At 40.0% G+C, this 72089-nt stretch overlaps 1 protein-coding gene across 1 annotated transcript; it reads right to left on the bottom strand.

Moving 5' to 3' along the window:
- Positions 1-23434: 23434 nt before the first annotated feature.
- Positions 23435-47462, bottom strand: LOC128860527 (ecdysone-induced protein 78C-like). Its single transcript, XM_054098112.1, has 3 exons — positions 46340-47462; positions 23718-23842; positions 23435-23590 (listed from the first exon to the last, which is right to left on the bottom strand). The coding sequence occupies exons 1-3, from the start codon at positions 47460-47462 to the stop codon at positions 23441-23443; spliced, it is 1398 nt and encodes a 465-aa protein (XP_053954087.1). The 3' UTR covers positions 23435-23440.
- Positions 47463-72089: the final 24627 nt, after the last annotated feature.

A 72089-nucleotide genomic window follows, 5' to 3' on the forward strand; every position in this document is an offset into this window, starting at 1 on the left:
CTGTGAAAGCTAATGACTGCAAACTAGTCAAAGTTCGACGATCACTAGCAGCGCACGCTTTGAAACACACGTTTTCCCTAAAGGGTGGTGGTCAGTCAATAGTTGCCATTGCTAAGCCGAATGCATTACGGCGGCAATGAAGCTAACAAAAGCAATTGGAAGTAAAGAATATAGTGTGTAATGAAACTGAATAAACATTTCTCAATAGATGATTACTTAAGATTAACTTAACGCAAATATAAATAGAGGTAATACAGCGAGAAGTCCACTAAGTAAAACGCTTGAAAAAAAGAGTGCATTTGCCGGTGAATAATTATTTTCGCACAGCAATAAGTCAACTTTTCAGGCATGGATGCAGAAAAACTCAGTGTAGAATATCAATAGCAAGCAATGATACCTACATAAATACATAAGTATATAGGCCCGTAGTATGTTAAATCATACTTCAATTTAAAGTGAGTCAATTGTCAGTGTACTAAATAGACTAGAGGTGGAGAGACCTATCCGCCTCTAGATCTCGCCCTTCGAGCACAGGGGTACACCGTAGAGTGGTGTACTCTCGCCTAGCTATTTGTGACGTTTGGCTCGTAGCACCTCGTTTTCGAGGAGGTGGGACGAAGATTGTAGCACACGCCGATGAAGTGGTGCTAGTCAGTCATGGCTGAGGTTTCGAAAAGGTCAACGAATGTACTCCATCGCTGTGCTGCAAGTTGCAGCCTCCGAGTCAACTCTGACAAAACGGCGCTGGTGTTATTTACGAGAAAATCTAAACCTTCACAATTTAGACTTCTCAAATTAAACAACCAAGTTCTTCCACTTTCATCGGAAGTTAAGTATCTTGGAAGGATATTTGACTCTAAGCTACAGATTGAAATCGGGAAAAGAAAGCCAGTATAGCTTTCTACTCCCTCAAACTTATGTTCGGCAAAACATGGAGACTCAAGCCGCAGGTCGTGTTGTGGATGTACAACGTAGTGGTTCTGCCAATTTTAACGGATGGATGCCTGGTTTGGTAGAAAGCTCTTCGGATGGGCTATAGTACCACTAAACTGGGCAGGGTGCAAAGGACTGCATGCATTGGCATCACTGGAGGTTGTAGAACTTGCCTCAGTGCTGCCTTAAATGTCATTTTGCACTTACTTTCCATCGATTTTTATGTTATTTCCATCTCTGCTCGAAGTGCAATCAAATTAAAGGCGGCTGAACTCTTGAAGTAATCTCTCAAGGGACATAATTGCATTTTTGGGCAGTTAACTCCATATTTCTCTGAACTTCGGACATATCCCCTATCCGCAAACTAGAGTTTGAGCGTCGTGCCAAGGCAATTTTTCCAAATAAGCAGGATTGGAACGAGGAGAAAGTCTGTACCGAAACTGGTACCTCTGTCTTCACTGACAGCTCGTGGATGGAATCGCGAGTCGGAGCAGGGGTTTTCTCTAAATCAGCCAATTTATTTATCTCCTTTAACCCTTTCAATACTAACGGGACACATATATTACGTCCCAATGAGTGTTTTCGTTTTACTAAATGCCAAATATTTCTTTGCATCGCTGTGTATTTTCTTCCCATCAGTTTTTTACGAGATATACCATCAATTATGCTCCGTATGACCCGTTATACTTTGTATTTTTCTCAACACATGTTTTGCAGTCGTAGTTAAATCGTACATGAGAGCGAGTGAGATATTAATATTTTTTCCAATAGTCAAGCCGCGATAAAAGCTCTGGCGGTGCAATGGTGACGATTCAGATTATTAAACTCCTGTAAGGAGGAGATCAAATCTCTTGGGTGTGCAGGCAACATTTCCCTGACATGGGTTCCAGGGCATCGGAACATAGAGGGAATGAAATTGCTGATGAGTTTGCCAAGAAAGGGACTGAATTGGTCTCCTCCCCCTGTCTGTTATTAAAGGGGGATTGCACAACTTTTTTTTTTTGTTTTTTTTGTCGGGACAGACTAGCAAGTACAGCACTCAGACACACTTAAATCCATTATACTGCACTCGGATTTTCTTTCTAGTGGCAGAACGGGCTCTGGGCGCCCTCCACAGGGGCGTTAGAGAGTTAGAAAGGTTGAATTTGCATATCTAAAAGTCTCCAATTCAAAATAGAATAACTTTTTTTATATTAATCGTAAAAAATATTTTTAAAAAAGGACCTTAAAGCTAAAGAGTAGCTTTGCGATGCCGTTGTGGAAAATTAAAAAAAAAACTTTACCTTGCTCAAAAAAAATTTAAAAAGTTGCAAAAATCTGCATTTTTTGACTATTTTACCTCAAACTGCCAAAACTGGAGCATTTTCAAGGTCATATTCGTTTTCAGCATAAAAAAAAACCTTCAAGAAACACCCATGGCGGTTGTAGAAACTGTAAAAAAGCGAGATTTCGCAGGCCTGTGTAATTACACATCTTGGATACACTTTTGAAATACCCTTTATCTATTAAAAAGCAAACGCAGTAGTTTCTTCAAAAGGGGCACTAAAATGGAGTTGTCTCCGTGACATCACAACGGACTGTAGACCTAAATGCGACGCTCTGCTCTGCTTTATGTATGACGGCAGTCAACGTTATCTGCACAGGTTTGGTCTCTCCGCTTCACCACTCTGCCCTGCCTGTCCAGAGAATGTTGAAGACGCACGACACGTACTCTTCTACTGTCCAAGATTCGAAAGAGAACGTGAGGAGTTAGCCACTATCCTTGGAAGACAGCCAAGTGAGACTAATTTAACTGGCAGTATGTGCATTTCAAAACATTGCTGGGATACTGCATGCTAGTTTTCTAAGCAAGTATTGAAGAAGAAAGGCGAACAATAGAGCTGCTTCAGTACCGGCAGCTAGAGCAAAATAATATTAACGCCCTGTGCCGCGTCTGATCACACCGAACTTCCCGACAAGTGTTAAAGCTAACATGAAACAGTGTTCCAGAGGAGGTCGACTCAGTCATACCAAGAACAATAACGGGCGCTTGAGTTAATGCCTCACGACCATATCATTCGCAGACAAGGCGGTAATGCACACGACATTACCGCACACTTTTGAAGTTCCATTTACTTCTTAATCCAGTAATGGAGACTATCACCGACGTATAACCTCCATGCGTCATAGGTAGAGAGCCTGGACGCAGGTTTCTTTTGTGGTTGTTATCCACAATCACGGCTCCACCCTGCGGTCCCGAGGTGGAAGTCAGCCGAAGAGGAGAGGTCTGTTTTAGTGGGAGCGTGCCCCACATATCATTGGCGCTGCGGCATCAATTGAATGTCTCTGACATTTTTATCCTCCCCTCCCACAAAAAAAAAAAAATATAGAATAATAATAATAATAATCTAGACTAACCTGCAAGTATTACTATGTAAGGAAAATAGGTCACTGCCTTCAACGTTCGTTTGTTAACCGTAACCGTAAGCTGAAATTCCTCTTTAAAGTTCAATCAACTTTCGATATTTCACAAAACTTCTTAAGTTTAACGCAAACAATTTGACTCCACAAATATACTGGCACTTGTGCATGGGGTATAAAAAAAACCATCAGCAGTAATAAATTTAGTAGTTACGCAGTGGCAGCATCATTTTGCATTGAATTCGGTTGTTGCACCACGCCGCGCATTGCCAACAGCTACATCTACAGCAACAGCAACAGCTTGGCCAATATGTGCCCATATGTATGTATGTATGTGCATGATGTGTGTGTGTGTGTGTGTGCAGTTAATATAAAAGCACAATTTTGTATACTTTGGTTGCCACTGCAGCTGATGCCGATGCCGATGCCGATGCCTTCGCTGACGCTGATGTTGGCGTTAAAGTTTTAGTTCGCGTTCACCTCATTCTGTGGCTTCTGCTTGTTTTGAGGTATTTAGGTCACACAGCAGCTGCGGCAGCAACACAGCTGCAACGTGCACAATTACGTACTTACACATATATGCACATATATGTATCATACTTTTGTATGTATGTGCATTACTATTTCACCTGCTTTACAACCGTACAGCCACACATTTGCACAGACATACTTGCATGCATTTATCGGCTGGTTGGTGATTTTCGCTTGCATTACATTTATACCCTGCGTCGTACCACGAAAAGCATTGCGACTGCATCATTTTCACAATCCGTTCACACGCATTTTGCCTCATTTTCGCTTGTATTGTGTTGGCTTATGTGTTTGAGTGTTGTCTTGTTTCATGTTTTTTGTCATTGCACGATCTCAATTTTCAAAAATATTGCAACGAAAATACCTTCGAGTTAGTGTCATGTCGTTGTAAAGCAAGCACCTGAAGTTACTATCATAGATTTGAGTTTTGGGGTTTTTCGTTTTAGCCGATTGTTTTTATAAAACATTTGCCTTTTACAAAACAGAATGTCTGATATTATTTGGAACCAAGTACTCGCCTTCCTGACTATGCCAGCGTGTTCCAGGCAGAACTGTTAGCGGTCAGAGAAGCACGCAAATCACTAAAACTCTACAAGGAAGTTGGTGCAAGAGAAGCTATCTTCTCAGACAGTCAAGCAGCTATAAAGGCCTTGGACTCCAATTCCATTTCATCCAAACTAGTCTTACAGTTTAGAGAGGAGCTGGAAATGCTTAGTCATTGGCTTGAAATCACTCTGATATGAGCTTCCGGTCACAGGAACATACGGGGTAATGAGATAGCAGATGAGCTAGCAAGAAAAGGTTCGACACTAGAAATAGCAGAGGCAGTGGCAGTCTCCATCCCACTCAACACATTAAAAGCATCCATTGCTTCACACTATCATGCTTTAGCCGAAAGAAGATGGAAGCAACTAACTACATGGGACATGTACTACAACAAAAGTCACATGGCCGTCATACAAAATCCAAAGGACGAATGATCTGTTAGGATGTTCTCGGCCAAACATCTCACGCATCACTGCAACCCTTACAGGCCATTGGAAAGTAGGGGATCATGCAGCTAAACTCAACCTACCCTTCAATCGTATCTGCAGAAGCGGGCAAGCGGGAGGGGTGAAGGGAAGTCTTTTCCACTACATATGTGAATGTCCAGGGCTAGCTAGCTTTGGTAAGCCTTTCTTGCAGCAAATTAATGAGATCTCAAACATGGAGATAAAGAATTAGCTGCTATACTTGGACCTCGCTAAATGGATTTGACTCAGATCAAAAAAACAAACAAAAAAACACAACATCATTCTACGAGGACGGTGGTAGTAAAACGGTGCTGGTCACTAATTAGGATTATTTCAGTGGAAATACTCAACCACTTCAGCCAACAACAACAATAACAACCAGGTGGTTCAATTAGTTTTGCGGTTCGATAAGAGAGAGTGTTGCTACTAGCCCACATTTTTTTGTTATGTTACGTAACTGAAGTTTCATTTCAATCTGTCAATTCATTCTTTGTTCACAAGCCATTTAGTATCGACGTGTCACAGTATTTTCTACAATGGAAAAAATCAAATCACTGCACAAGATGGAATTTAGATTTTTGGAAATTTATGAATGCATATTGAAAGTGTATGATGACATTTAGCCATCATTTAGTGCAGTTGAAAGATGGGTTGCTGAATTTAAATGCCCTAAATTTAGTTTGGAAAATTACTTTTATTCAATTCAAAGTAAAAAATGTTTGGAAATAATACAAAATTAAGAATCAATTTACTTTTGCTCGATATGACCACCTTTTGCCTTGACATGGCTTTAAGACGGTCCAGAAACGAATCGCAAGCTGGTCGAATGTGATCTTGAGGTATTTTGGCCCACTCGCGGACAATGGCTTTTTTCAGCGCCTCGAGACTGGTGAATCTTTTAGTTCGGACCTTGCTCTAAAAAATAGCCCGAAGAGAATAATCATTCGGATTCGCATGATTCGGTGAATTTGAGAGTCATTGTGTGGACATAATAAAGTACGGAACTTTTTTTTTAGCTATTTTTGGTTCACTCGAGCTTTGTGAGACGATGACGAGTCCTGTTGAAACGACCATGGTCTGTCGCAGAAATGTTTGTCTGTCTACGGCTTCAAAGCACCCTACAAAATACTTTCCCGATAATATTTTACATTTACCTTGACGCCAAGCTCGATGAAAACGATTGGAGAGCGCCTATCTGCGTTTACAGCGGTCCAAACCATTACCTATGGCGGATGCTGCCACCTGGTGACCAATCGATGTCTCAAATTCTCGTATGAACGGTCGGTCAAATAAACCCTATCGTTTTGGGAGTTTACGAATTGCTCAATTTGTAAAATTTTCGCATCAGAAAACACAATGTTCGGAAATTGATGTTGAGCAACTCCTTCGCTCTCTCAAGTCTGACTTGTTGCTGCTTTGGTGTGAAAATGGTAGTTGGCTGTGATGCCGTAGGAGCTATATGGATGAAACAGGAATGGAGTCATTCAGCATATTTCATGGGTATGCTCCGCTCTTTTCGGAATGCACTTATCTTTCTGTTGAACACGTTTTTCTAGGATTTGATCAGGTTGTATGCGTCAAGAGATCTTAATGGTTTAACGACTTGCAGGACTGCACATTAATCAGCCTCTCCAACTAATATAATCTGGTACAAGGGTTGATATTAACAGGGGCCTACCGATGTTTCCATTGAAAATTTGGATATATTTCACCATAAACGCTCTGAGAACGTTTGGATGTGTGAGCCACATTAGTGTTGTTCACAGTGGCTTTAAAAATCATCATCAAACAAGTAAATGGAATTAAATCATATAATTCGAGCAACTAATATAGTTTTTACACCTTCCGTCGTAGATTAATAAGACAAGAATGCATCGGTACTAACTTTTGGTACCGTAAAAAACTAATGCAATGAATTTTCTTGTGGTCGCTGCTCGCTCACTGACGAATTGCGAGAAAGCCGTCCAAAATCAGTTTTTATGTCAGGAAGTATCGAAGCTGTGGACGCAGTAATTGAACAAGACCGTTTTGCAACATACCTTGAGATTGAGGCGTTCTTCGGCAGTGGTATAACGAACATCAATACGATTTTGCCTGATCACTTTGAGGTGAAAAAGCTGTTTTCGCGTTGGATCCCACACCAGTTAAAAACGTCCTGGAAACGCAACTGGACAAATTACGTTGAAAATTTGTCTAAACGCATGCAAGAGCGCATTGACCAACATGGAGAATATTAAAAACAAAAAAACAATTAGAAAACCATTTTCCACCACCAATATTCACTTTTACAGAAATAAAGGGTGATTAAGTTTTTAAGGCCGGTGTTGATTTTGAATAAAATACAATTTTTTAAGGAAATTATTATCATTTCTCTTGATTATAATAATATTGGTATGGCTCAATTACGTATGGAAAAAAATATCGGCCAAATGGCCGCTGCGGCCTCGGCACACCTCCATCCGATGGTCCAAATTTTCGATGACGCTGAGGCATAATTGAGGTTCTATGCCGTTAATGTGCTGAATTATCTCTTCCTTTAGCTCTTGAATTATTGTTAGCTTATCGACGTACACCTTTTCTTTCAAATAACCCATGTCAAATCACATGATCTTGGCGGCCAATTGACATCGCCAGGGCGTCAGATTATTCGGTCATCAAATTTTTCGCGCAAAAGTGCCATTGTTTCGTTAGCTGTGTGACAAGTGGCACCGTCCTGTTGAAACCTCGTGAAACATATCGTCCACTTCCATATATTCCAATTCGGGCCATAAAAAGTTCGTTATCATCTCACGATAGCGAACACTATTCACAGTAACTGCCTGCCCGGCCTCATTTTGGAAAAAATACAGCCCAATGATGCCGTCGGCCCATAAACAGCACCAAACAGTCACTCTTCTTTGTGAGTGCATTGGTTTTTCGGCAATCACTCTTGGATTATCATTCACCCAAATGCGGCAATTCTGCTTATTAACGAACCCACTGAGGTGAAAATGTGCCTCATCACTGAAGATGAAGTGCGCGATATGCATTTTGATTTAATCGCCCGTTTTCATAATAAGCCTGAATAACTTTAACGCGTTGCTCCATTGTGTATCTGTGGTTCGAATTGAATTAGTCTGAAATTTTAAAATATTATATAAATTGCAGAAAAAAACTTGACGTTTAGATGTGGTTCACATTCAACATCGGCCCTTGAAATTTAACCACCCTTTATATAAGTAACAGAGCAACCACCATAAATATAACTTTTTTCCTATGCCGCTGTCTGGTTGGATCATTAAACACTTATTTGAGTACTTCACGTACTAGTTACCTATCATAACTGTTCGACTGTAGATGCACTCATGTATGTGGGATGGACAAAGTGCGAAAGGTATGAAATTGAATGCGAAAATTACGTGTATTGAAACACTGTAAAGATCAAAGTAATATAGAAATTTAACTGAAATATAAACAAAACTTCACATCAAGTAGAAGCCTCTACAACGAATTAAAAACAATTCCAGTTACATAAAATTTAAACAACAATGACAAAATAATGAGTGAGCCGGCGAGTAAGTGAACAAACCGCTGAGCCGCCTAACTGGGTCATGTCAAATTAAATTGTCTACGCGCGAGTGGAGGTGCAAGAATCACCAATGAAGCGCAATAGCCAACACAAATCCAACTACATATCTCGTAGCAGTAAGAATAACAACAAAATACTAAACAGCATAAAACAAATCAAAATAATAAAGAAAGAAAATAATAAAACTGGAGGTTACAATCGTCGGAGTGGTTAAATTCGATGATGACTCGCGAATAATCGTGTTGGTCAACAACCGCTGCTAAGGGACCCAAAGCGCTCTGTGGCAGATAAGAGTGACAAGGGGACAACGTGGCTTGACAGGCAAATTCTAAATGAACAACGCGTTATTTCCACTTTGAACAGATGAATGTGCGCTTGCGCAACCAACTGGCTGGCTGGGCTTTAGCTATCGCTCGGTTGAATGCACAATAACAAAGGCAAAATATCATAGTTGTAGGACTGAAACTATTATAGTGATCGAGCGCGGAGAAAAGAGTGAAATTTTCAGAGCAAACAACTTGAGCAAACTGTGTTTATATTTATTTTCATATTTATAAGCAAACTCGCTAGACTTTCTGGCCACCTGACTCATTTCATGTGGTAGTCAGCAAGGTAACACATTTTTTTCACGTTTTTGTATCATACATGACTACTATTCGAAGAACGTAGGTTCGAATGTCCGTTAAGCACTAAAATGAAGAATTTTTTTTTCTAATAGCCCCTCGATAGGAAATGGCAAGCCTCTGAGTGTATTTCTGCCATGAAAAAGCTCCCCATAAAAAATATCTGTGGTCGGAGTCGGCTTAAAACTGTAGGCTCCTCCATTTTTGGAACAACATCAAGACGCACATCCCACAAATAAGAGGAGCAGTCGGTCAAATATCTAACAGAAGTTTGAATGAATACTTACCCTTTGCCAAAGAGCAAATCAATAGTTGTAAAATAAAAGAACATATAAAAACGCTATTAAGGGATCCCGGTGGTCTAGAAATTTTCAAAAATCGAGTTTTTGTTTTCTCGATATCTCGAAAATATAGTATCTTGAGAATATACTGTGCAATTTTTATCCGGGAATTCCCAATATTAAAGCTCCTACATCCCATTAACTAGTTAGAGAACTGCCCGCGTGCTCCTGTAACTCAAACTTTGAACTCATTTATCTCGAAACTACTTTTTTCGGCCTAGTGTTGTCAAAAAAAAAAGCCATTCAATCGAATCGTCTGAAATTTTTATATGTTTTTCAAAACATCAATGACTTTTTTCAGGAGGGTCAACTTCAGCGCTACTTTAAAAAAATTTTTTTTTTTCATTTTAGTATGTAAAAGAAGTTAAATAAAAAGCCTAAAAATTTACATTTCGTTTTTAATTGTTTTATTGTAAAAAAATCCTACAAATAACCTAACCGAGCTCTAGACCACCGCGACCCGTTAACCTTTTCCCTAACCCAATAATATAAAATTTATGTTTAAGTATTTAGGTTTAAAATCACGAAGAAGTGGCGATGCTAACCGCGTTACAAAAAAAAAAAAACCGTAAGGAGCTTTCTTGTCTCAAAGGGAAACAGTGCACAATGAGATCGCAGATCGAAAGAAATAAAGCCTCTCACCTCCTTTTTCCAACCCCTTACTTCGCCTTTACGTGGTGTAACTATGCGGAGATCAAGTAGCTGACTTTTTGCAAGAAGGAACAAATATTGGTGGGAGCCGTAGGAGCAAAAGATGTAGGATGAGAACACCCGAAAGAGAACTGGCCCTTTGGTTGTCAGTATAAAAAAACTTGTCTCGACAGTCTCGGACATAGATAGAATAAAGTGGAGAAAAATTGTTGACGAAGCTATGGTCCACCACAGACTGTGAAGCTAAGAAAAAGAAGGAGCTTTTGACATTTTACTTTGCGGGATAGAGTTACCATGTGAAATAAATTGACAAAAGTTAGTAAAAATATTTAACAAATAATAGAGGCGATAGTCGCTACATATAACATTTTTTTTTAAGAAATTACATTTTTTTGTTCAGCATCGTTCGGTAATTCGCTTTTTATTTTTAGAAAGGAAAAAATGCGAGGAGGTAAAAGCAATGTTGGATGCTGTCTATGGGACTCTTCGCCATCTATGTCCACAATTGGTTATTGGTTCAACGAATTTAAACGTTAAACGAGGGCGAACATCCGTTTTAATGAGGAGCAACCAGGAAGCCCGGCAGACGTGGTTACCGAGAAAAACATTCAAAAACTCCAAGACATGATTCTCGCTGATCGACGAACGAAAGTGCGCGAAGTAATAGTGGCCATAGGTGTGTCGGCCGGTACGGCAATTAATATTTTACGTGATAAGTTCGCGGGGGAAAAAATTGTCGGCCCGATGGGTGCCGCCGCGATTGCTCACAGTGGACAACAATCGGATTCGGCTGTTAACTTCGAAGCAGTGTTTGGAGAAATTTAAGCGAGATCCGAAAGAATTTTTGCGTGGAGTTGTCACCGTTGAAGAAACCTGGAATCATCATTACACACCAGAAACTAAGCAACAATCAAAACAATGAATTTCTTCCAGTGAATCTGCTACAAAGGAAACGAATATATGTAGTCCCATCGGCCGGAAAGATCATGGCGACGATTTTTTGGGATATGAACGGCGTCATCTTCATGGATTTTTTAGAAAAAGGAAGAACGATCACTACAGCGAGTTATTGGATCGGTTTCACATAAAGCTGAAGGAGACAAGGCAGCATTTGGCGAAAAAGAAGGTGCTGTTTCACCACGTCAACGCACCAGCACATTCATCCGGAATTGTCGCCGCCAAACTGCATGAATTGTGCTATGAATTGCTGCCGCACCTCTCGTATTCAACCGATCTGGCTCCTTGCGACTTTTTCTGGATCCCGAACATGAAAAAATGGCCGGCGGGATAAAAATTTAGTTCAAACGAGAAAGCCACCGCCGAGACAAAGGCGTATTTTGGAGAGTTCGACAAATCCTGTTTTTTGGAGATGTTAAAAAATGGTCGGTGCTTTGGGAAAAGTGTATCTTTCAAAAAGGGAACTATGCTGAAAAAAAGAAACGAAAATTAAAAAAATGGTGCTTTCATTTCTAACACGGGTACTTATTGAACCCCTATCGTAAAACCTCGTAAATCCACTGTGAACAGGAGACACCAAAAATGATTGAAAATATGTTTTCTAACAGCGGTTGCCTCTCGGCGGGCCATGGCAAACCTCCGAATGTATTTCTGCCATAAGAAAAAGTTCTTCACAGAAAATTTATTTTCGGTACGGAGGCGGCATAGAACTGTTAGAACTTTCATTGGTCAGGCAACATCAAAACGCTCACCACAAATGCGAAGAGAAGCTCGGCCAAACGCCCTTATGTATATCCGTTGCTAAAACAGACGAGCGTTTGGATGGATAGGCATTTAGATATTGCCAAATCGAATACTTTCCTAATTTCAACCTTTTTTTATACAATACATATGCACGCATATCTATGTGTATCCATCTCGGCTCCGTTTGGTGATTAGCACCAAAAAAGAAACAAATTAGTAAAGGTAATTTTTCCTCTTCTTCTTACTTTACATTTACTTTTACCTTAGTTCGTTAGCTTCTCTTAATCACTTTATCTTCGACAACTGTACGTTGGAGCTGTACAACACACCCACACAAGTCTGGTGGTACGTGTACATGCGATTTTTTGGAGTTCGTGAACCACTGCATAGAATTTGCTTGAAAATCCTACGCTTTAATAAAATGAACAAAAAAGAGTAAATCACACAATAAAAGGTGGAATGAAAGAGGAAAAAACTTACACAACAACACCAGCACCAACAGGCACCACGAGTTGCAGCAATAAGACAAAGTCGTCTAGGAAGTTTATCCAGTGACCAGGCCAATGGCTTCAACGTGAGGTTACACAAATATGCAGCTATGGTTAAATGCTAATACAAATGCATGCACGCATACATGCGCAGTTGTATGTGTATATGTAAGTACAATATTCCGGTACATTTGGTTGTCGTTAGTCCGTCTGTCTGCTTGTGCTTCACACGAAACAGCTGGGAGTCAGCTAACTGATTGCAGGTATGTTGCACGCTGCCACTCACTATAGGTTGCAAGATATGCTGCAGCATAGTATGCATGTATGTATGTATGCCACTCGCGTGCCACTTTTTTGCTATGTGCTTGTTGTTGTTTTTACTTGTGTTGCAAATTGATTGAAATGTGTGCAGAATAAGAAAGAAAAAACCAATGTGGCAATTTGTTGCAGACCTCACGTCTAATATTTGTTGCACCAACGGCACAATCATCTTTAGGCGCACACGTACGATCCGCTACAACACGCCGCAACAATCACACGAGCATAGCGTACACATTCACTTACAGGGTGAGAGTTTTAAGGTGACGCTGCGAATGGTAAGACTAGTGTGGGCGTCTGTGGCTCGAAGTGTAAAAGATCCATGCCAATGGTCGATTGGCTCACAGTTTTTCAAGCGGTGATCAATGATACAGAAATTTTGAAATAGAAATTTGTGCAGAGATGCCTTCGAAGAGGTACGAGTACTACTTCGAAGCGCATCTGTATTTTGTAGCCAGACAGCCGTAGGTGCACTGCAATCTTATATAGTACCATAAAAACTCGTTAATGAATTCTTCATGACGGCAACGAGTAGCTCTAGGAACTCTCTCTTAGCGCTCCAAAAAGTGTGTACTCTCTGGCAAGACTTTCAGCTATGCAGTTTTCAGCAATGACCCTGTAATCTGGTACCTAAATTAATTTGATGGCGAAATATTCAGTTGCCATCGGAAGGGAAGTGAGGTATTTTTGGATCAATTTCGAGTATACCACAAGTGAGCCTACTGCCGCTTAAAAGCATTCAAATGATTCAGAAACCTTAACCCAAAGTTAATGAAAAGTTAGAAGACTTCTCCACTAACACTTCTATATAATTTTAATTCATCTGGGGACAGTAAGAAACGAGTAGAATAAATTTGAAATTTGCACTTCGACCTCATGGCCTATTGTGCTCTCAACTCATCACAGTACCTCGTCCAAATCCAGTACCTTTATTAAACTTAAGATAGAGCTGGGTTGGTCTGAGCATATTTACCTTTCTTCTGGTTGCTACTGGCCCAGTTGTCTCAGCTTTCTCCGCGCTATAGCTCCACATTCCCTCGGGGACTGATCACAAAAACGACAAGAGTTAGTGGTGCATATCCCATTTCTGTGCAGATTACGCAGGGAGGGTTATGAGTTTCCTAAATCTCTTATGAGAGATACCAGATCTAACGAATTAAGGCGCCATATCAAAATTCTGTAGACCAAAACTCATTTATAAGCTCACAAAAGCACCCGTAAAGGAAGCTATCAATGCCTGCGAAGGCAACGAATTTATACGGCACTGGATAAAAAGTGCAGGACAAAAGAAAATTTATTCGTTAAACTTTGATGAAGAGAACCTACGAACTTTCACTGCATACCACACGGGGCATTGTGTTGTCATCTTTCCGAAGAATAAGGCAGATGCTGAAGAACCACCCATTCGAGCTCTTGGAGTGCGGCTTTGACGACTTGCGCAACATAGGGCCTTTCATTGTCTTGAATGAGTATGATTTGACCACGTCAATCAGGTCTGTTCAGTGGAATAGCCTTATTCACGCGTTGTAACTGGGTAATGTAGAGCTTCTTGTTGGCCGTTGCATTCTTTTCGAGTATTTCCCAGTGCACCATGTCTTCCCAGTCCAACCCAACGCATGTCATGAACTTCTTTTGATGAAGATCCGATTTGACTCTCGGCCTTGGCGTATCTCCTGGAGCCACCCATTCCTTCTTTGCTTCATATTGATGTACGAGTATAGGCACCACTTCTCAACCTGCGTGACGTTTTGGTATAAAATCGCTGTGTATGACGGCGTATTGCTCGATGGCGAGCGAGATGCTGAGAAGCAATTTGAAGGCGACTTTCTTTGATTTTTTTCGCTGAGCTCGTGAGGCATCCAGGCTCCCAATTTTGAGGTAAATTCTATTGAATGAAGATGATTGAGAATCACTTTATGATCTGAGTTCATTTTTTCCGCCAATTAACGACTAGTTTGGCGACCGTTCTCCAAAAAAGTGATTTGAGAAGTTCTTCAGCGAATTCAGAAGGCCTTCCGCTGCGGGATGTGTCGTCGACGTCAAAGTCGCAATTTTTGAACTTTGCAAGCGATTTATGTGGTATAGACTCTCCTATGACACCTTCTCCACACACGTCGCAAATTTCTCGGGCTACTTCGGCTACTTTTTGACTTCGATGAAAAGCAAAGAAGAGCAGTTGTCGAAAATGTTGATTTTTTTCTCCTGGGTATTCCATTTCTATGCCTCAAAACTAATACAAAATTAAATAACTCAAAAATACAATTAATCGTCCCCTTAGTATAACAATAGCCTATGTGCTCATAGGCTATTATTTTTTTATTGAATTTTTGGATTCTCCATCGTCGATTTTATATGTGGTCAAAATTTTGTCAAATTCTAGTTCCACAAAGTGGGTCAAAACGTCAGTCAAAAATAATAAATATTTACAGACATAACGAGATTTGAGTGAGAGCTACTTTCGACAAAAAGTTTGAAATTCATTTTCTCAAAACATCAAAAAATTTATAGGCTATTTTAATACTAAGGGGACGTAATATAGTTTTGTAGAGCAGAAAGCGTTCTAATGAATGAATACTTACCCTTAGCCAAACAGCAAACAAATCGTTGTAAAATAAAAGAAAATATAAAAACGCTACGAATTTATTCCCCAACCCAATTGCTGCGTTACAGCTAAAACGTTTCAATAAAAAATTGCAATATTTCATGGCATAGAAAATTTACATAACTATCCATCACTTTGAACTTGGCACCCTGTATATATGTATGCATATAGGTAAGCAGGCATACTTCGTCTGCGGAAACAGTTTTCCATTTTATGTTTTTGCGTCTTTGTTTTTCTTTGTCGGTTCAGACGGATTTTTATACCCGCGCGTACTCAGGCACTAGGGTATAATAATTTTCTTCACATAACGGTTGTGTGTAACAGTATAAAGGTATAGATAAAGTAGATATAAAGCGTTTTTCAGTAAGAGCGCTTCAACTTTTTTTTTAAATAAAACACAAACGGTTTGACTTTTTTTACTAATTTTTTTTTTATTATCGAGTTTGAACATATACATTTAAGTATGAAATTCGATTTCTTTTGCATGACCACCGCGTGCACGTTTTACGAAGTCCAATCGTTGAACCCAATTTTCGACCACTCTTTTGCATAAATCGGCCGAAATTCCAGCAATTTCGCGTTCAATATTGGCTCTGAGCTCACAAATCGTCGCCGGCTTGTTACTGTAGACCAATGACTTCACATAACCCCAAAGAAAATAGTCTAGAGGCGTCAAATCACACGAGCGCGGCGGCCATTCGACCGGTCCATTTCTGGAAATAATGCGCTCATCGAACTTACTCTTCAACAAATTAATTGTAGCGTGTGCTGTGTGGCTTGTGGCCCCGTCCTGTTGAAACCACATGTTGTCTAAGTCCATACCATTCAATTGCGGCCAAAAATAATCGTTTATCATGTCGCGGTATCGATTTCCATTCACAGTAACGTGGCGATCGTTCTCATCAACGAAAAAATATAGGCCAATTACGCCGCCGGCATGTAAACCGCACCAAACAGTGATTTTTTCGGGATGCAACGGTGCCTCATGAATCACGTGTGGATTGCTTTCTGACCAGTAACGCATATTTTGCTTGTTGACAAAGCCATTGAGCCAAAAGTGAGCTTCATCACTGAAGATGATTTTTCGACTTTAAACTTTCTTAACAGAACACGCATTTTTATAATAAAATTCAATGATTTGCAAGCGTTGCTCAAGTGTGTAGCGTTCCATAATGAAATGTATACTAATGAAGTTTACAAATGACAAGCGAAAAATAAAAAATATTGCGTCGTTCGCCCTCCCTATCGGAAAAAAGTTGAAGCGCACCTATTGAAAAACGCTATACTTTATATACACCGAAATGCTTAAAACGGGTGAGGCGTGTCGATTTAGCCATGTCTGTTCATCTCTACGCCCGAGTGCACGAAAACTCGTTACAAATTCATATATTTCCATGAAACTTGGTGCACATATGACTTTTTGTAGGAAGGAAGTTTGGTATTGGAAATGGGCGCAATCAGTTACTAACCACGCCCACCTCTCATAGGGCGTTAATTTTCAAAAAAAGAAAAAAAAAGTTTCATCATTGAAAAATGAGTCCGGATAACAAATTAACAAAACTCGCCTGAAAACTTGCTACTCACCTCATTTAAATCCGATCCATTAGTACTACTGAGATCGGATAAAAACCGCGTGCATTTTTTCATATTTTCAGACTAAACTTCCGCTTGTCTGTTGCGAAATAAAATTCTACTAAAACGTGCGCGGGTATATAAATTTCGGTCTTCCTTGCTTGTTTCTTTAATGTGCATTTGCTTTGAAGCTCTCATTGCGCGCCTGCATTGGCATGCAACATCAGCAAAAAAAAAGACTGTATGTGACTAAAAGAATGTAAGTGCATATGTATGTATGTAACACACCCACATGTTGCACGTTTTCTATTTTTCACGTTGCTTCTCTCGCCTTAATTCGCCTCTTCAGTTGGCCGGGTTTCATTTCGCATTCCACATTTTCCTTTGGCGCTTTGCTTTTATCTTATTACGTGCAGCTTGCAACATCCTTCCTGGTCGTATGCTAAATTATTGCACACTTGCATATGTATGTAAGCGGAAGTATACGAGTGAATTAATACATATATAAGTATTAGGATGCAACGGTTTTCGTGGAACACGACCAAAGGCCGGTGATACCTCGCTGAGCTAAACCTTTTTATTTGACATTTGCATTTGCGAGTGTAAAGTTTCGAGATTCCTTTCGAGTGGCGCAGCTCTCTGTGCCGCAATGTCGATTCTCTTCTTCTGAAAGCTTTTTGGCCATAGGTTAGATTAGGTCACTCAGGTTGCTTGTTTAAGACAAAACACTAGGTGAGCCTAATGCCCATTGTGATACCTGCGTTTGTTTTCCTTCACCTAACTAAGTTGCTTAAGCCACTTAGGTCTTTTTAAGAAGCTAATTGGTCCCTCCAGTGAGACATTTTGCAAATTTCTCAGGTCCTCACAGAAATAATCGCCAAGAGAGTTGGCACTGCTTCTTGAAGTGAAATCATTGTGAGGTACTCGTACACTCTTTCTACTGGTTAGGGTGCCAAAAGTGCAGTAACCCGTTATAACACCTGTGAGGGCGCTGGTAGTTGATCTGTTGAGTCCAAGCAGACATTTTGTCCTTTTAAGATTCAGCGCTTTGAAGACCCTACAGTTGGTAATCAGAGACCACATTCCATTGGTTTTAGCAATTTCGTTCAAGTCAATCGCAGTTTATAACTCGGCTCAGAGCCTATCCTTGCGCACTCAGCTGCTCTTTCATTTCCCTCCACTCTAGAGTGCCAAAGAGCCCAACAAAGTGCAAGATGAGCAAGAGCTACCTCTTGCATTCTTTAACACATCTTGAATTGATGCGCGTTGAGGCAGGGAGGAAGGGAAGGTTTGCTGGAGTTAAGACCATCAGTCTTATCGTGTTTGCTGCTTGGTCTATAGCGTAGATCTCAGCTTAGAAGACGCTACACCGGTCTGGGAGTCTAAATAAGCAATGTAAAGATAATTGTTCCGAGTAAACTTCTGATCCAGTGCCATTGCCATCTCAGTATAAATATGGTGACCACTATCATCTGATATGACTCTGGCAATCCTTTCTGTCGGCTATTCGTGTTTTAATACTCTCTTTTCAGATCTATCTTGGGAACCAGAGTTGCAAGTGTTCCACACACAGTAGGACTAATGCATGGCTGTGCAGGTTTTGTTTTAGCATGTCTGCTTCTTCAATACTGGAAGCAGATTTGGCCACTATCCCTTCAACATTTATATCAATTAGTGGAATATATAGGATCACTTCCAGCGCCATAAGCCCAAGCGCCAGATTTGGTTGACATACAACGCTATATGCAAAAATTAGAAATCTTCCCATAGAGTGATTAGAAATCCATTATTTGCTCGGTAGATGGCTGTAATTATCGACAGCTCGTGAAGTACCGATCAAACGATAAAGTTTATGCTCGTTTTCAAGGTGGCATTTCACACTAAAAAAATTGTCTGCTGTATTTTGTTTGTTCCATTCAGTTGTGAGTCACAGGGTGTTAAGAATGAAAGTTAAAAAAGAGATGATTCGGTACATTTTACAGTTTTTCTTTGATAAAGACGAAAATGTAAGCCAGGCCGCAGAAATTGTGAATACCGCAAGGCATTTTTGAAAATACCGATAAAATCACAGAAATAACCAAAGTTGACTGTCAGCATCGCCCAGGAGCTAAAGATCGACCGTAAAACATGCTAACCCATTTACGCAAAGCTGGACTCAAAACGAAGCTCGATGCTTGGGTGTCACACCAATTAACACCAAAAAATATAATGGATCGAATTTCCATCAGCGAAGGGAAGTGGCGATCAAAGCGTGATGAAGCAGCTCAAACAGTGGCCAAGCCAGTACTAACGGTCAGGGAGGTTTTACTGTGCATTTGGTGGGATTTAAAAGAAGTATTTTATTATTTCCGTGTGGACAAACACTAAATTCAGATCTCTACTGTCAACAACATGACCGGTTGAAGCTAGCAGTTCATCAGAAACAGTCAGAACTGGCCAGCAAAAGAGGTGTTGTCTTCCATCAGGAAAACGCAAGACCCACACGCCTGTAGTGACTCGCCAAAAACTCCGGGAGCTTGGTTCGGAAGTTTTAATGCATCCACCATACAGTCCGAACCTACGAAAAAGCGATTACAACCTTTTACTCTCATTGCAAAACTTTCTGAGTGATAAGAAATTGGTTGGTTAGGTTAGGTTTGGTTGAAATGGTCGTTCATAGAGAGGGCACACTTGGATGCAAATCAAAAATTCGTTCTTTGTAATACCATTATTAAGGAGATAAGAAGGAAGGAGGGAGAGGAAGTGGTGTGTATTTGTTGAAGACAACCGAACAATGACTGATGCGTGCGGTGGTGTTAGCCTCTTCGTACTACGAATGAAACTCATCGGGGTTTTAATATTCATGCCATCTCATCCTCCGTGCAACTGACGCAAAAAGGACTCGAAGCAATGCAGAATCACACAGCATATATGCCATGCGGCCAATATCCTGTAAGAGCACACACGAAATTCGAGAGCTGAGCTTTTGTTAGCAGCAGGAGATCGCTCGAGCACCTTCAATCCACTCGTGGCCCGAAGATATTGAGAATATTGGAAAAATCGATTACTAGAGTTTTGTGCCGAGAAGCACAAAGTCTTCTATGAGAGAGAGGCATTATGAAGCTACCTTCAAAATGGCAACAAATTATACAACAAAGCGGTGCATACTTGACCCAATGACAATCTGAAAGATCTTAAAAGAGGTTTTGAATTTTACGCAAAATAATGGGTTTTTTACAACCATAGTAATATATATGTATTCTTGTGTTACCTTTAAGAGATGTTCAAATTTTGTGCCTTATTCACTTTGTTTCGGGTCTTTAAGTGGACTTCGCCTTCACCTGTTTTTGTCTATGCACTAAAAGTTTCTTTGCCCATACACCTACGAACCAATAATGAACCGAGGTACCTTAGTACTCATATAAATTTGCATGAACACCATTGAATATCTGACACTTTCTGCCACATAGACATCAAAAGTTTCTAAAGTTTACTTCCACTTTCTCTATTTGCTGGCGCCCAAACCACCATCTCCTACCGTTCCTTATATTAGTTTTCTTATATGACTTCTGTTATGTACCTGCGCATATATATATATATGTACGTGCCTATGCATACCTCCTGCAATTGGGTGCACCTTTGTTGCAAGCAAAATTGATTATGGCAATAGCGCCATGATAAGTTAATTACTATGGCTTTGTAATTAATTGTGTAGTTGAACGATGTCACGTGCATATACGAGTGTTTTGGGAAGATGGTGACTATGGTAGCGCGTTAGATGATCTTGGAAGGTATGCAAATAGACTGGGGGTACCACATAATGGCTTTTGTCGAAGCTGTCAAGATATTGAAGAAGGTTAAACGGTGGAGTAGCTCCCGTGAACATACATTGTTCAATACAGAAAAAGGCTAACCACGCTCGGATTCACCTTTCTTGATAGAATTCAAAAACGTCGCTCAAATAGGGTTGCCGAAATTAAAAAAATTCATAAAACACACAGGTTGATTTAGAGAAGATTCTAGAGCGTAAAGGACGAGCTCCAACGGTATAACAATGGCACTATTCAGGCTTAAGTGTGTTGGTTGACAGCCACTTTACCTAACCTAGATGATCTTTAACTCAATTATATTAAATAGCAAGAAAGGAAGTCCTAGATTCGGTCTTAACCGAACTCTAAAGAGCTGCACAAATTTTAGCAAAATTTAATTTGCCTATAGTTTGGCACATTATACTATAATTTCTTCTAAACTTCTATTCAATTTATAAAATATGTAGTCACACCGGTGTTTTTACTCATTTTTATATTTGATGGGGATGGGGGTTTTCATGCCTCCACACTAGACAAATGTGTCTGACAGCAGTAACTCTTCACCAACCTGTGCCAATTACCACGGCGTTAGTCCTCTAAATATCGCCTATAAAGTCCTAGTGAGCGTAGCGTTTGAAAGACTGAGGCGCTCCATCAACTAGCTGATTTTCTCAGTGAGGCTTTAGATCTGAAAAATCGTCGATTGGACCATTTATAGTAGGCCAAGTCTTGAAAAGGCACAAGGAACGAGAATAGGCACACATCATTTTTTCGTCGTTTTTAAAGCCGCGTTCGACGGCACGACCACGCGGCCTTTACGCCGCGATGTCTGAATTTGGTATACCCATAAACCTACGGCTAGGCAAGTTGACTTTGATCAATACCAGACGCGTGGTCAGAAATGGGAAGGACTTCTCCGAGCCGTTTGATACAAAACGAGGGTGAGTAGCTGTCGTGTGACTTCTTTAACCTGATGCTGGAAAAGATTGTGCGAGTCGTAGCACTTAATTGCTCAGGCACAATTTATTAAATATAAGTATATACTCATATATATATATATATTTTTCCGTAGTTTCCAGGTGGAACATAGCGCCTCAATAAAACAATTTTGATTTGATTCGGGGAATGCCCTTTTTTTCGCTTCAGCTTCAACTTGACGCCTTCAGCTTCAACTTTGGCTGCCCTTCCGCGCCTGCGACTCCTAGACTTCTAGTCCGGTCGTGCAGTTCTTGTGCAGTTCATCTTGGGATTTACGCAACATACGCCCGATCCATCTCCATTTACGACGTTGGATTTCTATGTGGACTGGTACTTGCTTGGTCACACACCAAATGCCAGTTTTTAAAATCCATCCACGTCCTCCAATGGTGTGCCGGCAAGTTGAAGAGCTTGCGTTTCGGTGGCGTTACTTTTGTTTTTGTATTGTTAATTTTAGATACAGTTTGTGCTGAAGTTTTGTTGATTTATGCGGGTATTTATGTGATAGCAGCCAGATATCATCCGCATAGTCTAAGCCTTCTAGGTGGCCACACATACCCCGGGAGTTAGCTCGCGAAGCAAGTATATCTAGTGAACAAGGACAAGGACAAGTCACGAAGTATCTCCTGTCAATCGGCACACTCGTGTGTCAGCACCCACGTCACTGTCGACGGTTAGAGGTACTTTTAAAGCAGTAAGACATTTCTTGATTTGGAAACCAACATCAACACCAGTAATAATATCAGCCAATGATAACAAAACCTAACAGAGAATCGATCTTGCCAACAAGTGCGACTTTGGACTAAGTAGGCAATTGAGTACTAGAGTCGTCTCTCAACGAACAAATATCACACTTTATAAGTAAGGCGCATAACCTATGTCTGAGGAGGCGTCCCTTGAAGTGTATGAGGGTAAGATTATGCGGAAGATTTTTGGACCTTTGAATGTTGGCGAGTATCGCAGGCGATGAATCAATGAACTGTATAAGCTTTGCGACGACTTGGACCTAGCGTAGTGAATGAAGATCTAGCGGCTTCGCTGGCTAGGACACTTCATCCCATGGATACAGAAGTGTCGGCGCTAAACGTATTCAGGCGGTACCTGTTGTTGTTACCAGGGGCGATAAAAACCTCTTTTTTGAATTGGACAGATCAGGTGGAGAAGGGCTTGGTTTCACTTTGTGTATAAAAAAAAAAGTTGATTTTTGTCGCACGGTGTAATTAGAATGTATCGCAAGCATTCACCAAACCAGCATGGCTGCAATTCAAAAACTTCAACATATATGCGTTTGACGCATTGTGCCACAAAGGATTATTAAATATGCCACCAATATCGACTAATGAAGTTATCATTTGAAAAACTTAGTCAGAAAGCATTGCGAATTTGAATTTGTTTCACGGAAGGTATAATAATAATAATAATAATAATAAACAGTCATATACAGTGTTAGTATCGCTACGTTTGTAACGATTGGCAGTAAATTAGAAGCAGTGACATTTTATTGATATTTTTATTTTCGTATTGTTGCACGATTTTTCAATTCGCTTTTTCACCTTCTGGCAATTGTTTGACTCCAGTTGCTTTTCAGTTGCACCTCCATCCAACCGATTAACCAACCAACCTTCTACAAAAAAAATGTTCAGACAGATGAATAAAGAGGCAGTGGGTCATATTGGCGACTAGGCAGGCCGACGAGGGGAGACGAGACGCGGATATTTGAGTAGTTAAGAAACAAATGAAAAATATGATCGCTCGAGGCGGCGCCTGCGCGCGCCAAGTCACAATGAAGGAAAATATCACAATATACTCGTAAGTGGTAAAGCGAGCCCGCGCTTAATATTATACGCAATGGACAAAAATATACGTATAAGCACTTACTCAAAATGGCAAATATAAATTGAAAATATGGCATTATAAAATTGAATTTCGGTTTTCACTTACAGTCTCGACTCATGCCCGCCGACAGGCATTTCTTGAAGCGACAATACTGGCAACGATTTCGATTCAAACGTATCACCAGACATTTACCATCACGCAGGCAACGATACTCGATTTGTTTTTGTATGCTGCGGCGAAAGAAACCCTGCAAACAAATATAAAATAATATTTAAATTGACGTAAAAATAATAATCATAAATATGTATTCATGTATTTGTTGCTGATTTGACAAATTGTTAAATCGCTTATGTGGGTGTGTGTGTGTGTCTCACCTTACAACCTTCGCAAGAGGTTACACCATAATGGTAGCCGGACGCCTTGTCGCCACAAACTTTGCACGGTACAAATGATTTCGTAACACTGTTGGAATTCGAGTCCGCTATGGCAAATTGCTGATCTGTAATGGAGCAAATGCAGTAGAATTTTATTTTAAATTTGCTCCTGTTTTGCTCCTAATGAATACATAAAAATGTTAAATACGAAAATATTTAGAGGCTCCAAGCTAAAACATTGCTTAGCATTTTCTTATCTGCGTTATGATAACTGTAAATATATTCATAAATATGACTGAAAAGTAGAATAACAAAATCCATGATTGAATAATAAAAGGTTGTGTAAAGTTTGGCAACTGATTTCGGATGTTACTTAATCCATTGCTGCTATTTGGAAGTAAGGGAAAAAGAAGCGGGCACAAGTTTGTCTCCTTTCTGAAAAGGTAGTACGTAGATAGGTAGGATGGCAGTCGCAAAAACCCACTTAGACATGTCGTAGATCCATTATGATATCACTGGAACTATCCTTACACTTACAAGGAAGCTTAAGGGTCAAGCTCCATCTGGTACCATTAAGGACCAATAGGTCAAGATAACCTAACCTATCCTTATACTATGGGTTCCTTTTTAAGTCATTCCTTTTTATAAACGGAAAAGCTTCGTTAGTTTTAGATGCGCAATATCCGTTACATCTGTTAAGGGGGGCCTCTACTGTAAAACTTAAAAAAAATCGATTTTTTACTTTTTGTTGAAACATACTCAGAAACAACTCCAGAATGTTCCATGAAAATCTTAAAAAGAAATCTTGAATAGTTTTCAAGTTATAAAAGTTTTAGCAAAGCAGGTATAAACTGAGCGCTCGAGCGGTTTACGGTCATATGCTGTAAGTATGAAAAATTGTTTAAGCGTGTTTTTCTCGAAACCACGTTTTCAAAATTGCCCACATCACAGCTCCGTGAAAAATTCACATATCAAGCTCAAACTTTGATAGTATATTTTTAACAATATTTACTAGTTTTTAAAGCTATGGTGGGAAAAAATTTATTATTTATAACCCCTTTTTTAATAACAAAATGACAACAAAAAAATGTCGATTTTTTAAAAAACTTCAAAAATTTTACAAAAAAATTTTTTTTTTGCAAGTAATAGGCTTAACAACTAAAAATAATGATATATAATAAAAAAAATTTGGTTTTTTTCCTTTCAGATTTTTTTTAAATGCGCGACAGTGTGGGCAGATTTCAAAAGGCGTTTCGGGGGAGCGGCTGTACAGCTGCCATTTTGAAATGAAAATAAATTTAAAATATTTTTTTGTACACTCAAGACCTGTGTTTATGTAACCCTAAACTTTTTTTTACTAATTAAATTAATACAAGTATGAAAACAAAATCCATGAAAATTTGATTTTTACAGTAGAATCCCCCCTTAAGAATGCAGCACCAAGAGTGCAGAGCCTCCTTCTGTCTAAGCCTTCTCACTCAGATAGGAGGTGTTTGATTGTTTCCTCTTCTCCTGTATTAAGACAGCTCTACAAAAATCGTAGTATGTAAGTCAACTGTGATAGAGTGTGTTGTGAGGGTTGCCCATTTGGCTGCTTGTGCCCCGATAGACAAGAAATCAGCTATCACTGCTGTGAGTTTGCAGGCATGCCGTCGTTTCATATTTGTCAATGTTGACGTTCGTTTGTGGTTGTAGGTGGGCCATAACGTTTTGCAAATTTTGCATGTTGGCTCTTCATCTACAATCCGCGATAACTTCGTATTTTTAGGAAATTGTTTTCTTGATTGCACCCGGCGCTGTGAATACCGATTCGGCAAGAACTCCCTCTTGCCAGTTCATCTGCTTTTTGGATACCTTCAATGTGCAGGGCATCGGCATCGGGTCCCAGATTAAGGTAGTAAGGCTATTTCTACTTTGTTCCATTAGTTTAGAGGTTGTTGCCGAATCCATTGCCGGGAATTCAGCTTGGCTAGCCGAAGGAATAACGATATTGCCCTTAAAAGAGAAATCTGCGATTAGTAACCTACAAGCTTCCCATACCTATGAATGAAACTTTCAGCTATTAGTCCATAGATGTCGCTAGGAGTATTTTTATCTTGTGTTTTTTTTCAAATGTCTTGTTTTTTTCGTCTGTCATCTGTCAACACTATTCAGTTCATTGTTTGTTACGCTTCATACAACAATGCATTTTTGTCACTCTTAAAAATGTCGAATTTCGTGCCTTCAATTGAAGAAAAACGCTTCTCCCGGTTCAAAAGGAAGTCTTTTTTGCATCGAATCGTTACGGGTGATGAAAAATGGGTGTATTTCTCCAATCCCAAGCGTAAACGATCGTATGGTCCGCCCGGCCATAAGCCAAAAACAACGGCCACACCAAATCGCCTCGGACTCAAGGCAATGCTGTGCGTTTTCTGGGATCAGTGTGGTATGATTTGGTACGAACTATTAAAACCAGGTGAAACAGTTGACGGTGCACGCTACCAACGACAATTGTCCGATTTGAACAGCGCATATACCGAAAACGCCCAGAATATGCGGATCGGCGTCACAAAGTAATTTTTCTTGATGACAATGCACCGCCAAATCGAACAAGAGCGACCCGGGAATTGGTGGAGACGTACAATTGGGAACCACTGGTGCATGCGGCTTACTCACCAGACTTGGCGCCTTCCGATTAGCCTTTGTTTGCATCAATTGGCCACTCACTTTCCGAGTAGCGCTTAAATTCTCACGAAGAAGCCAAAAAATGGCTCGATGATTGGTTTGCGGCCAAAGACGGCCAATTTTTTTGGCGCGGCATCCACAAATTGCCTGAGAGATGGAAAAATGTGTCGCTAGCGATGGCTACTATTTTGAAGATTAAATTTGCCTGCCCCAGCAGCAAAATCCATTTTAAAGCCATCTAAATAGACTGTAGTGTCGAAGTTTTTTAGTGAGAATCCCTTACTCCATTCCTCCTGCGATGGAATAAGAGTGGCAAAATTTATGTTGAAAGTAACCATCGGGACGATATAGTCAGTCCTCTCCGTTTAACCTAAATGCACTCATGGTTGCCATCTTCTTGATATGTAGATCTATCGGAATAACGTTAGTCAGTGCATTAAGAGCCTCCCTAGGGCATAATCTGATTGCATTGACCACTATTGCACAGGCTGATCTCTGTATTCTGCCAAATAGTTTGGTATTGTAATCTCTCTAGAACTTTCCACCAGACTACCGATCCGTATGATCAAAATTGGTCGTATAACCGCTTCATACAACCGTTAAGCATACTTAGATTAAAGAAACCATCTTCTTCCAGGCATATAAAGCAATTTCTGCTCTCCTTGCCCGTTCTTCGAAGTTTGATATCGAGCTAAGTTTGCAGTCCAGAATTACCCCCAAGTCCGTTATCCCGTTCCTCTTTCGAGAGAAATACCGTGATTAAGGATTTATTTTAGGTAATTTGCTTGGTCCTACAGAAATCTGTTGTACCAAGAATACAGGAGAATTTCTTTAAAACTGACGATTGTGCTTTACGGTTCGTTCTGAGTAGATCGATTTCTCTTAATCTGAGAACTGACTTGGCAGCTATTTATGATACTTGCCAAATTGCTTTATGGATAATAGGTTGTGCATGATGTTTAGTGGCTCTGTAGGTGTAATCCTGATAGCCCCGTAAATGCAAAGACTGGCTATCCTTTGTCCATGTACTCGTACCATGGTCTTTTTGATATATTATATATATATCATATATATCGCTGTAAAACCAATATGCTGGGGATCAAAATATGAAACTTTGCCGAAGGAACCATACCTCTAAAACGAATTCTGTTGTCCCCCAATTTGGGTCGAACTTTTTAGTTTCTTTTCTCATGTAAAGGCCAAAAATGGTGATATTTTAAAATGATTCTATGGGGAACCCCCCAGGGGAGTTCCAGGGGATGTGCCACTGGCATGGGTGGATCGGCCGTCCAAAGTTAGTGGGGGTCTGGCACGAGTCTCACTTATCCAATAGTAGCCCGATGGGCATCACTAATTTTTGACATGGAGGTACCACCTCAGAAGTACCTGCTAGCTAGTTCGTCCTTGCATTTCCTTTATGCCTTGCACCTATATAAATCTGATATCGAAGTAATCACATGCGACTGACAGGAATATACGCCGCTAGTGAATACAGGCCGTGCTTACTGCCTGGTTAGCCGAACAAATGTTTTAATTCTTAAAAAATATGTCACTATCTTGAACTTTTTCGTTAATTCAAACTTAAAGATATGTCGCTAGTCAGTAAATGATCGAGTGTTTCTTTGCTAACATCTTATCGCCGCATAGGAAACACTGCAGCAATCCGGAAGCATAAATTTAAGTTATTGGAGATTTCTTCTCAGATTCCATTATGCTTCACCAACAGGGAAGAACTTTTTCTTTAATCCAAAACCATTACTTGACGATATCTCGAAAACTAAGTGGTAGAAAAAAGTAGGTTTTCGGACTCAGCAACCGCTTTTAGATGGAAATTTCTTAGTTTGCTTCGTGCGTGAAAGAAATAATTAATTAGTGGTAAGCCCGTATTTTTATTATAATCAGTATAGTTAAGGTTATTAGTTTGATTTGCAAGGTTTTGCAAGAATAGTAAATAGTTGAATATTGGCTATGTCAGCATGAAAATCTCAAAATGGTCACTTCGTATCTTCAGTGAAGAAATCTGCTAACTATCGATGTTTGTACTGCCGAAAGATAATTGACGGAGATTTTCTTACCAAGAAGGTGAAAACGTATTGATTAAATTGGTATGCGATTGATGATTGTGATGCGCATGCATAAGCAAACGAGTAGCAACAAAAGCGCATACCATCGGTACTCTCTACCTTCTACTCTTCGCCTTAAATGCAACGCGCAATATTTTCTGAGTGCTTAGAAAAATTTCCAGCCATCCACAATTCCATTTCCATTCCATTCGTGCCTTCCTACTACATTAACACAAAATGTCGCTCATACGCACTGCTGTTCGAAATGGGCAGAAGCAGTGAGATGAACTAATGGTATACTAATGACTTTCTGGTTGCCCGTTACCTAGTGATGAGATAATGAATGAACGTGATTTATTTTTTTCCCCCTTCTTTTCATTTTTTCTTTCTCTTCCTCATAAATTTCTTGCGCTTCCTTCTTCCGCTCAGGTCACTTCAACGACTTGATAGATGTGTCGCTTGTAATTGATATTGATGAGCAGTTACTCATTCACACGGTAGTTTGTTCAATTATTTATTTTATTTTTTGTATTGCGTGTGGTTGTTGTTTTGCATGAACACGTTCCGTGCAACGATAGTTTTCAGCACGACAAGCGATTAATGATAGCTGCTACTGTGTATATAAGTAGTATGAGTGCATACGTACATACATAGTAATGTGGCGCCATCGACAGAAAGGTTGCTTATGTAGGAGAGAATGCATTTGTATATGAAAAAAACGGAAATATGCATAACTATTGGCCCTTCTCTGTATTTTTGAAACCACATCACGGCGAAGGATGTACGCGCCAATTATATAGATGTATGTATATAATTGGTGAAAATGGCAAACAACTTATATGTGTATGAGGAGTAAAGTTTTCTTTTCTTTACAATGTGGCGCAAAATTAATCATCCAATTTTGTTTTTGAATAACTTTCTTCCTTAATAAAAAAAAAATGATTTTGATTGATGGATATTTTTATTTCTCGATACACTCAAAAACCAGTGAAAATTTAATCTCACAGGATTGCGGAGCCTTGAGTGCCGCTTGACTGTCGGCAATTTGCTCATGCCGAAAACGTTTTCCCAAGTATATTACATCTCTGCAAATAGGCAGATGGCATACATTTCCGCTTGGAAGATGTTTGGAAAACTACCCATCGGTACAACACGCTTGATTCTATGCCTTCGAGCCATCTGTGTAAAAGTGCACGATACACTCCTGGGGTTCCTTTGAAATGCACGTCTACTTCAATTTAACTTGTCATCTCGTTCAATTCTCAACTTCTTTTCGAATTTGATGATTTAGAGATGTCATCTCTGTATAGCTGGGTAAGTGTGAGCTGAAGACTTAGCAATTCCATGTTTTTAGATTACATCACCTTTCCTCCCTGGTAACATTCAACTGGGTACGTACCACACTTGTTTATGTCTACGTCTAGACATAAAGTTTTATATTTCTATCTTGTCCCTTTTAAGTCGTTTTTTTTTTCATACAACGTCTCTCCAATTTCGTGATGAACTGCAGATAATACGATTTCTTTCGGTCCTTAATATAGATTTTTATTTAATGACTAACTCGACCCAAGTATCTTTTCGCTGAATCCATTTGTATTTCGAAGCAGGGTATAATCTCAGAGGGTGATTAGGGGCACAATTTCTTGTAGACCGACATGCATTGTTGACTTTCTTCGGCTTCGATTCTTCACCATAAATTCCTTGATCTCTGGTGTGTTTTAAAGAGTCGAACGATTATGAAACTGAGCTTTTTAGATTTTAGGTGGTAATGCCATTTGTTCCATACGAACCTATTGATCCACTTTCTCAATAATTTGTGCTTGCAAACAATACTCGTACTAATATTTAATAACCGACTCAGCAATGAACATCAATTGATTTCTTGTTGCTGATTTACACATTTCTAGACAGTTTTCCAAGGTTCCATTCCAAATTGTATAACAAAAACACTATAGAAATCAGCCAAGATCAATATCTACATACATACATACTTAGTCCTGCCATATGTTCTGTTACAAGCTAAGTCCGTTATATATACAAAGTTATAATACCTTTTTTAATGATGTTAGTTTTATTTAATCATGCAAATTTTAAAACAAAAATTTTAAATTTTCATTCGAAATGGTCACCATTTCTTTTTACACGAGCCCTAAAACGACCAGACCAATCAGCTATTGCAGCACGCACGGTTTCTATAGATATGAACGTCGCTGCTGAAACCAAAGAACGCTTGAGACTCTCCAAAATTCTGTGAGGTCTTCGACAGCCCTTCTTCAATTCTGACCACAAACTATAGTCCAATAGATTCGGATTTGAACTTCCAGACGGCCAATCTTCCGCCGCTATGAATCCAGGAATATTATTTTTTAGCCACTGCTGAGTGGTTTTTGCCTTATGGGCTGGAGCGGAATCTTGATGGAATATCCAACGCTCTCCATTGTAGTGAGTACTGCTCAACTGCTTCACCACGCCCTCTACGACATTCTCCTGGCACACTTTTGCACTGCTCTAAGCCCTTTTTCGCTGAAATGAAGAGATGTAACGCCTCTACAAGACACTCCCAACCGAAACATTACGGAGGCTGGATGGTGGCCACGCTGAATCCTTGGACCAACATTTTTTTGTGTCTTACGAAGTTTTAGAATAGATTTTATAGTTTTGCTTATAAAAAACTACTTCAAGAGTGAATATTTTCTCATCTATGAAAAGAACATTTTTATGGCCGTTGACCGCATGCCACCGAAGAAACTGCTTGCATCTGGCAAAACTAATTTTCTTCAAGCGCACAAAAGTTTGCACGAGTTAATTCCACCTATTTTGCGATATACATTTTTAAACTCACTGAATAAAGGGCAGATAAAGCTCGTAAGTGAAAATTTTATATTTAAGTTTATGCTAAAAGTACTAAAAGTTATCGATAAAAATATCGAATTACGAATGTATATTAAGAATAGTTATAAGAAATTCTTTGCACAAAGAGCAAAATTTACAAATTTTGTGCTTTCAATATTTCAACCACTTAAACATGTTAGACAATTTTAGAAACTACAGACATAAAGGCAATTGGAATTTTTATTCACGTATATACACACAACCATGTAAACAATACACATGTAAACATGTATACGTACGCTGGAGGATCCATTGTTTCCTAAAAATTATTTCCTCTTTTGCCAACAGCCTGGCAAACGCCTCCTAAAATCGATCTAACGTTGGCGAATTTCAATGGGGTAAATGAATACTCGTACGGCACACGTATCTTTTACTTCCACTCGTTAAATTAAGGGGGCATACTCGAATGCATGTGGCATGCTCCAAATGTGATGCACAATCGTGTATTGAACTCGAAAAGTGGAAAATCGCAAATCACAAAATTTTGCAGCTTCGCAAAAAACAGAAAAAATAATACTAAAACAAAAACAAGCACGGGAGTAAATTAGTTCGTGAAAGGAAAAAGGCAGTTTAGAAAAACATTTACTAGCAAAATAAAAGAAATCAATTGCAATCACTTTTTGCTGAAAAACATAGGCAAAGTCCAAGCTTGCAGGCAAATCAAAAACCTAAAATTTAAAAAACAAAACTTCGTTTACAGTTTGCTATCTTTTCAACCGCCATATGCCCTGCACAGTGGGAAATTTGCAACTTTTAAAGCAAGTAGAAAAATATGTTAAAAAGAATTTTGAAATTCCTATCGACAGCGAAGAGTTTTTATTATAAGTGCAATGAAATTTTATTAGGTGAGCAGAAAAGATACTCCTGAACTAAAGCGTTCCAGAATAGAGAAAAAGAAGAGAAAATTCCATGCGTTCTTCAGTGCTACTACGACAATAGTCAGAGCAGGAGGCTAAGAATTTTATGCTGTCTATGGACCTAATAGGGTATCGAATGCTACAGCAAGCCGGCCAGCCTCAACGGTTCCGTACTGGTAGGCTAAACGTCGAAAATTCTGAACTAATATTGGAAATCGTTGATTCAGACCTACATGCAGGCTTGTATTTCAGGGCCTGAGAAATTGCTGATTAGATAGAAAACTTTTCGGTGCCTTCTGCATAGAGATTATTGCAATTATGTTTTTTATATGTAATTTTATTTTCGAATTTTTAACTACTTCACCGAATTTTGACTGCCAGGCAAGAAACCATGACAAAGAACCAGATACGCTGAGAACTAAAAAAACACGTAACTCACTTACTCAATAACTCAAAGAACTCCATAAAAAATAACACAACTCTCAGCTCCAAAACTATCTCAGCAAACCTTGCCACTGACTACTCTCTATGGAAAGCAATCAAACATTTAAAAAGGCCAACTCTAGCGCAATCAATTCATTAAAATGGAAACTAACAAATGGGCTAAAACAAATCTCGAGAAGGCAAACACATTTGCGCGTCGCTTAACGCGAGTGCCCTGCCCCCTCGAAATGGAACGCTCTCCAAGCACTGCTCAAAACGTAAAAGATACCCTAGAACACACGCATCAGATGGACCTACATACCGATAAAAAAATTCTCAAAAAATGAATTTGAAGAGGTGATAAAGAGCTTTAAAAAAAAGAACGGCCCTTGTTATGACCTCATAACAGGAGAAGTACTGAAACAACTTCCAGAAGAAGGGCTCACTTGCCTTTAGTAAATACTTATATATAATTGTATTACATTATCTGGTTTTGTTCCCCCTCAATGGAAAGTAACTCAAGTAAAAATAATCCTCAAACCAGGAAAAAGCGCTAACAAGTCAAATCATATCGATCCATCAGCCTATTGCCTATTGCCACTAAAGTAATGGAATTTCTTTTTCTCAAAAGAATGATACCTATCATTGAAGACCGAAATATAATATAATCCCAAAGCACCAATTCGATTTCAGGAAAAAACATCAATTCGATTCAGGAAACACAGTGCCATCGAACAAGTCCATAGACTCATAAACAGCATACACGAGGCATTTGAACAAACAAAATATTGCACAGCGGCTTTTCTCGATATATTTTAAGCCTAAAATAAAATGCACTCTTCCAATAAATTATTGTATATTTACTAAGTCCTACCAGGAAAATCGATATTTCTTTGACAAACAAGCCGAGGAACAGTCCGAACTAGTATGTGAAAGTTCAGCTGGTGTGCCCCAAGGCAGTACTATGGGTCGCACCCTATACTTACGAAACACATACGATCTAGCAGCTTCTGAAAAACAAAAGTCGGAAAGTCTGCGGATGACACTGCCCTACTCACAATCGACTCCCACCCTCACGCCACCTCCCAAAATCTACAGAAAGGACTTGATGAAATAACTCACTAGTTGAAAGAGTTGCGCATTAAGACAAATGAGACAAAATCTTCCCAAGTCACTATTACACTAAATCGAAAAACTTGCCCACCCGTTAAGCTGAATAATAGAATTATCCTCCAAACTAACGTCACAAAATATCTCAGCATGCCTCTTGATAGCAAATATGGGTTCATACTTTCCCCAAAGGGAAGGCTCTAGGAATAAAACTTAGAAGCCTAAACTGGTTAATACATCGAAATTCTCATGTTTCTCTCGAAAGTAAGCTTTCACTTTACTCAGCTATATTGAAACCGATATGGATATATGGCATTCAACTTTGGGACACTACAGCTAACTCTAACATCGAAATACTTCAAAGATTCCCGTCAAAAACACTCAGAATGATCTCAAACGTCCCTTATTATACCACAAATGCACAAATTCATCGTCACATCAAATTACCCTCAATAACTGAAGAAATACGAAAATATGCCACATCACTCAATCCCACTCAACCCCTCTTTCCACAGAAATATTTGCAAAGTCCCATAACCTTCACCAGATTCGAGAGGAAATCTTCAAAAGCCCTTATATGATAATAAATAGGCTAAATCATTATGTTTCTTAAAATTAATATAGTAAATGGTTTTATATTCCATAATTTTTTTTTTTAATAAATGAAATAGGTTTAAGTAAAAATAATGCTAGTAAAAGTAAGAAAAATCTTAGTAATGTGTCGAGGTTTTTGAAACTTTGACGTAGCTAGCGCCGTTTTGAAAATTTTTCAGAACCCATTAAAATTTGAAAATAGCTCTTTAATACTCTTATTTTCCCAAGTTTTAAGACAGTTCACATACCACTTGATTTTTGTTTCTTTTTTTCTTGACAGAGTCTTGACCCTTATACTAAGCCGACAGATTTAAATGGTATTTCATTTAAGCTCAATAACTTTCCATAAATCTTCTTTATTAATCCATCGTAAGTAATCAGAGAGCTAAAAAAGGAAGAAAGACGTATTTTCCGAAAAAAGAAACGAGAGGCCGAAATACGTGAGTGCGAGGAGCTTGGGATGCTGGCCAATAGGAACAACACCCGAAAATTCTACCAGAAAGTTTGGTACCTTCGGTACCAGAAGGTTTTAAGACCGGGACGTTTTTTTGTAAGAACAAAGCCGGCGGTCTGGTGACTGACGTACAGAGCAATCTTAAATTATGGAGGGAGCACTTCACGAACCTGGTAAACAGTTACAACTGCGCATGTCACATAGAATGTGAAGATCCCGACACCCCAATCGTTGATGACGGAATTGTCGTTCCGCTACCCGATCATGACGAGGTGAGAATAGCAATAACGGACTGCGCAATATTTTATAAGAGCGTGCAATTGTTAGCGTATGCCGATAATATTGACATCATCGGCCTTAACAACCGCACTGTTAGTTCTGCCTTCTCCAGACTGGGTAAAGAGGCAAAGCGAATGGGTCTGGTGGTGAACGAGGACAAAACGAAGTACCTCCTGTCTTCAAACAAACAGTCGGTGCACTCGCGTATCGGCACCGACGTCACTGTTGACAGTTATAATTTTGACGTTGTAAAAGACTTCGGGTATTTAGGAATCAGCATTAACACCGATAACAATGTCAGCCTTGAAATCCAACGTAGAATCTCTCTTGCCAACAAGTGCTACTTTGGACCATAAGTAAAGTCTGTTCTCGCCGAACAAAACTAACACTCTACAAGGCTCCTCATCATGCCTGTCCTAACGTATGGCGCAGAGGCTTGGACGATGACAACATCCGATGAAGCGACGCTTGGAGTGTTTGAGAGAAAGATTCTGCGCAAGATTTTTGGACCTTTCCCAGTAGGTAGCGGCGAATATCGCACTCGATGGAACGATGAGCTGTATGAGTTTTACGACGATATAGACATAGCGCAGCGATTAAAGATCCAGCGGCTACGTTGTTTGGGTCATGCCGACCGAATGGATACAAACGCTTCGGCTCTGAAAGTATTCGATGCGGTACCAGCTGATGGTAGCAGAGGAAGAGGGCGGCCTCCTCTGCGTTGGAAAGATCAGGTGGAGAAGGACTTGGCTTCACTTGGTGTGTCCAACTGGCGCCGGTTACTACGAGAAAGAAACGACTGGCGCGCTTTGTTAAACTCGGCCAAAATCGCGTAAGTGGTTATCTCGCCAATCAAGAAGAAGAAGATAAGAAGTAAGTAAATTACATTTACTCTCGGTGACTATGCTTCATCTTCCAATTATGTTTCTGCATAACTTTTTTACTAAATACAATAAAAAAAATATTTTGAGTCATGCGCTCTACTGCTTTTCTATTTGTATACCGCAGCTGTCTAGGTCACAAGTGTCAAATATGATGGGTGATTAATTTAGTGCCACCTCGTATGCACATTTTATTTATATTAATTTGAAGAAGATATTTTAAAGCCCCTCTCTCTTTTTTCTTGTTCTTGGCGGACTAAAAGTCCAGCGATTGTCGAGGTAAGCTTAAAATGGGACATTATTTTTTTCATCCATTTTTTATTTCGACTTGACCGATTCTTTCTTTGCCTCATTTGTCTTATTACTGATGTAGTTAAGATAAAATAAATTAGAAAATCGGAGAAACCGAAATTGGCGTTATGCACTCATAGCAGAATCCACTTATTATCTTTAATGAAATATTTGGCAATCATAAAACTTCTTTGGATTACTTTTAATAAAAGGTGTTGGGAGGGGACCTTGTGGAGGAGGCCTTCCTCTACCTCTGCTACCACCCCCTAGTACCGCATCGAATACTTTCAGAGTCTCAGCGTTTGCATCCATTGACCACGACATGGGCCAGCCAAAGCAGCCGCGGTGAATAGTTGCAATCAGTTAAATTTTAGGTGCTACAAATTTCATCGTATACTAACATATTTATGAGCAAAACTGTTATGAAATCCTACCACTGTGCTCTGTACCGAAAGCACTCGTGTAGCGCCCACGGCGACTTCCGTCTAATACTCAAAGTCAAAATGGCAGTGGTGAGCGCGAGCAACTGTCGAAAAATTTGAATTTCAAATGAAAGATACACTTTGGTTGCGTCCAGCGAGTAAAACAACAACACGAGCAACAACAAAGAACACAAATGCATTGACAACAGAAACAACAATAGCAGCATTGGATAGCAAAAAGCGAAACTTAATGTGCAGCAAAATAACTGCAACTCGTGTGGCAAAAGGCAAATGAACTATGGTGAATGTCGAGTGTGTTGAAACCAAAAGGAAACAACAAAAACTGACACACCTACATCTTTATATAAGTACGGGCATGCACTTACTTGCAGCAAACTGCACCCAAACGGCAGGCGGGAAAACGTGCAATAACCGTACGTCGAAGTGCTGCCATGCTTTGTGGCAAATATCTGCAATCATGTTGCAAGCAATTGTTGCATTTGCATTTCCTTTTCATTGTTGCTTATCTCAACGAATGCATCACCGTCCACCAACTCAGCTCCAATTTGGCTCCGTTCATGCCACATGCGACGCCACGCACATATTGTGTACATATGTATGTGTGGATGTGCATACATTTTTGTATATAAGTACATACCTTGGTACGTGTTGCAGCACTTCAACGCCAATACATCTTTTTACGGTACACGAACAGACACATTCATGCACACCAACAACTACTTTAGCATGGCTTTGTGGCGGCGGTTGGGCGTAGACCTTTTTTTGAGGCTGCCACATCGCTCTGCCTAATCTGCATAATGGAAACTTTAGAAAGAGTTGCCGTTGTTGTCAAGAGACATGAAGCAACAACAGCAATGTACGAGCAACGTGCAGTAACGTTAGAGGCTCCAATCGCCATCAATACAGCCACAAGGAAGTGAAGTAAGACCTCGAATACCCGACAACTAGCAACGGACCATATAACTGTGTGGCATAAATAAGGCAGGTCTACAAAATTCACTCTTTGTTTTATACCCGCGCACAAATTTTGTTACCTTAACGGTTTTATGTAACAGCTTGAAGGAATCGAGATAAATATAGACCTATATACTGGATATTACAAAATGCTCAGAATGATGAGAGGCGTCCATCTGGCGATGTCTGCCCGCCCGTATGTCCGTGCCAATAACGAGAAACAATAAATATTTTCAGTGAAACTTAGTAGGCGTATTACTATTCGTCCACTGGGCGAAATAGAATCGTGCTCATTTTCGAATAAGCAACAAAACCTTTTATCACTGCTATAGATTACGCAAAATTACTCTCTTTATGTGCAAATGATGAACTCCAAAAAAAGAAAATACGAATCCCACTTTTGGCTTAATAAAACTTGAGTTTGCACTTCGACCTCATGGACTTTTGTGACCTCCACTCATTCCAGTAATTCACCCAGACCCAGTTCCCTGACTAAAGTTAAGATAGAGCTGAGTGGGACTCAGCGCATGTGCCTTTCTTCTGCCAGCAAATGGCCGAGATATCTCAACCTTCACCGCGCACTGGCGGAGAGAGAAACTGCATTCAAAGAAGAGCTGCGTTGGAGTCTCCTGGGATTAGTCGAAAAAATGAAAAGAAGCAGTGGACTATAAGCCGATCTTGTACAAATGACTGCGTAATGTACAATGGCCTGCGCGAATGCCCGTGAATGCCTCATTCTGAGTTTATCCTTGGGGAGGGTTATGAGCTTTCTAAACCGCTTTTGGTGGTGCCACCTAGTAAAGATCTCGCCTGGCCAGCTAATCTCCCTTAGTCTTAGCTATTCACTTCTTAGCATCTCCTGAATGGTGTGTTGTCCCATAGTAAGAAAGCGCTCGGGTCCTCTTAATAATGAGGCCGTAGCCTCTTTTGCCAATGCGCTCGCTACTTCCGTTCCCAGTTATACCCCTGTCCGCTGGCACCCAAATTAGCCGAATGCGATTGTGCGGCCCTAATAGATTCAGTTTCTCGATGCACTCAAGGAATAGTGAGGACTTAATTTCACAGGATGATAGAGTCTTGAGTGCATGACTGTCGCTCAGAATGAAATGCCTTGGTACACGTATTGATCCCTATGCCATTGAGATCGCAGGACATAAATATCATTGAGATCTGATAAAATCAAGTCCACAATTTTGTGTATTAAGACTAGACATAAGTGCTTTTACTGCCACTTTTCTCAAAACTATGGCGTAATGTTCCCTTTTGGATACCAGAATCGGGTTTAGCGCACAAAAATACATCGGAAATCAGTATCATATCAAACAAAAAAGGAAAACATCTCTAGCGCTAAGTTTTGGTTTTTTACCACTTCTCTTGGTACATCAGCACTTTTCTTTCAAATGGAAGTAATGCAGAAACCTAGTTTTGCTTCTTTTTAGTTTTGCAGCGAACTCGCGCATTGTGAGGCCTCTCTCTCCTTGCTTAAATTTGCCCCTCCTCAAATTCAGGCAAAACTATTACGCGCGGCATATTTTTGGTTTTCAAACCAAAACAACCACGGAAATATGCGAAGGAGATAAAGTGATCAAAACATTTATACAGAGTGATCAATTTAGAAGTGTTGGATTTTAAATATAAATTCAAATTGATTTGACAATCTTCATTATTTTTGTGTAGAACCATTCATGACATTTATTTGTTAAAGATAATCCCTTTCAAATGTTGGCCCGTTTTTGCGCCGTGATTCGGCCATCCAACACCAATTTTGAAAGACTCGCGACTCGCTGGAGGACTTTGGTGGGTAACTCGTGAATTACTTTAGTAATGTTGGCTTTCAATAACTCAATCGAAGCTGATTTATCCACAAAGTATTTAGACTTTTCATACCCCACAACCATACAAATAAACTTGCAAAGGTGTGATATCACACGATCTTGGTGGCCAATCCACTGATCCGAGACGAGAAATAAATGTCTCAACAAAGTAATGACACAGACAAACCATTGCTTCGCGGGATTTATTGAAACCAAATGTTGTGGAAATCACAGGCTTCAATTTCTGGCATCAAAAGGTCATTTATCATTTATTCCCGTCTTTGAAGAAATACAGTGGCCGACATAACTATGAATACCCCTTGAAGAAATACTTTGTTATGGAAATAAGTCCGTAAGCTGCTCCTCGAATTTAAGATTGTGCACATTATTTTTCTAAGTGTGAGCTAGCAAACCAACGCCGTTAAAAATGTGCCGTTATCTTTTCACATGGCAGAACAATTTTCACTAATTGCGTCTCAGTTGCTTTTCGGATTCGACAAAAGTGTGCATATCACTTAAATATCCGCGTGTGTTGTCCTTCGTTTTAAATATTTCCCAAATTCGTAGTGAAAAGGTAATGGAAACAATCTTTTGGTGTTTATTTTACCTTGTATTTTACAACAAATATACTTTTAGCATATTGTAATGCCTAAGTCGAAGGAAATAAGCATTGATTTAAGGAAACTAATGGTTCAGGACCATAAAAATGGAATGGGGTATGGCAAAATTGCTAAAAAATACAATAGATACAAGTGAACAATCCAGGGAGTTATAAAAAGTTTCAAAAAAAATGGCGGCTTTGCGAGCGCTCCAAGAACAGGACGGCCAAGGGTAACCAATTCTCGCGATGACACGCAGATAGTAAGGGAAATTAAGAAAGACCCGAAAACTTCGGCAAAGTTTATTAAAGAAAGTCTTCAAATTAATGTAAGCGAGCGAACAATTCAGCGCATAATTCGTGAAGAGGGGTTTTCTAGTCATTACTAGATCAGAAAACCTTTCATCAGCAATAAAAACATGAAAGCGCGACCAGCATTTGCCAAAAAGTACTTCAACATGCCATTGAGTTTCTGGAAGAGGGTTATATGGGGCGATGAGAGTAAGTTTTAGTTTAAAAATATAAGAAGAAGAGAAAAAGTGTGGCGAAAAAGTAATGAGAGACTCCAATCAAAGTGCGTGCAAAGCACAATTAAGTTTGGCAGGGGGAGTGTGCTTATCTGGGGTTGTTTTTCCTATAGCGGTATATCAGATCTGGTATATATTGAAGGAAAAATTACTGGGGAGTCCTACGTCAATATGCTAAGCACATTCTTAGAGCCCTCGGCACGAAGAATGGGTCTTGGACACAATTTCATTTATCAACAAGACAACGACCCCAAACATACCAGTCGCCTAGCAAAGGAATACTTTAGACAAAACTCAATAGAGCTTTTAGAATGGCCCGCTCAAAGCCCCGACTTAAATCCTATCCAGCACTTATGGCAATATTTAGACGAAAAAATCGATCGATTCAGTTGCCGTTCAAAGAAAGCAGAATTTTTTCAGAAACTGCAAGAGACCTGGAATAAAATACCTGAAGAGCTTCTTAAGAGATTAGTTCACAGTATGCCACGTCGCTTTTGGCTGCAATTAACGTTATTACTTTTACTATTACTAGTAGGGTACAAGGCTACGCAAATTTTGTCGCTACAAGTTTCTGGGCATTTATAAAAAAACATATGAAAATAATATTTTGTTTTTGGAATTGAAATATTTTGATTTGTGTTTTATAATGTTACTATATTATAAATAAATTAATAAGTTAATTGAAATTTGAATGATATAATAGAAAAAAAAAATATTTGTGTTTGAATTATCTCTTAGGTAGGGTATGCATAGTTATGTCGGCCACTGTATGTGCCGATGATTCCTCCAGCCCATAGGCCGCATCAAACGGTTATTTTCAGCTGTTCTTGAATGGCTTCTGGTTGCTCTTCAGGCCAAATACGGCAATTTTGCTTATTGACATTCTAAACATTTAAATTAAAAGCAAACGCTTTTGGTCTTATAATTCTATCGTTTTGCGCCAAACAAGAATTGCGCGTTACTACAACACCAGCAATAAATGCTGAATAATTTCCATTATGAGATATTGGTTTTAAACATACAATCAACAAAACGAGATTGTGACGTTTTCTTATTGTTACTTTAGTAGATATCATCGTAATCATTTCGGTCTTAAGACCACGGTTAAGGTTATGGCGCTTAGGTATGGCATCTCTAATTTAACCTGAAGTGATACCCGACGAAAAACACTGTGACAGTGCACAAAAGAACTCTAACGAGAAGAATATCCCACAATATATTGACTAATCATCCCATTGATCATAAAAAAAGAATAAAAGCATTAAAAAGTCAATTTTCTTATGAGAAACTGCTGTGTGAACTAGCGATAGTAATAAGTGAAATGAATACCCAAAAGCAAGTAGATATTAAACATGACGACAGCAGTAAAAGAAAGAAGGAAACCAAAATGTGTGTATGTACACATGCACATATAAGCATGTATATATGTATATATGTATTTGTTTATTTGAAAACAAATAGCATCAGCCACGAGGAGGTAGTATGCAGCATGTTGCATGCTAGTTTGGGCTGTCGTTCAACATGAGTTCATTAGTGGAGCTCAGTTTAGCTCGCTTAAAAGCAACTAAACGCCAATCGCAATGCGTCTGTTGCATGAGCAACAATTGCTGTAGCAACGCATCCCGCGCCCACAAAAATTGCCTAATATGTTGCCTGCTGCGTATGTATGCATTTGTGCTACGGTGCAGCAACCAAAAAAGGAAGCGGAAGCATTTGCGCGGCTGTCGCACTGTCAGCACAATTGATTGGCAATAAAACTAAAAAAAAAACCCACTTGATTTTTGTCAATTTCGTATAGCTATTGGGAAACATTTTAAATTCGTTATCGCACACAAAGTTCACAACTATCGTACGCTACACTTCACCAACCATTTCGCAGTGATTTTATTCATATTTTCATATTTCCACTTTCCCGCGAATTAAAACGCTGAAAAACAAAATTGCCATTTAAGCCGAGACAGGTGACCGAACTGTATTCGTATATATGAATGCAGATGTTTTTTATGCATGGTTGTATGTGTGTGTGTGAAGTTGTTGCATGGGTTGAACTGTGATTTCCCGGTTACGCAATTGTGAAAACAACACATGAGGGTGGGCCAGTAAATACTTGAGAATTAATGTGCAGAACATTATTTGGCAAAAGTAATAATTTCGGCGGCCGTAGCCGAATGGGTTGGTGCGTGATTACCATTCGGAATTCACCGAGAGGTCGTTAGTTCGAATCTCGGTGAAGGCAAAATTAATAAAAACATTTTTCTAATAGCGGTCGCCCCTCGGCAGGCAATGGCAAACCTCCGAGTGTATTTCTGCCATGAAAAAGCTCCTCATAAAAATATCTGCCGTTCGGAGTCGGCTTGAAACTGTAGGTCCCTCCATTTGTGGAACAACATCAAGACGCACACCACAAATAGGAGGAGGAGCTCGGCCAAACACCTAACAGAAGTGTACGCGCCAATTATTTATTTTTTATTAATAATTTGATAATTTAATATAAAAGGTGATCAAACTGGCAGAACTTTTTCCAATAGTCAAATGTCAAACTATTCATTGAAAAAGTGTTCAGTATTTTGTGAAAAGTGTTCATCGCGTCCTCAGGCCAACTTATGGCGTTCAGCGATCAGGCCCATTTTTGGCTTAATGGCTACATCAATAAGCAAAACTGCTGTGTCTGAGCTGAAAGGCAACCCGAAATCATTCAAGAACAGCCGTTACATCCATTGAAGATAACCGTATGGTGCGGCCTATGTGCTGGAGGAATCATCGGCCCATATTTCTTTAAAGACGAGGCTGGCGCCAATGTAACAGTGAATGGCGAAGGCTATCGACCAACGACTTTTTGAAGCCCGTGATCTCCACAACATTTGTTTGTAACAAGACGGCGCTACTTGCCAGACAGCCTGCGTAACTATGGATTTACTGCGTCCTCGTTTTGGTGAGCAATTTATCTCTTGTCTCCTACCAGTGGATTGGCCACCAAGTTCGTATGATATCATCAAGGTCGAAGGGGCCTTTTTTTTGGGAATATGAAAAGCCTAAATACTTTGTGCATAAACCAGTGCCAACTGAAGCGTTGGAAGCCAACATTACTCAAATTATTCACGTGATACCAACCGTAGTCTTCCAGCGAGGCGCGAGTCATTCAAAATTACGGACGATCGAAATACGCCACCGTTTGAAAGAGATTATCTTTAAAAACTAAATGCCTGCACAAAAATAATAAAGATTGCCCAATTACAGGGTCCGGCACTCGAATTTTAACCAATTGAAAAGGCCATAAATTTAGTTTTGAAAATTACTTTTATTCAATTCAAAGTAAAAAATGTGTGAAAATAATACAAAATTAAGAATCAATTTACTTATGCTCGATATGACCACCTTTTGCCTTGACTATGGCCTTGAGACGGTCCATCACCGAATCGCATCCTGCCCGAATGTGACTTGCAGGTATTTTCGCCCACTCGCCGACAATGGCTTTTTTCAGCGCTTCGAGACTGGTGAATCTTTTAGTTCGGAAATGGCCAAAAGAGAATAATCCATCATATTCGCGTCGGATGAATTTGAGAGCCAATCTGTGGACGTTATGAAGTTCAGAACGTTGTTTTTAGACATTCTTGGTTCACTCGAGCTTTGGGAGACGGTGGTGAGTACCGTTGAAACGTCCATGGTCTGCCACCGAAAGGTTTGTTTGCCCACGCCTTCTAAGCAACCTCTAGAATACTTTGCGATAATATTTCGCATTTAAATTGACGTCAGGGTCCATGGAAACGATTGGAGAGCGCCTATCTGCGTTTACCTTTGGCGGGTGCCGCCTCCTAGTGGCCAATCGACGACTTAAATTCTTGTATGAACGGTCGGACAAATAAACCCTACCGTTTTTGGAGTTTACGAATTGCTCGATTTGAAAAATTTTCTCGCCAGAAAACACAATGTTCGGAAACTTACCGCTTTCCGCCAATCGCAGCAACTCCTTCGCTCTCTCAAATGTGACTTCATGCTACATTGGTGTGAGGTTATGCGCCTTTAGGATCTTATAAGGCTTGACTTTGATTGATAAAATTGATCTAACTGCGAACTTCTTCAGCACAGGAATATTTTTCGACGCCCAAAACTGCTTTGTACGCTTAGCCCTGCCGATTGGAGTATTGTTCTGTTGATACGTCCAAGACTCATCGTGAAATTCTTCAGTAAAATTCGATAAAACATTGTGTAAGACCTCTACTTAATTTTTTGCGTTCGTCTTATAAGGAAGTGAACAAATTGGGGTGTTGCCACTGTAGTGAAGAGAGAGAGCGCCATATCATAAGAGAGCCACCATGAAAGTTTCCGGAGTAACGGGTTTCTCGAAACGCGAATATCTCTCAAGTACTTCTGACAACCATCAGCCCTATCAAGATTCAATTTATTTGCTGCTTTGTGTCGTGGTGTAAGATTCCTATTTTGATATTTTAAACTCGAATATTCGTTAACAATTTGCTGCATTCCTTTCTTCCGAACATTGCGAGAAAGTTCAGGTCTAACTTGGTAAGGAAAGTTCAGGTCTAACTTGCTCTCATTGACAGCCAACTGTCTCATCTCTCTGTTATCACATACCCGTCGTCAATCTGAGACTTCGGACCAGTTCTTTTAATTATTCCATATACCATATCTCTATTGCTATTTTGCGAACGGAGACCCCCGATTCATTCATTTACTTAGAAGCTTACCGATAAACGAAACTTTTTCATATTTTTATTAAGTTTCATGCACTCGAATTGTAACACACACAAATATACATGGAGACGGCGACCGCCAAGAGGGTACCTTCTATAAATAGAGCTCAAAGTTAAGCGAAAACTACATAAACCTCAACAGCCACAGTCAACACCTATACAATAAAACATAGAGGTAGCAGAAGTGATTGGAACTCGAAATGCGTTTGGTAGGTGAACAGGTAAAATTAGGCCCAAGGAGTGCGCTCGCTTGGCCGAAGAAAACAAATCCGTCCTTTATGATATCATAGTGAAGAAAGGTAGAGGAAGACCGTTGGGACGAAAGAGGAAGACGGAGGGAAGTGGGGGATGGGATGGTTAGGAGGATGGATTTAGTGTGTGTGGGTTATGAAAGATGACTGTGATGCGTTTGCGTCAACCGCTTCATGCTGCTGATGGAGTTCATCAGATTTTTAATGTCAAGGTCTACTATATCAGCAGGCGTAGCAAAGAAGCAGGAGCCAAGATGCCTAAATCTTAGTCCCGCGAGAGCAAGCCAGCTAAGGAGAAGGTGCTGAGATGGTTCCACCTCAACCTCCATACATCCTACTCCAAAAGAAATAGAGATAATTCAAAGTCTCACAGTATGCACACCTAGCGGATAGTGTACTGTGAAAATACCCACGAAGTTCGATAGCTGAGATTTTGTCAACCTCAGAAGCTCGCTCGAGTGCTCCCCATCCACACGTGGCTAGAACGATTTCGCGACCTTGCAAGTTTGTGTACTTAGACTCCATCTTTTTAGGAGCAGACAGCACGTAGTCAAGGAGATTTCGATTCTCTCCCTTCGCGAGGAAGCAGCCGCACATGTCCCTCATCTGCCTCACAGTTTCTCGCAATGTCACTGTGACCAGTAAGCAGGTAAAATCAATGCTTATAACTTTTTATGTTTAGCTTAATTAATTGTACTGTTTATGCGTTTGGATTTAACTAATTCATATATAAAAACTTATTGTATAAGCACTTAGATTTCTACATCTGTACTCGAGGAAAAAAAATTTAAATAACCCTTATTTTCGCTAGAACATACCCTGTGATAATTTTACATTAGCCAATGTAGTGTTGGTGACTGCGGCGCAGGCGTTCGTTGGGGCTGCTGTTGCTGATGTTGCTGCTGCTGAATGATGGCGGTCCCCAAGACAATGCTCAACACCCAACGTTGATACTGTGGGTCCGTTGCTACGTCCAATGTGTCCAGTTGTGGTGTTGCCGTTGTGGCTGCAGCTGCTACCGGCCGAAGAATTTGAAGAGCAGCCGGATGAGGATGACGAATGCGATTGACAGAATGAATGGAGACTGCTGTTGGAGTACAATGTACCTCCACCATTGCCAAGCGCAATGATATGTGCGGCTGTTGCTGCTGCACTACCGTTACTAATAGATGCTATGGGAGATGTAGAAGCTGCTGATGAGGCCGACGACGCGGGTGTTGACGAAGCGGATGAAGCAGACGAAGAGGAATTGACAGTGTTGCAGGAGATGCCACCGTCGCTTGATTGTGTTGCCTTGCCAGAGCCAATATAAGCACCGCAATTAGGTGTGTTTCCCAGTGATGTGGCGCCGCCGTTTAGTGATGACACTGACGGATGCTGATAAAAGGATGTACAATCATCTGCCAATAGTTTTAGTGAATCGCTAACTTCCGCATTTGTGCTGGGCTGAGAATTTATTGTGCTTACAACGATTGATTGTGCTGCTGACGTCGCTGCCGTCACCGACTCGTCATTCAAGACTTCAACTTTCGTGCAGTGTGATTGTAGCGGAGGTGTTGGTGGGGAACTAGTAGCATACGCATCGGATTCAAGCGAACCAGCGTCGCTGAAGGCACCTTGTGTCGATGAATCGTCGGGCGTATCGAAGAAGTGCAAATTGAAATCGGAATTAGCGTCGAAACTTACTTCAGCCAGTGGATCGTCTTTGTCATCGCAATCGCCGTGGCCGTTTATGCTGTAATAGGGCTGGTGATTATGATTATCGATATGGTGATGCTGGTGTTGGTGGATGTTTTGATGCACTTCACGGATGTCGGCGTCACCGGCTACGCCGGACGGATACGTATTATGTATTTGGCTACTGTTATTCGTGCTGTTGTTGCTTTCAACGAGACTCGAATGGATTTGTGACTGCTTTAAATCTATTTTGAATACATCCATGTTTCGCTCTTGTCATCCTCCATTGTCAACATTGTGGATATGCGAAAGCGACGCAGGAAATATTGATGATGACGATGATGATAATAATTATTACGTTTACGCAAATGTTCTTGGCCACCACAGCGCGTGAACCCTGGTAATATTACTTAACGCCCGCGTGCACAGAAACCCGAAGCCGTATACGATATGTAGTAGCTGTGCGTCCAAATTAAAACAAAAAACCGCGCAAAGTTCTTGGCACAAACAATGCAATTCAGCGAGCGTAAGTCACAATATTTTCAAAACTAATATTTGCATTAACTTTCCTTTTTTACATTTCAATTTTAATTTTATTTATTTTTTTAATATTAAGTTTTACTTTAAATTGCAACGCAATTCAAGATTCTGTTCTTTAAAGACCTGAGAGGCTGCAGATACAACAAATATTGGCCGAGTACTTGTGGATTCGCGACAAAACGTATGCAGATACTTACTTTTTGCATCGATTTAATCACAAGTAGCTCAAATCTGCTCGCAAGTTTGTCCCACACAGAGAATTCTAGAATTTATAACCAGATCTGGCGGGACGAAAAATTCGCACAATGCCAACAAGAAAAAAAGTGTACTTATTTATGAGCATATGAACAAGTTGAGGGCACCGATCCCGGGATCACGGGATAAAATAAAAAAATAATAATTGCCGCGTACAATTCGCTTAGGTGTTTGCCCGAGCTATTCCTTCTATTTGGGGCGTGGGATCACGCGATATGAGGATATTATTGGGTAGTCGGAAAAGTCTTTTCGTATTTTGTCAATAGATGTCGTTGGAGTCATCTATCTCCAGTGCTACCAATCACATTGTGTCATATCGTATGGTGTGAGAAAGGTGACATTTTAAGCTTCATTTAATCAAAAAAAATTAAACTCGGAGAAGTTGAAAAAAAGTTATAGCTGTTCAAAAATGAGTGAAAATAATGAAGAAATTCGCTATATTTTGAAATTTTTGTATAAAAAAGGGAAGAATGCCACGCAAGCCATCAATGAAATTGGTGAAGTTTACGGAGACGATGCTGTATCAGTTCGTGTAGCACAACAATGGTTCGTTCGCTTCCGTTCTGGAGATTTCGATGTGAAAGATGCACCTCGCTCCGGTCGACCTATCGTTGAAAAAGTCGATGAAATTATGGAGAAGATTGACCAGGACCGTCACATAAGCTTCCATGACATCGCCAAGGCACTAAACATTCATCATAAAACGGTGCTGAACCATTTAAAAAGGCTGGTTACAAAAAGAAGCTCGATGTTTGGGTACCACATGAATTGTCTGTGAAAAATTTAATGGACCGAATTAACATCTGCGATTCTTTGCTGAAACGAAATGAAATCGAACCATTTCTGAAGAGAATGGTAGCAGGGGATGAAAAGTGGATCAAATACGACAATAATGTGCGAAAAAGATCATGGTGCAAGGGTGGTGAAGCTCAACAAATGGTCGCAAAGCCAGGATTGACACCTCGAAAGGTTATGCTGTGTGTTTGGTGGGATTGGAAAGGAATCATCCACTATGAGCTGCTCCAACCTGCTCGAACAATTGATTCTACACTTTACTGTCAACAATTGATGAGATTGAAGCAAGAAATCGAAAAAAAAACGGCCAAAACTGATCAGCAGAAAGGGCGTCGTCTTCCATCAGACCAACGCTAGGACATCTTTGATGACTCGGCAAAAACTGGGAGAGCTTGGCTGGGAAGTTTTGATGCATCCACCATATAGCCTTGACCTTGCACCATCGGACTACCATTTGTTTCGGTCAATGCAGAACTCCCTTAATGGAGTAAAGTTGGCTTCAAGAGAAGCTTGTGAAAATTACTTGTCGCAGTTTTTTGCCGAGAAACCACAAAAGTTTTACACTGATGGAATAATGTCTCTAGAAAAAAAATGGCAATCGGTGCTTGACCAAAATGGTACATATTTGGTTTAGTAAAGTTCATTATAAATATAAAAAAAATGAGTTGAAGTTTGATTAGAAATACGAAAAGACTTTTTCGACTACCCAATATTTCCAAAACAATTGAATAAATACTTTTTTTCAAGTTAAGTTACAGGAAAGCTTTGAAAAAGAAATACAAAAAAAAAAGTTGGATAAAACCCACGAATTATAAAATGTTCCGTTCTACAAAATGTTCCCCATTTACCCCCTTTCCCCTTTCTTCCTTTCTTCTCAACGGAAAACTAAATGAATGTGCAGCATTGCCGATTTTAGAACTTTCACAACACTAACATTCAAAGTGGTTTTTCGGAAGATTTTATGCCCACTAAGTTGAGATCGCTGTTAGGTGACTCAAATTTAAAAGATTTGCCATTCTTAAACAAATTTAAATTTACCGATTCCTTAGACTTGAAGTGGTTGATATTTAAACTTTTTTCCGACTTTTGGAACTATAAACTATGATAAACTTATTCATGGAGCGATACTCAGTTGAACAACACATGAAAACGATCCCAACGCATTTTCGCCATATATGTTAGCAAATGCAAAATATTTTTTATATGAAAGAAAATGCGCAACAATTGAGCGAAAAAAATTTTCAAAAATCAACACGAATTTCGAGCCAATTTAAACTTGCTCGAGAGTATAGCACAATTGAATTGTGAAATTTTTTCCACAAACTGTGACTAAAAAGTTTGCAATTTTGAAGAAAGTTGCCGCATTTTTTTAAATTATGTGTCTTGCGAATCGACACCATTGAGCTTCTTTATGTCTGGCTTCATGAAAAGTACCCGGGCTGTGCCAGTAAGCCTGAGATGGTTTCAGAGCTGAAGCATGAAATCATATGCGTTATAAACGGCATGCAACCCTAACTATGGTGTGCCAAAAAGTCATGGAAAATTTTCGAGGTGGGCATTTAACGGATAATGAGTTTTTTACATAAATACCATAAACTAAAAAGCAGCATGTCATGATTTAAAGAAAATTCCTTAAATACGTTTTTTTTTTGTTTACTTCATAAAACAAACACTGCGGTAATTTCGAATCACCCTTTATTAGTGTTTCTAGCCGTACATGTAATTAATCGTGCTAACTTTAGAATTAATATCTTAGAGCAATAGAGTAAAGGTTCTAAAAATATCGCTTCAGACCCCACGAACGCCTACTACCACCTTGAACAAAAAGTTCCTGGGAAAACCGCCAAGTGACGCTCTAACCCAGCTGATTTGATTTGATTTTGTTTTTTTTTTTTTAGGCTGCCACATCTCCGATTAATATTCCTACTAAAATTGTATCACCATTGCTTAAAATCGGTAGAAGTTATGCCATCTTGAGTAAATCTTCCTCTTCTAGTGTTTTCGATTTTTTACTGATTTAAAAATGGACTTGAACTTGCAACAACGAGTTTGTATTAAATTTTGCGTTAAAATGCATTGAATGGTGCGAAAATCTTAGAGATGTTGAGAAACTATTTCGGTAATGATACTCTAAAGAATACACCAATCTATGAGTGGCATATGAGGCTACAGAAGAGATCGTGAGTTCATCGAGGATGACGAACGCAGTGGCCGGCCGTCGACAACGAAAACTGGTGGAAACATCAATGAAGTAAAATAAAAGTTGATCAATAACTACAAATAATACATCAGAGAGCTGGCAGAGAACTGAAACATTGCTTATGGATCCGTTCAGGGTATTGTGGTAAATGATTTGAGTTTGCGCCGTGTTGCTACAAAGTCGGTCCCAAAGGGCCTAAATTTCAAACAAAAAAGGAACCGGGTGGTTAACGCCAAAGACATGATTTCCAAGCTTGAATCCGACCCAACATTCTTCAAGCGCATCATTACTGGAGACGAGACGTGGACTTATGAGTACGACACACAATCCAGATATCAGACGAGTGAATGGAGAGTTCCGAATGAACCAAGACCAAAAAATCACAACGTTTACAATCTAAAATGAAAGCGATGCGATATATAAATGTATCCATAAATTTTTGCCACATGATCAAACAGTAAATATGAACTCTTATTTGGACTTCATGAGATGTTCGCCAAAAAAGAAAGAATTTTTGGGAAAACTACTCGTGAGTTTTGCACCCGAGTAATGCAACGTCGCGCAATGCCATTATTATCCATGAGTTCTTGACTAAGAACGAAACGAATGCCATCCAACAGCTATCAAATTCACCTGATATGACCCTCTCCGACCTCTTTTTGTTTGATCGAGTAAAAGAACCACTACGGAGAACGCGTTCAAAGAGTCGAAAGGAAGTAATGGAAGGAGCGAAGACGACTCTGATGGCTCTACCGAAAATAAAGTTCCAGAAAAGCTTCGAAAGCTGGATCAAATGCTGGCATAGGTGCGTTGCAGATGATGGCAAGTACTTTAAGGGCGATAATTCTAATATACTTTTGAGGAATAAATTTGTATTTTGAATTTACTGAATATATTCTGAGAATTTTTGATCAGGGTGGTATAGCACACGCAATTTTTTAATTGTTGCACAGATTAGAAAACGCAACAGCTCGAGCAGCTGAAAGTTTTCGCCTCAAAAGGCGTGTAAACGCACAATGTGGATATGGAGTTGCGCGAACCCCAGTTTAAGTTTGATTAAAAGCTCAAAAAGTTTAGGTAATAAATCTCAATGCTTCCAAAGCGCACTTACTATTATTGAGTATGAGTTAAGTTTGCATAAACCTGTTGGAAATAGGTAAACTGTAGACGTACGTTGAGCGAATGAACTGTAAAAAAACTAACAGCAAGTATAGGTGACACTGTCCGGAAAATAACGATAGAGTTATGAAGTTCGCAAATGTCAATCGAGAGAGACAAGTTTACTAATTTTTGGTAAGATGTATTGTAGATAAAGCCAACCTACTGGATATTGAGACTCAGACACGCAAATAATTTATATAAAACCTATATGTTTTCAACTTTTTTCGCAAGCGTATGAAATTTATAATTTAAACAAACTGTCATCATCAAAATCATTTTCTGCACATTTCGCTATACTGTATTTCGAAGAACAAAGAGTCTGTTCGAAGTTTTGAGTTCCGAACGAAAATACTAGCCTACCTGTATCGTAAAGAGTGGGTGATGAGTTGCCTCGTTTCGCTCATCCGTGCGTAAGCTGACACTCTTCAATGAGTAAACTGAGTAGAATATCGAAAAACATGGGAAGGCACTTGAAGCTCAGCGTGTGAGCTTCATAGGCATAACAGCCGATACTCGTTTTTCGCTTGGAACGATGCAGAGGTTTACGTACGACGGTTTGGGAAAGAAAAAAGCGAGACTTTTTTTTTTGCAAAGCCAGCAAGAAACAGCAAATTTTAAAGTAATGCCTTTTTGGGCGCAATGTTATCGAAAGCGTCATTACCGGTGATGGGATATAGGTATATGATTATAATATCGAAGCAAATGAAAAATCAACGGAATAGAGCACTTCTCATAAGAGCTTAAAACTCCAAAAACAAAAACAAAACGACGAACAAGTCTATTAAAAATCGAAGTTTGTTGAGCGCTTTTCTGAACTATTTCTGTCAGGCCAAAATAGTAAATAAAGGGTTGTGTACCGAATCATTTAATGATGAATGCTTGAGGACCCCAACAATCCTTTACTAATTTATCTCATTCCGTACGTAATTATTAGATACAATTTCCAATAACGATAGATGTCACTTTTGAAGCTGTCATTTGATATTTGGCAAGTCGAAACTACGGCATTAATGGAACGATACACGCTTAAACAACGCATTCAAATTATAAAAATTTACTATAAAAAGCATCTCGAAGCATCTTGTCGGACGGCAATACAGAAATTGGTGAAAAACTTCAAGCTGTTGGGACAAGTTAGTGATGTGAAGAATAAAACCCGTGCACGTCGCTGAAGAACAGCCGAAAATATAGCTGCTGTAGCCGAAAGTGTTGAAGAAAACCCAGGTTTGTTCATTCCTCGTCGTTCTTTGGAATTAGGCATTCCACAAACGTCATTACACCGTATTTTGCATAAAGATTTGGGTTTTAAGGCTTATAAAATCCAGTTAACACAAGAACTCAAGCCGGCCGATCATCAACAACGTCGTGTCTTTGCTGATTGGGTCGTTGAATTGCATGAAAATGATCCGGAATTCCATCGAAAAATCATCTTGTGTGATGAGGCCCATTTCCACCTCGGGGGCCTCGTCAACAAGCAAAATTGGCGGATCTGGAACTCAGAAAATCCAAGAGTTATTGTTGAAAAGCCTCTCTATCCTCAACGTGTGACTGTTTGGTGCGGTTTATAGTCCGGCGGAGTCATTGGACCTTACTTTTTCGAAAATGAAGCTGGAGCAATAGTTACGGTGTGTGGATTGCGCAATCGAGAGATGATTAACGATTTTTATGGCCGTAATTGGATGGTATTGATCTGGACAACGTTTATTTTCAACAAAACGGCGTTATGTGCCACACAAGCAACGAAACCATTGATCTTTTAACACCTCTTATTGGAAAACGGTTTACTTGTTTGAAGCCATCGTATTCAGCTAACTTCTGCGACTTTTTTCTGTTCCAACTACTCAAACTAATACTACGCGGAAAGCGTTTTTGAGGTAATAAAGGAGAATTCGCAAATGGAGTTAAAGGTGCTTCTATAATTCGCGTATGAAAAGCATTTTGAAGCTGACGAAGGCGTTAAACTACTTATACTTGTGGAAATATTTTTATGTGGAGATAAATCTGAGAAAATAAAATAAGAATCGATAAGCAGTTGAACCGTGTTAGTTTTATTGTGTAGTGTCAGGCTAATCACCTACCCTGTCAGAAATCAATTAACGAAACCAACTCAAGACTAAGTCTTGTCGAGGCCCTTTGCTCTCGAGGGGAGTGAACAAGGAAAAAATAAAATTTAGTGTGGGTACTTTTTGCACAGAATATGTTCTACTGGTTTGTATATTGCATTTTTGTATTTTTTGCAGCTTCTTATTGCTCTTATCACACATACTTAGGCAATATATTCAATATTCTGACTGAAATAAAGCAAATATTCATTAAAAAAAATGCGCCAAAAAGTTTAGGTTAAACAAAAACTAGAACTTTAAAACTTTGTAAATTATTTAATTTTTTTTTAAATAATTTTGAATTTTACGCTGTAACTAAAAACCAAAATCTGAAATGTTTCATTAGAAATTCCAAATAATTCTATACATGTATGTATGTGTGTATTATACACTCCCTGACTATCGCTATTCAAAAACATATCTTCATATTTCTTTTTTGTTTGTGTCGCTTGTGTATCCTTTAAGAATAATAGAATATTAGAATTTTAAATTCTTTCACTTCAAATTATTTTGCACTAAGTAGCACTTCCTTCACTGAGTAATCACTTCCGGACTTTGTTTTTAGAGCTACACTGTAAATAAAAGGATTCATTTCACATTTCAAAAAAATTTAAATTTTTTAATCCACATAACGCGTCGCACCGCCCGATTCGAATACGACTCTAAAAACACAAAGATAGAAAACACCGAAAAATGTCAGTCCAGTTTGTGTCATGCAGCCGCGTTCATTTGTTTGTTGGCCAATTGGTTGGTTGTTTGGTTGGCTGGTTAATTGGCTGATGGTTCGCTATTGACGCGAAAACTATATTATTCTGAAGATAAACGTTAAGTATCCATGTGCGCGCGCGCCCATCAAATGAGGAAGAAAACTATGGCGAGCTCATCCTCGCAACAAACAACGGCAGACGAACGAACGGCAACGAACCGTAAGCGCGGAAAATACTGCAACGCACAAGCTGCGAATTAGCGTGCTAGCGAGCCAAGCATTAGCGTCGAAGCGCTCCAAATGCGCAAACGAAATCCAAACCAAACCGTAGAACCTTCGGGTATAGAAGAATAAGAACAAGAACTCAATTCCCTGCTCCCGAACTCCCGAGTTGGCGAGCGAATGGGCGCGAACTGGCAAAGAACTAACCACACCAGAAACGGCAGCAACAGCAACAAAACCGCACACAAACACACACACACACCGATACACGCACGCAGTAATGCCAAGAAACTCCGTTGCAGCACCGATTTGATCGTCGCTGTTGTTGTTGTTGGAATGGTTCTGTCATTGCTGCCACTGCACTGCATCTATGTTGTTACTGCTATTGTTGTTTTTTTGTAGCTGCTGCTATTATTCTAGCGGCGAGTCAGCCCTGGCAAACTCTTCGTTTTTACCATCACCATCACCAACACCATCGTCGCCGATGTTGCCGTCGCCGCAGTGGCACTGCAACTCTGGTTATGGTCCCAGACGCAGCTATTCCGCTCAGGCTGCCAAAGACAGCTCCATACAACAACAGCAATGCTCAGTTCCTGGTTGTTGTTGCAGCCTTTTGACGCTGTCTTTCCCCTCTGCCTATCTAATCTATTAGCAGTCGGTAAATGGCATGTATGTAGCGCCAAAGTAAGGCATTGGAGGGGGCGTGAGGTAAGAGTGAGTGCATACATATATACAAATATATACATATGTATAAGTCCACACATAACTCCCTTCCCAGCGAATAACAGCCCTCCATTTCTAGCTAAAAGAAAAATCGCCAAAGAGTCAAGCAACTCTCAATTGGGACTTTTCCTGTTTTTCTTCAACGAGTGTTGTTGCTGTTGCTGATTTCGTTCTCGCCATATTGCTGTTCTTGACTTATGCGCCGGCTGCTATTTTCAATTTCTATTTCATAGAAAAGGCAAAAACAACACCCATTGCAAATACAAATGCTAGCGCACAAAAAAAAACACAAAACACAGAGAAAATAGTAAATAGACAAGGCAACAACTTCAAGACTCAAGATCAATTCCACACACACACACACACAAGCATACTCATCTATTTTAACTTACTCACAAACGCGCACACAATCACAGCCAGAGAACCGTTACTGCTTGAGTGGGCTGACGAGGCGGCAGGCAGATCATTTGCTGCGGCTGCGGCTGCCCCTGCCGTCGCTTCTTCTTTGTATTCCTGCAGCTACTCGAGGTTCTTTAACTTCTGTTACAACTGCTTTTACTTGCAGTTTTATGTTATAACTATTTTTTGTTTGTTTGTTTTTTCTAGCTACTGTTGTTCTTGTTCTTTTGCTTTTTCTTGCTCAGTCGCTTTTGCTGCTCTCCGCTGAGTACAGCTGAAGAAAGTGCATATAACCCGCTGCCAATTGAAATTGTGAAAAAGGAAAAACTAGTCGTGCAGTCAGTCGATGAAGAAAAATAATAATAAGAAGAAGAAAAGCCAGCGAAGCAGGAAGTATTTTGCGATTAGCGGATAATTTCATTTTCTGGATGCAATGAATGCAGTTGAGCAACAATGAGCGCCAAAGTCAACTTATCGGCACATATATACGAGTACACAGATCCATACATACACACACACTTACATATCTACATATGTATAGAGTTACGTACTCACTTATCTTTCCACACGTACGTATGTTTATGTGGTACAAATGCATTAGCAATTGCAAAAGTACGAAAAAAAATTGCTGCTGAGAGAACGCTACTAGTTCTGGGATCAATACCCGACGGAACTCCAATTGAAGTGGGCGGCAAATAGAAAGAGAAAGAATTGCTGTCGGGCGGATTTGATAGGAATTAGAAACACTCTCAATTGTCATTGAAGAACAGAAAAAAATGTAGGAAAACTTCTTATTTCTGCACAAAAAGCGCCGTGAATTTTTCAAGAAGAGGAAAAAGAATCCTTGATACTTCCAAATGTATGGTGCAGATAAAAAATAGTCAATTCCTGTAAGGAGGAGACCAAATATTTTGGGTGTGCGCGTAACATTTCTCTGATCTGTGTTCCATGACATAAAAATATATAGAGGAAAACGAAATTGCTGAAGAGCTTGCCAACTAGGGGACTACAATAGATTGGTCTCAGAGACCACCTCCTACCCGGTCATCGGCATCCTCCTGACTGTTGTTAAAGGAAAATTGAACAACTTATTTTTCAAGGAAGCGCAGAACTGATGGAGCTCCATATCTTTGTGCGCTATTACCCTTTGGCCTCAGTGCAATAGACGCAGCACGCAGAAAGTTCTGGGACTACACGCCATTCAATTTCCAAACTCGTAACTGTGTTTACCGGTCATTGGACGATTGGCACATACGCAGAAAAACAAGATTTACCATTTAATCACCATTGCAGAAGCTGTGGGGGCCTTTCAAAGAAGGCGGCTGTTAAGCACTTTCTCTGTAAATGTTCGGGTTTGGCAGCTACACGATTAAGATCACTGGGTGCTCCTTTCTTCGACAGCCTGGGGCAGCGCGCCAATCTAAATTCCATCAACCTCGTCCATTACATCAACAGCTCTGGTCGGTTGTAGATATCTGCCAGTTGGAGGTCTCAAAATAGCAATTTAGTGCTACTTGGAGATTGCCAGAGTGGTACTTCAACCATTTCACCTATCTACCTACAAACGTATATTAAATATTCCCTTCAAATATTCCCCCTTGATGAGTAATACTCACATTCGATAGCTTGCTCACATCTTCAAAACATTTTTCATAGGCCGAGCCTTCAACGAGTCTTAATCTTTCGACTCAATCGTCTTGTCAAAATGCTTTCCGCAAAAGACATGCTTTAGAGCTAGACGCCATATTAGGGGAATACGGGTTTTGCGGGGTGAAAATGTATGTTGGTCAAATGGACTCGCACAAGACGAGATGTGTAAGCAGGTTTGCGGTCTCAGTGCAGATAACTCAAGCTTTTGTTTGCGAATGCTACATCCAAAGCTATCCATTAGCTCTATGACTCAGAATGTGTATTTTTCTACAACACATTCGAATCCAAACAATATTAATGAAGATGCGGTGCCTAATAATATTGTATGCACAGTAGAAAATATTCTGGAAGACTTCGATCTTTATGGCACGAAAAGAGTAATAGAGAAGCTGAAAAACTACAAGTCAGGTGGTGAAGTCTGTATAAATGCAAGTTAAATTGTGTAAATGATAGAGGGATAGTCCTTCTCAACGTGAGCTACAAAATTATATCAAACATACTGTATGAGAAACTAAGTGGGTACGCAGAAGTGATCGTTGGAGACTATCAATGCGATTTTTGAATCGAACGGACTACAATGCATTATTAAGTCGCAGATATTCGGAAAATGTTATGAGCTCAACATTAATTTACACTGTCTCTTTCGCGACGTTAAATAGGCGTTTGATAAACTCCACTGGGTATGCCAAAAATGCACTAAAAGTACTGGGTGTACCACTAAAATACATATCAATACAAGACCGTATTCAGGCAGCTAACAGAGCATACTTTGGCCATATCAAACTTAAGAAATCTTCATTGATATCAAAGGAAGCTAAAGATGTACAAAACCTTAAAGTAATGACGTAGATTTACTGATGCGATTTGAAAGAAGAATTCTCAGAAAAATATTCGGTCCTATACGATTAGAAGACGGTGCATACGGTTTATAAAGTCATAGAGATTACGGTGATATGGGCACATCCAAAGGATGAGCTGCGAAAAAGCGACCAAAAAGGTTATAGAGCAAATCCTGAAGGAGCAAGAAGGAGACGCCGGTCAAGGCGATAACGGTTGCAAGACGTAGAAGACGGCATACGTAAGTTAAGAATCTCCAACATAGAGCGAAGGCGAGCTGCCGAGAAGAATGGAAACATATTGCAGAGGAAGCAATGATCCACCCCGGAATGCGATGCCAATATGATGATGATAACTTGTTTGTTCGTGTTCTCGTGTTCTCGACATTGCGGGGTTTGATTGAAAAGTAATGAGCCTTATTTTTTTTAAACAGTTTTATTAAACCTTTTGGCTTAAACAACTAATATTCTTCAATATAGGACCCTTGATCGTCAATACACCGCTGGTAGCGGTCCTTCCACTGCAGGAAACATTTTTTAAACTCATCCGCCAGAATCCCGTTCAATTCGGCTGTCACAGTTTTTTGGATCGCCTCGATGGAGTCGAAACGCCTCCCCTTCAGCTTTCTTTTCAGGCGCGGGAACAAAAAGAAGTCTGGAGAGGACAGGTCTGAGCTGTAGGGAGGGTGGGGAAGCACCGGAACCCCTATCTTGGCCAATGCAGAGGTGCAGAGGAAGGCGGTATGCGCCGGCGCATTGTCGTGATGAAGGGTCCAATTGTTGACGAGGTAGGGCCGAACACGGGCGACGCGGTTTTCAGCCGAAGGAGCACTTCTTTGTAAAATGCCGCATTTACAGTGCTTCCTAGAGGTACAAAGTCCTTGTGGACGATGCCTCAAGAGTGCCTCCAACGATCGCTACATTTTCGCCACTGCAAAATCCTAACACACTTTTAAAACAGCTTTCACGCGCGGAGCGATGTTGACTACACCGCTGTTGCCAACGAACTGGGACCGGTTCCTAGTGGAAGGGGAAGGTCCAACGATCATTTTCCCCCACCAGCCGATTAGGTTGATCGCTTGGCAGACACTCCGCGCGGGAAGGCTCATTACTTTTCAATCAAAGCCTGTATATATATATTGGCGCGTACACCCCTTTTGGGTGTTTGGCCGAGCTCCCCTTCCTTTTGGGGCGTGCGTCTTTATGTTTTTTCGCAAATGGAGGGTCCAACATTTTCAAGCCGACTCCGAAGGGCACATATTTTTTATGAAGAGCCTTTTCATAGCAGATCTACACTCGGAGGTTTGTCATTGCCTGCCGAGGGGCAATCACTTTAGAAAAAACGTTTTCTTCATTTTGGTGTTTCACCGAGATCGAGCCTACGTTCTCTCCGAATTCCGAATGACAGTCACGCATCAACCCATTCGGCTACGGCGGCCACCAAGTAAGTAGATTAAGAAACTAGGTAGATTATAAAAATGCTCTACGAGTCGGCGTTTGAAGAGTTTAAAATAAAGTTTCAAACAAAGAAGAATGGAAATTTGGAAGATAGGGAAAATGAAAATCCTGCGTCGATGGAATCAAGAGATGTTTATGCTTTGGAAAACATCTATTGAGATGCCAAGGGGCTGTGCGCCACGATAGCATATTTTCAGATAAAGAAGCAGCTCTGAAGCTCTGAGCTACCTATGTAACAAATAACTATAAAATTGTAGTGGCAGATCGATAAATGGCAAGGCCGAGTAGTTTGCTTTTCATCTGGTATGGATGCCGAGAAAAAGAATTATAACGAGCAAACAAATAGCCGACTACCTTGCAACGGCATTTCCATTCCACTTTCGCTCTCCTGGAAGGAACTAAGCGAGCTGCTCACCTGCTAGATCATTACAAAACAATTGTTTCAAAGATATAGGCTGAAGATGAAAACACCAGCACTGAAAAACATCTATACCCACATAGGAGTAGTTAGACGCCTACCCAACTATTGTAAATTTGGACTAACGTGACCGGATAACTAAAAGTAAACGCATCGTAGTAGCATTGAATGAAAAAAGAGTAAAGAACAAGAGACAATTGAGATACACAAATGATGACGTTTGCGGAAATTGCGGTAGGAAAAGTATCCAAGTCTAATAGACTTCAAACAAAGTAAAGAAGTGTGAATGTGAATCTTAACCTTGTCAACCACAAAATAGCAAAACCTGAAGTGATTGCATCAAAAAGCTAGCGCAAAAGGAGCCCGTGTTTAAGTCAAGTCACATTACCTGGATTCTCGTCGAACATATTAGCCTTAGTTTTTCCCGTCTGGTTAAGTTAGCCTTTGATGCTCTCTCCAATGCCTTGTATGAATTCCTCTATCTCGCTGTTATACCTGATGCGATATACCCCACCATGTTCTTCTCGTACTGGGCCCAGTATTCCCCTTTCCAGATAATTGCATAATTGTGTTTCGCATCCGTACATTGCCTCTGGTCGAATCAATGTTTTAGATATTTTGATTTTCGTTTACCTACTCAAGAGCTTGCTTTTTAATAGTTTAACGTGACCAGATATGAGTCACAAACTTGCATGAAAGTAATATTCGCCAAAGCTCACTGAGCTGCCCACCTTTCGAAAAGGTTTGTTTTAATAAATGGGTTCAGAGTGAGACTACAGTTAACGTCTCAGATGCCCTTCTCATTTTATATTACACTAAGAAACGGTTGTTATTTTTGTAACAGCATAAATATTCCCCACAAATGTTTGGGAAATGTTGCTGGAGTGACAGTCATTCTTCTTCTTCTTGATTGGTGCGATGTGAATAACTGTAATTATAAAGGGTGGCTAAGTTTGAAGGGCCGGTGTTGATTTTGAATAAAATACAATTTTTTTAGGAAATTATTGTCATTTCTCTTTACAATGATAATATTGGTATGGCTCAACTACGTATAAAACAAAATATCGACCAAATGGCCGCCGCGGCCTTAGCGGCACACCTCCATCCGATGGTACAAATTTTCGATGACGCTGAGGTATTGTTAATGTGCCAAGTTATCTCATCCTTTAGCTCTTGAATTGTTGCTGGCATATCAAAGTACACCTTTTCTTTCAAATAACCCCAAAGAAAGAAGTCCAACGGAGTCGTTGACGTTTAGGTGTGGTTCACATTCAACATCGGCCCTTGAAATTTAACCACCCTTTATAAACGATAGTTGTCACGCAGCGCTCGCATCAGAGGCTATCAGCTGTGCGGCAAGTATTAACGGTTCTAAATCCTTCTGAGTAGGTCGGCGTATTTTAGGAATCTATTCATTGTTCTTATATTTTCTTCAGAGGGGTTCATAAGAAGTGAGATGGGGTCAGTTCCAATGAAATTCTGTTGTAGTTTGGCATCGAGTCCTGCACAGAAAGCAATCGGATTACGAAAGCGTCTCAGGAGTGCTCTAAAATAAATTTGCATCAACGAGTTATTTGTGGAAAAGTTTACAACACTCTGGAAAATAGCCGAAATATGGAGTTCCGCCGTTTTGTGAAACTTCTTTAATTTCACTTCAACTGGTATCAGTGATACCTGGCAGTAGGGCATAAATTGCGTTTGTGTGAAAATCATTTCCTTATGCCACTGGCACAAGCGTATGGAAAAATGAGAAAACTGAGTGAGAGAAATGAGAAAACTGGCTATGAAGTCAGCTGCAATAACAGCCACTGCCAAGAGAAGTAGTACAAAAGTGAAGTAGCCGCCGCGCAAAGTACACATAGATGTGTGTGTGTGTATATGGGGACTAAAAGGCAATAAGTTACAGCAGCAGAAACAACAACAGCAGCAGCACCAGCCGCAGGCACAACAACAACAGTAAATACTGGGAAAACTGAACAAGCTTTATGGCATTTTCCTCCTCATATGCACGCGCCCTTTGCCGCCAACAGCCAACACGATCGCAAGAGACAACAACAAACACAACAAGAACAGCTCTCAGTATGGAAAATTAGTTTTCTTTTATGGTTGTTTGCAAAAATATACTCGTAACTATGTATACATGTACTTAAACGATTATACTGAGCAAAAAACGAATGACAAGGAAGAAGAAACTTTTCGAAAGTCAATGTTCAGAGCTCGAAGTACGGGGCGCACTCATACACGAACAGGAAAAGCGCGCATGAAAGGAAAATAGAGGAGAAATGTCTGCTGTAAGTGCGGCGCGCGCAGTTTATGTCTGATGGAAAGTAAAGACAAATGCGAAAATATAAATATAGAGTTAAGAAAATGCGGAAAAGGCAATGACAACGCCTCTATAATACGAGTACAACAACAGCAGCGAAGACGTCGTTGCCTAGCTGATCAAGCTGACTGCTAGTGGCATCCTCAACTACACACACTTTTATTGCATAGAGTGCGCTATTTGTTGTTGTTGTTGTTGTTGCTGGTGTTGTAGTCGCAGCCACATAACGTAACAATCCAGTATTGACTGCGACACGAACCAGGAAGCAAATCGCACGTACAAAACAACTATGCATAGCGGCAACAGCAACAGCAACAGCAACAGCAGAAGTACGAGTAACAGCAAAAGCAACAAAAAAGCGAAACAGCTAAGGTTGTGGCAGAGCGATTGTGTAATCGTAAGCGAGTCGGCTGGTCGCTGACTTTTGCTGTTTACTTCTCGTACTACTTGGGCGCATATTTACGAATGGTCACATGTATGTATGTATGTATGTATTTATAAAGAAAATTAATAACAATACATATAAGTTAGAAAAGAAAACAACATAATGGAAGCTCCATAGATTTGTTGTTTTCACTGTTGCAGCGGCGAGTGCATGTACGATCCAAGCAGTATTTGTTGGCAACTGTCTGACTTGCTCTTGGATGATTTGAACGTATTGCTGAGATACTTGGGCTTAGCGTTGGACTTGTTGCCTGTTTATACAGTAACGAGGAGGAGGTTAAAAGTTGCATAGATCATGTGATTTGTTTGCAATTTCCTACTTACGCGCACACACACACACACTCGCAGACATTCATAAGTGCTTGTATATACCCGAACTCGCTTGAAAATTTTGCAACGAAAGTGGTATTCTGCTTGGTTTTGCATGTGACGTTGCCATTTTACTGCTGTCACCAGATTGATTACATTGCGTAGCGAAAGTAAACACAATACACACATACGTAGCCACATATACATACATGTGGGTACAAACAAATGCATACATACATATGAAACTTAACTCAACCTTAGCGAAACTCATACCAACATATCGAATATCAGAAGGGGCTCGCTTGCTCACAACAAACCGAAAGTCTTTGGATAAAATCACAGAAATTATGTAATTTTTATGCTGCTGATAAACAATTTGAACTGGGTACATATTTTTTTTTTTATGAAGCTTTAAATAAAGTTGGGGAATAAGTTCGTAACGCTTTTACCGAAGGCATTTATTTAAAGCAAAAACAATAATTTTATCAATAAGTTAATCAATTATATTGGGTTGGGAAAAAGAAATGTCGTATTGGTGATCGAAATTTGACGATTTCTTTAACGTACTTAGAATTATCCGATTCAAGTCAAATATGCTCCGTTTTGTTCGCAAACTTGTTGCCATTTCGAAGGCAACTTCATTATCCCCCCTTTATAAAACCCCCCTCCTTATTTACAAAAAACTCAGACAACCAGTTTTCGCAAGCCTCTTTTGAGGCCAACTTGGTATCACCAAGGGCATTTTGCATGGACCGGAAGAGATGATAGTCACTTGGTGCCAGGTCCGGACTATATGGTGGGTGCGATAGGACATCCCATCCGAGCTCCCGTAGCTTCTGGCGGATATTCAAAGATATGTGAGGACGAGCGTTGTCCTGGTGGAACACAACACCATTCCTATTGACCAATTCTGGCCGCTTCTGGTCAATCGCCTGCCTCAAACGGTCAAGTTGCTCACAGTAGAGGACCGAACTAAGGGTCTGGCCGTAGTTGAGCAGCTCATAGTGGATAATTCCCTTCCAATCCCACCAAACAAACAGCAAAACCTTCCTGGCGGTCAATCCAGGCTTGGCGATGGTTTGGACCGGCTCGCCGCTTCTCGACCACGATCTTTTTCGCTTGGCGTTGTCGTACGTGATCCACTTTTCATCGCCAGTCACCATCCGCTTCAAAAATGAGTCACGTTCGTTCCGTTTTAGCAGAGAATCGCAAGCGTTGATTCGGTCTAAGAGATTTTTTTGCGTCAACATGTGTGGCACCCAAACATCCAGCTTTTTTTTGGAATCCAATCTTCTGCAAATGGTTCCAAACGGTTTTGTGGTCTACACCTAGTTCCTGACTAATCGAGCGAATGCTCACATGCCGGTCTCTTTGGATAATTTTAACGATTTTATCAGTCTCTACGACGATTGGCCTACCAGTACGGGGTGCATCTTCGACATCTACTACACCAGAACGAAATCGATCGAACCAACGCTGTGCTGTGCGAATCGTTACAGTATCAAGCCCATAAACATCACAAATTTTTACCGCCGCCTTCGTTGCATTTTTACCTCTAAGGTAGTAAAAACGTTAAATATGACGAATTTCTTGCTTGGTGGACTCCATCCTTGACGCGCTATAACTTAAGACTGAAACGTACGATCACAACACTGTCAAAGAGACACTTGTAGTACAGATTGTCGTCTTCAAATCGCCGTTTAGTGTGACCCGATGCAATAAGTACAACGCAAGATATGTTTACATGTCGCGCTCAATTGATAAAATACGGCGTTACTTTTTCCCCAACCAATATATTCGCCGTTGCTGCTTACAACCACCGCCCAGCTCTCGACCAATTTGTTGTTGCCGTTCCGCCAAAAACCTACTGGCCTGGTTGCTGAGCCAGTTTGTAAGGACCTCTTTGTTATCGAAGGTAACGCCTGTCATATGGTTTGACAGGGAGCGGAAAAGATGGTAATCGGTCGGTGCAAGGTCCGGAGAATACGGCAGATGCTGAAAGACCATTCGAGCTCTTGGAGTGCTGCTTTGACGACTTGTGCAACATGAGGCCTAGCGTTTTCGTAAAGGAGTATGATTTGACCAAGTCGATCAGGTATTTTCAGTGGAATATACTCGTTCACGCGGTGTAGCCCCTGATAAGGTAAAGTAGAGCCCCTTAGCATTCTTTTCGAGCATTTCCCAATACACCATGCCCGCCCAGCCCCACCAAACAGATGGTCATGATTTTCTTTGGATGAAGATGCGATTTGGCTCTCGGCTTTGGTGTATCTCCTCGAGCCACCCACTCTTTTCTTTGCTTCATATTGATGTATAGGCACCACTTCTCATCTCCCGTGACGACTTGGTAAAAAAATCGTTGTCTATGGCCGCCCGTTGCTCGATGGCGGGCGAGATGCTGAGAAGCTATCAAGATGCATGACGAGATAATTTGTGACGTTAGTTTGGAGATAATTGTATTATTGAGCTTAACGGGTGGACAAGTTTTGGGAAGCTTTTGTCTCATTTGTCTTAATGCGCAACTCTTTCAACTAGTGAATTATTTCATCAAGTCCTTTCTGTAGTTTTTGGGAGGCGACATGCGGGTAGGAGTCGATTGTAAGTAGGGCAGTGTCATACGCAAACGTTCTGACTTTTGTTTCTTCAGAAGCTGGTAGATCGTATGTGTTTCGTAAGTATAGGGTGCGACCCATAGTACTGCCTTGGGGCACACCAGCTGAACTTTCACATACTAGTTCGGACTGTTCCTCGCCTTGTTTGACAAGGAAATGTCGATTTTACATAAATACAATGTGCCATAAAAAGGAGATGGGTACTACCGAGAAGTAAGCAATATAGATATCGTGAAGTTTTGTAAACTTTACCTTCTGTCCTCAAAGAAATTTTTTTATTCCAACCTAAACAAAATGTAATGGGCGAAGAAATAATATATTAAAAAAAATTATAAACAATTGGCGCGCACACTTCAGTTAAGTACTGTTTTAAGTCAACTCCGAATGGCAGATATTTTTTATGAGGAGCTTTTTCAAGACAGAAATACACTCGGAGGTTGGGCATTGCCTGCCGAGAGGCGAGCGCTATTAGAAAAAACTTTTTCTTTTTGAAGGAATAGAGATCCAAGTTTTCAGTGTTATTTTGCTCTTAATGAAGTTACACTTTACTTGGTGATCTTCTTACTTGCAGGTACAATTTTAAATATCTCTGCTGTGTTACCTAGTAAAGAATGAACTTTTAACTCAAATTCTCTCGACAGTTAACTGCTTCGTTCCATTCCCTTTAATAAACTAAAAACAATAAACATCAATCGATCCAATTTACTATTCGACGAATGTAGTTTTGAAGAAGGCAAAATTAACCTGGTCCAAATATTTGTAGATATAAGTTTATACTCATTCTAACATTAATTTCTAACATTACAACAAATACTTGTATTTAACCACACATTCATACGTACATACATACAGACATATTTACACTAAACATTCAGATAATACCGAGAAATCAAAGCAGTGAGCGCATTCTTGGATAAGAAAGTGGCATTGTCGCCGCCAATTGAAAATGGCAAAAGTAGTTGTTGCCAGAGCAAGCAGCTGTTCCTACACCTACTATCATACTTTTGTATGTATGAATGTAACGTAAGCAATTGTTGCCGCTCCCACCTCACTTTTCTAGCAATTCATTGGCTGGTTTGCTTTTGTATAAGTGCGATAGCTACCGCTAGAATTTGCAATCTAAGTTCATTGACTTGCGCTAGCAACGTCATGGGCAAGAGCGCAATAACAACAACAGCAGCAGCAACAACGATAAATATAGTAAAAACTTGCTTTTGGACTTGCATGCACGCGAGTGTATTATGAACGAGACAGTAATATATACATACGTTCGTATGTATGTATGCATGTATGTGGGCGATTGTTGTTCTTTTGCGCTTATTTGCTATTTGCTAATCTGATAATAAAAGATGGTTGTAAACAATGAGCAGTGAAAGGAGAGAGCATTGCTGTGAGAGTGAACGAAAATTATCTGTACAAAAATGTGATTAAAATAAAATAATATCAAAAAAGTGTAGATGTAGTTTTAGAGGAAAATTCAGTTATTTTTATGCCTCACCAAATCTAGAATAACTCTCCTTGATGTAGCCTTATAATGGCAATGCCATATATTGGGTTGGTGGATAAGTTCATGGCGTTTTTATATTTTCTTTTATTTTACAACGATTTGTTTGCTGTTTGGCTAAAGTAGTATTCATTCGTTAGAACTCTTTCTGCCCTCAAAACTATGTTAATTGTATTTTTGAGCTATTTAGTTTTTTATTAGTTTTGAGGCCTAGAAATGGAATACTCAGGAAGCAAAAATCAACATTTTCAACACCTGCTCTTCTTGCTTTTCATCGAAGTTAAAAAGCTGCCGAAGTAGCCCGGGACATTTGCGACGTGTATGGAGAAGATGTCATAGGCGAGTCTATAGCACGGAAATGGTCTGCAAAGTTAAAAAATTACCACAATGGCGACTTTAACGTCGATGACACGTTCCGCGGTGGAAGGACTTCTGAATTCGATGAAGAAGGTCTCAAATCACTTTTGAATGAGAACGGAGAACGGTCGTCTAACCAGTTGTAAATTGGCGGAAGATATGAACTGCGATCATAAAACGATACTCAATCACTGTCATTCAATGGGGTTTACCGAAAAATTGGGAGCCTGGCCTCATGAGCTCAACGAAAAAAACAAAGAAAGTCGCCATCAAATCGCTTCTCAGCATTTCGCCCACCATCGAGCAATGCGCGGTCATAAACAGTGTTTTTTGTAACGAATCGGCACGCGAGATGAGAAATGGTGCCTATACATCAATATGAAGCAAAGAAAAGAGTGGGTGGCTCCGGGAGATACACCAAAGCCGAGAGGCAAGCCAGATCTTCTTCCAAAGAAGATCATAATATGTGTTTGTTGCGACTGGGAGGGCATGCATCTGCTCTACATTACCCAGCTACAACGCGTGAATAAGGCTTTTTGACGGAAAATACCTGATCGACGACCTACTCAAGCCATACACAGGCCGACAACACAGGCCCATGTTGCACAAGTCGTCAAAGCAACACTCCAAGGGCTCGAATGGAAGGTCCTTTAGCGTCCGGCGTATTTTCCGGTCCTTGCACCGACCGATTACCATCTTTTTCGCTCTCTGTCGAACCATATGAAAGGCGTTACCTTCGATAACAAAGAGGTCCTTAAAAAGTGGCTGAGCAATCAGGCCAGTAGGTTTTTGGCGGAACGGCATCAACAAATCGGTCGGTAGGTGGGAAGAGCTTGTGAACAGCAACGGGGAATATATAATTGATTAACTTATTGATATAATTATTGCTTTATGTTTAAATAAAAGTGTTCGGTACAAACGCTACCAAGCGAGGCTTCTTGTAGGAGCTGTCGACGTCAAGCTAAGGCCAATATAAAGGGTGATCAGATTAGAGGTACTTTTTCTTAAAGGATTTTTTTATAGATTACGTGTGACTACTGTCAAACTAAATACATAATTTTTTACAGTATTTATTGTCATTTCATCATGGAACAATTTAGACCAACTTCTCGCCAACTTATAACCGTTCAGTGATGAGGTCCGTTTTTGGCTTAATGGCTACGGCAATAAACAAAATTGCCATATTTGAGCTGAAGAGCAACCAGAAGCCATTCAAGAACAGCCATTACATCCATTGAAAACAAACATTTGCAGCGGTCTATGAGCGGGAGGAATCATCGGCCGATATTTCTTCAAAGGTGAGGCTGGCGCCAATGTGACAGTGAATGGTGAACGCTATCGCGCCATGAGAAACGACTTTTTTGGTCCTGGAAATTGAAGCATACAACATTTTGTTACAACAAGACGGCGGCACTTGCCATATAGCCGTACAGTCCATGAAACAATGAATTCACTGCGTCGCCGTTTCGTTGAGCAATTTAACTGTCGTCTCGGACAAGTGGATTGGCCACCAGGATCGGGTGATATCACATCTTTGGCCTTTTAGTTGTGGGGGTATCTGAAGTCTAAATGCTTTGTGGATAAGCCAGCCTCAATTGAGGCATTGGAAGCCAACATTACTAAAGTTATTCCCGAGATATCCATCGACATTCTCCAGCGAGTCATTCAAAATGGTGTTTACGGATAGTCGAATTACGGCGCAGTTGCGGCCAGCATTTGAAAAATAAATGTCATGAATGGTTGTACCTAAAAAATAATAACGATTGCCCAATCAATTTGAATTTTCATTAGTTTATTTCAATTTAAAATTCGATACCTCTAAATTGATCCCGCCCCTTATAATATACAAAATGTACAAATTGCACCTGATTTGTTGCAATGTGTAAAATGCAAATGTTGCATGTTCAACATAGGAGACTGCATGATTTATGTGCCAGCTGTTGTGCATTAATGTTTTCGAGGCAGTAATGTAGAGGGTGGTTAAATTTCAAGGGCCGATGTGGAATGTGAACCACACCTAAACGTCAACCGTTGGACTTCTTTCTTTGGGGTTATTTGAAAGAAAAGGTGTACGTCAATAAGCCAGCAACAGTTCAAGAGCTAAAGGATGAGATAATTTGGCACATTAACGGCATAGAACCTCAATTATGCCTCAGTGTCATCGAAAATTTGGACCATCGGACCATAATAAAGAGAAATGACAATAACTTCCTAAAAACATTGTATTTTATTCAAAATCAATACCGGCCCTTGAAACTTAACCACCCTTTAGATAAGGAACTATTTGTATTTGGTGGTCTTTGGAGGTGTGCCGCCGAGGCCGCGGTGGCAATTCGACCGATATTTTGTTCCATACGTAATTGAACCATACCAATATTACCATAGTAAAGAGAAATAATAATAATTTTGTAAAAACATTGTTTATTATTCAAAATAAACACCGGCCTTTAAAACTTAACCACCCTTTAGTATGAATTTATATGTGTCCCGAGTAGGAAAGATTCACTTATGCACTTGCATGCATACTTAAGCTCATTTCAATTATATTATTGTGTATGTATGTGAATAAAACAATACAAGAAATGTGCCTTGTCTGTGCGATTGTTGCCCTTATTGCTACATATTTACACATCAGTCAAGAAATATTTACATATAGGTATATATACAGATGTGTATCCATGGAAGATAAACAGCCCGTCAGCAACATCCCAAATCAATCATTTTGCCATCTAAGACACCGTTGTCGATGCTGCATGAAGATGAAGCATTTCCTGTTGTTGTGCAACACCTCTGTTGCATAGCGGTTTCGTGCACACTTTACAATTATCCATACATACTAACATACCTATGTGCGCACGCATAGGCAATATTCTAAATATATTTTTTTTTTACTATTTTAATCGTTTGCTATTCGCTTCACACAGAGTAGCAAAATAGCCAAATAGCGAATGCCAGTGCGAATTCTCTAAATCACTTTGTAGCTATTAAAAATCACAAAATGTTGCCGTTGCATTTGCAGGGAATAGCGGGCCGCGCAACACACATTTTATGCGGTGCCACCTTCAACATTGCAACATGCGTCGGTAGGCAACACGCCTTTTTTGCGAGCCTTGAATGCCAGCAACCTCAATAAAAATTCACGACTTTTCCTGGGTCATGATCCTCTTCGTATTTGGTTTAAACATTTTTGCTCTCCAACTATTGCGAATTCTGCTGCCGGGTTTCTTTGCTTCTTCGAGTAAGTGCCGCCGTCACATACATTTATATGTATGTATGTATGTATGTATGTATGTATGTATGTATATGTTTCGCTTTACAAGCCTTCTTCGTTACAGTATGCCCCTTTCGCTTCAAGAGTTAACACAATTTGTTTTATTACTCAGTAATATAATTTAATTCTTTCTTTTCTTATTAATATTAATTAAACTAAGTTATAAACAAAGTTTGCCTAATTCAAGTAGTAACAAAAAAACGAATCAGTTCAAAATTTACCAAAAGGAAGTCACTTTGTAAGGAAAATTCGTGACTACTGAAATACACAGAACTACCGGGAAATCGTCCTAGATACTCAATAATCATATACCTCAATTCTCCGAAAACTTCGGCCAAACAAATGGATGTGTGTTACCCAGAATTGACTGTTTTAAGTTTCTCTAATGGTACAGTTGCGATATTATCACATTTTCCGTAAATACCATTTCCGACCACTTGCTTTGAGGCGCTTTTTCCGCAGCAACTTTTGTTTGGTTAAGATCGCCTTTGCATATTCTTACTGTGGATTGCTGTTTTGTTTCTATCTCATAGGCAGATTCGTCACCTATTACGCTGGCATACTTGTAGATTAGCTTTGAACTACTACGGCTGAATTTCTTCAACA

This window comes from Anastrepha ludens, chromosome 4 (genome assembly GCF_028408465.1).
Source record: "Anastrepha ludens isolate Willacy chromosome 4, idAnaLude1.1, whole genome shotgun sequence".
Classification (NCBI taxonomy): domain Eukaryota; kingdom Metazoa; phylum Arthropoda; class Insecta; order Diptera; family Tephritidae; genus Anastrepha; species Anastrepha ludens.

Bases quoted from the DNA above. Each gene is read 5' to 3' on its own strand.
- LOC128860527 (XM_054098112.1), bottom strand. From the start codon at position 47,462: ATGGATGTATTCAAAATAGATTTAAAGCAGTCACAAATCCATTCGAGT. The intron at 23,843-46,339 runs GTATGTTCTAGC...GCTCCATTACAG, and splicing joins TAATGTAAAATTATCACAGG to ATCAGCAATTTGCCATAGCG. The intron at 23,591-23,717 runs GTGAGACACACA...ATTTGTTTGCAG, and splicing joins CCTCTTGCGAAGGTTGTAAG to GGTTTCTTTCGCCGCAGCAT.